This window comes from Tachypleus tridentatus, chromosome 6 (genome assembly GCF_004210375.1).
Source record: "Tachypleus tridentatus isolate NWPU-2018 chromosome 6, ASM421037v1, whole genome shotgun sequence".
In the NCBI taxonomy this organism is placed as follows: Eukaryota; Metazoa; Arthropoda; class Merostomata; order Xiphosura; family Limulidae; genus Tachypleus; species Tachypleus tridentatus.
Window position 1 is genome coordinate 130,809,551 of NC_134830.1, and position 60,948 is coordinate 130,870,498.

The window sequence follows — 60,948 nt, forward strand, 5'->3', positions numbered from 1 at the left end:
ACAGGTCTAATGAGCCCTGTTGTAGAATCGAGGATCAGACTAAAGGGAGCGGAGGAGGGTGATGTAGGGAGCGTCTGGATCTGAGCGGCCCGAACCTGTCGTTAACTGTACACTAAACGTACACTATGGTCAGCGACTTCGGCAGCTGAAGAGAGTAAGACGTTCGACAATAAAACCGGCTAGACATGCATAAGAACAAATGGCGTAGGAAAACCGCACATTATACACATAAGATTGATGCAGTTACAAGCTACAAATGGCCTGCCAGATATAGATCACAGGAGTTTACGCTGGGAGTAATATTTTCGAATTTCATGTTCTGTTCAATCTGTTGTGATAAAAATTTTACTTAATCTTACACTACGTACAAGACGTAGATAGATTCTGTGATAGTGCTTGCAAGCCTTGCATGTATTCTTAGGCCTACTGACTGACACGAACTATCGCTTAGATCGAAAAGCTTAGAAGCACGCCTGTATTAAAGATGTACATTTCGGCTACTGAAAAAGCCTACATCTAGGCCTAATTATGTAATTCGACTGGTAAGAACACGAGAATCACAAGAACAAACAGACAATTTGTAAGCCTGTGATGCAATAAAACAATTCAACAGACCAAACTGTAGAGGAGGTGATTGTATGCACCATACCCCCCCACCTAAAATGAAGGATGTATACACAATGTGTACACTACTAAGATTAGTAGTGACGACACAACGATAATTTATTCAAAACAAAATACATAGAAAGTAAATTACTAAAAATAAAAAAATGCTATACATATTTTAAATGGTACAGTTTTAATGAAGACAACACGATATGCGTTGTTGGTTTCGTGTAGATGGTTTCTTCAAGTACAAATTCCAGATCAGTGTTATCCCTACGATGTTGGTGTATAAACGAAAACCATGAGTCACTGGACTTTTCTTTGTATTTTCATGAACAATATCATATTTTATTATCTTTTACTACTAGATGGCGCTCGACTTTGTCAATTCATCAGGCCTTGCAGTCTTGTGTGAAAATATGGACAAGCCATCAACAAAAATAAATTCGGATGTCTTTAGTTAGAATAAATCTCAGATTATGATATGGGGTTAAAACTAATCTGGAACTGAAACATAATTTGTGAGTTATAAAAAAGAAATTATATATCTAACAAGTTTACTCAGAAATACTTTAAATACTTTATAATTTTGTAACATACATTCAGTGTATGTCACATATAAGATTGAAAACCAATCCAGACTCTCATGTTTGTTTGAACTGTGACGAGTTTTTCCAGTAGACAATCTACCTATTATTTTTTTTAACTCCTAATCCTAAATCCTATTATTGTATTTGTTAACTAATTATCATTTCTACGTATACTAATTAATCATGACGAGTCGAACGCTTTAATTCACCTGGCCATGGCGAGTCTCGTCCTTTGGTATGGCATCATCATCAGTTCAAACTGTTTGTTATTGTAATTTTAATTTAATGGTTACATTATTTTCTGAGAGATCATCTCATGATATTGGCTTCAATAATTTTCTTTTCTCTGTAATGAATTAAACTGAAAGTAATGAACTGAACATATCATCCCTTCATCTTTAGTTAGATTTGCACTCACGAACTATATTAATAAACTAGATGTTTGGTGAAGAGTCTTCTGACGTGTTTTGTTTCAAGAGCATGTAAGAACTAAATGAAAGTTTAAAATATTTTTATTTCTTGTTTACAAGTTTGTATCTCATACTCTTTTGTGTCCTATAAATTATATAATTTTTCTCGTGATTCATGGCACGTACATGTTTTACTGATATCATGGCATTACAAATTGCAATGTTAAGAGTCCCTTATGTTACAACATCTGGGAGGAACTGATTTCTCTCAGAGCTCACAGAGGGTGTCACTGATTGCCCTAGGATAAAAAATATGGTATCCTGGTATCATGGTTGGTTTTGTCTGATTTTAAACCTGAAGAGAAAATATTTTAAAGCTCTTTTCATTAACAATTTGACTTCTAAGAAATTTTCAACTGATATCTTTACGAATTATTCCATGTTATACGAACACAGATACTTAAATACATGTATGTAAGATAATAAGGGAACGATTATTTTTTGGTGTTAGGAGGAAAATACTAGAATCACAAACTCCTGATTATATTTTGTTACAACACTGTAACCGCAAAGAAGACTTAGAACTAAATTGCACTACTTAGAAAATGTAGTACTATCCAGAAATTTAGCCAAACTTATATAATAAGGCTTGTATTAACGTTCAAAACCACACAATATATTATAACAACCCTAGCCGTTCTACCGACATACCATTTCATGCTCTCTCTAGTCTTACATTACTAAATTTCGGACGGCTAGCGCAGATAGCCCTTGTGTAGCTTTGGTGAAAACATTTCTCTTACAATAAATTCAATTACAATAAAATACTCTTGTATTTGATCTTGTACATAAACCATGTACTGCTTTGCTGAAGACCATATCTGAACAAGACAGACCAATACTTTTTCGAAAAATGTTGTACGTTCTCCCCAAACTAAATCATTTTATTGTGTTTATAGATTATTGTTTACCAACTCATTGTTATATTATCCTAAAATGTTTCTTTACTGAAGCATCAGAAGAAATGTTTCTTGTGCCTTATGTTACAGGTTTAATTATTATTTTGTTTACGTGTTGAAAATCAACAAATATTTTATCTTATATTTTAATCGATAAAAAAGATAAAGCAGATTTTAGGTAATACAAAAAGCAACATATGGTTAACAGAAAATACTTAAATTTGTAAATATGAGTTTCTACATGGAAGAAACTGTAAAGGAGAAATAATACGTGATCTAAAATATCGTTTACATTAAGCATGTAGAAGATATTCGATTTTTGTCCTATTTTGTCTGTGTGTAGTCTATTCCAGTTGTCAGATTATTTTATATACTATCATAAGGTAACGATAGATCATTCTCACTTAGAATACAGTCCAATATATATTTTTATTTCTTTCCAATCCTTCTAAAGAAACATATCTGTTAGATCGCAACAAGATGATGAACAAGATTTTCCTTTGTCTTCAATATGTGTGGCCTGTAATAATCATGGTTTGCTTTCAACGTTTTGAACCTCATTAACTAACTTTGGTTTGGTAAGTACCTGGTTAGGTGTACAGATATGTGTCAATTTTCTAATTCCCAGGGTTTCTCTCATGATGATAATGAGCTTTACCTCTGAAACTATTACACCGGTTTTTTAAATGTTTTAGATGTAACAGTCAAAATGGAAATGTATACTGTAACGATTGTTCTCCATTAAATTACTTGAGACTACTCTTTGATTTATTACATACTGGTGGATATGATACTTGTAGTTGTACACGATCTGCACAAATTATACAATTATCGTCCTAATTGCGACATGTAGATTGCTTAATTAAATGTTTGAACAAAACTCAAGTTCAGTTTGCTTTCGTGAAGATAAACCAACTGTTTCGTTTTTGACTAAGTCACCTGATTTTGTTTAGTGCTTGAAAAGAAACAAGAAGTTTAGCTTTAGAAAGTGGAAATTCATGATTTGAAATAAATATTTTGATATGAAATATTTTCTTTGCAGATTTCTTTTCTCCGATTATGAATTGAAATTGCTTAAGAAATCTTTTTGTGGTTGTTCTGGCAAATACACGTAACTGAACTTTGGTTGTTTTTAAATTCCATACTTTCGATGCTTGTATTGAAGTTTTGCAATTGGTGTAAATTTGGTAAGTTGGAGGAAGAAACGGTTTTGTTCTTGGGTGTAGTGTATGATAAAATAAATATTTTAGGTAAACATTTCACAAATTTTAAAATATTTTGCTCATACTTTTAATACTAGACAAACAAAAAATAGAGATATTTTACCTTTTACTTTGCAGCTTTCCTGGGCATCATTCAAAATTTTAGGCTTCTTCCTAGTCATTCCTTTTTTGTTATCCTAGTGAAACAAATATATATATTTAACCAAACCTCTGTCTGTCTATAAAGTTAAGATAAAGCTACACAATTGGTTCTCTTCGTTCTGTCTATGACGGGTATCGAAACCAGATCTGTAATGTTGTAAGTCCGTATATATACCATTTGTCACTGGGAGTAATGTCCAAAATATCGAAAAGATTTTATTGTGTATATGAATAAGAAAATACTGTATTATATGTCTTTTATTTCCTTCTTTTTCCGTTTTCGTAACTTTCACTGTTCAAGAAATAGTTACAATGAGAATCTTCGATATCCGTTGTGGCAGAGCAAAGATAACCAGTTGTGTAAATCTGTGCTTCATTTCAAAATATCAATCATTCAGTTAACGTTTGTCGCTTTTTTAAATTGCTTGTCGTAAGAGAGCAGAAAAAACTGGTTACGTATAGACACCAGGAACTGTGAAAAGTTTCTACAACTGAAAGATATGAAAAAGTAAGTAAAAGTGTGAAGTTATAGCATAAATAAATTGCATTTTTGTTATAATAACAATAAAAGTATAATTAGAATAACATTTTAATTTAAAAAGGAAAATATACTAAGTGGTTATTGTTTAATAAATAGTTTATATATGGATTGTATGATGTGTGTATACATATGGCCAGCATATGTATTTATATTTATGTTTAGTTGAGAAAACGATATATGCATGTTTTACTTTTGTCGCAGCTGTTTGGTAAAACGGCCCGGTTTGACCATGTGGTTAAGACACCCGACTCGTAATATCAGAAGTGCGAGTTCAAATCTCCATCACACCAAAGAAGCTCGTTCTTTAAGCGGTGAGGGCGTTATAATGGGACTGTAAATCCCACTCTTCATTAATGAAAGAGTATTCAAAGAGTTCTTAATATTTTCTACAGCGACATTTAATGTAAATATTAATCTGTATTTGTTATAAATCAACAATGATGTTCCATTTCTACAGTCTGCAGCTGGTGCAGCGGGAAGTTTTCAGACCTACAACACCAAAATGAAGTTCTCAAATCTCAATAGATAACCCGATGTGGCTTTGTTGTAAGGAAAACACATTTTTAGAGTTTAAGGTTGCTTCGTTAAGTATGAAAAACAGAACCACGGTTATTAAAATGTTAATATTAATTTTAGCGAAAATGAAATTTATGAGTATAGTTTATGTTCAATTCAAATTTAGAGCTTACTTCACTTTGTGATAACCGGAAAGAAAATCCGTTAACAACTTAGTCCAACAAAACTTATAATGTGAGAATGGCCAGTTGGTGAGGGCGTTCGACCTTCTATTTATTGGTAAAATAGTGACCAAGAGTTGACATGTGGTATTTCCTATAATGCACTTATTAATGTTTATCTCAATGTTTCGTTTGTGTTTATGGCATAAAATACGTAAATTTACTCTGAAACTTGATGCAACGAATAGCTGAATACAAGAGAAAAGGAGGCTGATAAAAAAACATGGTGACAAAACAATATAATAACACAGTCAGCCTTAACGTCTGTAATAAGTGAAGAGAGAACAGGCATAGAAGTGTTCGAAGTAGTACTCTCACAACACGAGATACATAGCTGTTAAAACATCCCAAGTTATGTTTCCAAAACAAAAGCTAAAGAAATGGCACATCATGCGATAGAAGGTATGCACATACAATTCAAATCCTTCCTAAGTTTCAGACACAACCGTTCTTTATTTACAGCTGTTAAAAAGTTAAGGACAACTATCAGCATTAGTTACTACTCTTACGTAACATTCTTAACCGAAAAACAACACCGATTGAGGTATTTTTCTTGTTATAATATTTCCTTCTGTACTGAAATTCACATAAATTTCATTGCATATATTGCTTACTTCGCACATTATAATAAAACATATTCTTTCCATTTATTCCAAGTTGCTTTTTGCCTCTGTGTAAGGAAATTCAAATTCTTAGTCGGCTTTTAATTACCGTCTCGTGTAAAATATACTTAAAAATAAACTAGCAAAAACACTTCGTTTCAGTAAAAGTTTTAACGTTGGGAAGATTCCAAATGCATTTCTTCTTTATCTAGAGTTTTCTTGTTTGTTTGTTTGGAATTTCGCACAAAGCTACTCGAGGGCTATCTGTGCTAGCCGTCCCTAATTTAGCAGTGTAAGACTAGAGGGAAGGCAGCTAGTCATCACCACCCACCGCCAACTCTTGGGCTACTCTTTTACCAACGAAAAGTGGGATTGACCGTCACATTATGCGCCCCCACGGCTGGGAGGGCGAGCATGTTTAGCGCGACGCGGGCGCGAACCCGCGACCCTCGGATTACGAGTCGCACGCCTTACGCGCTTGGCCATGCCAGGCCCTAGAGTTTTCTCATTTCATTACTATAAAAACATATTTCTACAAAACAGATTATGTCCCTCAAATTTTTACATGAAAAGAATAAAAACTAATGTACGTCCATATTCACAACTTACAGCCATGATTTTCCTTAACTTGTATCCACAAGAGCAGTTGATGGTGTTTTGAGGTGCCAAATAAACTGAATAAAAATTAAATAAAACTGTAAAAAGTACCAACATAACTTTCTTCATGAAAATATTTTAAAAGGTGTTTTATTTGTATTTGTACTGTAAGTTTCCATGACGAGAGATAAAATTCTCCAATCTTTTTTTTTCTGTTTAAAAATAGTTTTACTTTTAAATTACAAGTAATGTTTACAAATCTAAACGATCAATTAGTTAAATGTATTGAGTTTGAATGTCTATATCACACCACCACTAAATCACATTTATCAGTCTTATATCTATCTGCTTTATACTCACTGTCAATATCTTTGATTAATTTGAATATTTTGACCCAAATTAACACAAAAGACTAGAAACTATGTCTAAAATTATGAAAAATCAGCGTCTCCAATCGTAATTAACAGAAGCAGAGACTCAGGTTGTTTCGGTTGGAAACAAGTGGTGTACAAGGAACTGCTTATTATTTCGTTCCTGGTTATAATAGTATATGTTTTTCACATTTTTAAGAGATAAAATAGATTGTTCATACATTTGAGTTTGAGTTTTGACAGCAAATATAATTAAGCAAAAAAAATACTTCTTAATGATAATTATTTCATAATATCTTACTTCTCTGTTTATAAGATGAAATATTAATAACTGTTAGGCTTCGGAACTCTTGACTAAATTTCTAAAATACTTTTTTCAAACATTAACGTTGCTAAGATACTCTTATAGTACAATCGTTATTGGTTGAATTCTTCTAAGTAGATGTCCAATCACAGTCGTAGAAAATATTCGGGTAACAATACATATATGTTATTCTTTTTTTAATGAGTGTTTTTCCGAAAACATAAAATTGGATAGATATTAACAAAGAATCGGGAGTTCGAATCTCCCTGTATGTAGAATTTTTATATTGGAGAAGTTGGAGGCAATGAAAAGAATTGTAGGCCATGGGAAAAACATTTGTATAAAGAGGGCAGCACTGAATAAGAAAATAATGAAATATATGATAATACCAGCCATCTCGTAAAATACAGTCGGCACTGTATTTCGATGTTGTCACTATCTTCACATTCGCTGCTTTTGTCCAGTTCTCCCGTCCTTCCTCTTGCTCACAAATACACCACTACATTTTTTTGAAATGTTAAAAATAAAGTAAAAATTCCACGGATATCTTAAAACTTTTCTCATGCAAGGGGACGAAGAGGAACTACAAAGTTTTTGAACACCCCAGTTGGGGAGAGAACTCTTCTGATTTCTCTCTCTCTAAACTGAACCCCTGCCACGTTAGTTTAGTTTTTAGAAAATAATGTGCGAATAGTCACTTATTTGTCACCAATACAATTTGAGTGTATTTAAGCAAATTGGAAAATGCTTACGTTAAAATGAAATTCCTGTACCTCAAATTTGAAGACATTTAATGCTCTTTAGTTTAGTTTTGTGGAAATATTTTAGGTTTTCTGGCAATGTAGAAAATGGTTGAGTAAACCTTCACAAAAATAAAGATTTGTGTAAGCTAATTAAAAAATATGTCAGTGATGTAGGAGTGGGGTGGAATAAACATGGCTTTGTACATATGCTGACATTATGAGGCGATCAAATTGCATAAAGTGTAGAGAAAACCTGTGAAAGGAATTGTTGTGCTTTTGTTAAAATGGTTGTGTATGTTGTGTGAAACATATTCCTTCATTTAATTCGAGATGTACAGATTTTGTGTGTTGCAGTGTATTTGTGTTACTGTGGCTTGTGCCTGGCATGGCCAAGCGCGTAAGGCGTGCGACTCGTAATCCGAGGGTCGCGGGTTCGCGCCCGCATCGCGCTAAACATGCTCGCCCTCCCAGCCGTGGGGGCGTATAATGTGACGGTCAATCCCACTATTCGTTGGTAAAAGAGTAGCCCAAGAGTTGACGGTGGGTGGTGATGACTAGCTGCCTTCCCTTTAGTCTTACACTGCTAAATTAGGGACGGCTATCACAGATAGCCCTCGAGTAGCTTTGTGCGAAATTCCAAAACTAACAAACAAACACTGTGGCTTACGTATTGTAATGTGATAAATATAAAATAATAATAGATCTACCATCTGACATTAAATTCAAGTTTATAGTAGTCTTTTGTCAAAATATCAGAGATTACCTGTTGTTATTCAGTAAATCTGATGATCATTGATGCAGATGACCCCCAAATAAAACATATTTGTAACAACTATTCTGCAATATTTGTAGTGCTTATTTCTGTAGCTTAATATAAAGAAACAACAACATTTAAGCAAATATTAAACATTTCCATAATTACTTGTTTTTGCATTCAAATTATTACAGTTATATTTATTTCAGTATAAAATACAAAATGTTTGATTCTCAAAAGAAACTTGTTTCCTACAGTAATATAGAGTGTGCTAGCCTTGGTTTTATTAGCACTGACAACTGTGTTTTAATGGTAAAATACCAATATTGTTTCGTAAATATAGACCTTATAATTAAATATAAGCCTTAAGGTAAATTTTAAAATCAAATTTTAATCATCCTGATAAAACTTATTCTTCTTAAATTTTATACAAATACATGTTTGCTATGGTTGAATAAAACAACTAAAATGTCATATGTATGATGTATAGTTAAGGATAAAAATGTTTAGCTTTGTTTCTTTAGTATTTGTCTTTGACCGGCATTAGAAGTGAAAGGCAAAATTCCATGAAACTGGTATAATTTAATGATAAGTAGTAAATTGAATGATAACTTGACTCATATTTATTTTAAGACTTAGAAGTTTGTTACTTACAAAGGTTAAGATTCTTTTCTTTTGTTATATGTATATACATGGTTGTTATGAAATAAATTATGTTATATTAACTGCTATTACAGTAGTTTTAATAGTTGTTGATGTTTTGAATGAGATATTAATATTTCAAAATTATTATGAAAGAAGCTCATTAAAATATCTAACATCTACTCATAACCCCATAAAATAAATAAAAATTGAGTGCTAAAACTAGTGTAAAGTCAGTCTTAAGACCTCTTTCACAGTTAAAAGAAGAAAAATATATGTGTGTGTATATAAATAAAATTTAGGCTAAATATTATCACAAAATATTTTTGTAATGTGAAATTATTTTTGAAACTTTGTTTTAATTTGACTGTTTCCAGATCATAGCTGTTAGTTGATCTTATACTGGTGTTACAAATCAAATCAATACCAGAAAATTAGTTTCTTTTTTGCGTTAGGATGTGCCTTGATATTTCATGTTAAATCTTGAAGAAAGTGTTAACTTTGTCTTTACTGAAGTAATTTTAACATTTTTAATGTTTGTTCTTGGAAGGATGGGGGGTAAATGAGGTTAGTGCAGTCAATCTGGTATTGGGCTTGTAAATAATATAATGCAAGATTAGTTTCCTGTTTGAGTTATTTTATTATATGCAGTATTACTGTTATTGTGCATAACATGGTTGGCTCTGTTCTACATTTACATTTTGTAACTTATTTTCTCAACTTGTTGTGTCTTTGGAAGATTTTGTTCAGCATTTCCAACAGCTTGCTTTTACTTGTTATTCAGATGACTGTACCTTCAGACTTCATCACCTTCACATCCTGACATTTTTCTGTTTCTATACAAGCTATCCAGATTTATGCAGCTTCTTGTCTGCGGTATCTTCATGTTGAATGTTGTTCTTTTGAACAACAAGCTGTATCAGTAACGTCACACTTACATGAAATATGACAAAGAATTATATTGACTAGATAAGATTTTTGAGGATTATATCTGTGCAGTATTGTTATGTCAAACCACAGTATTACATTGTTGTCACGATTTTGAATAGTGACCAATTTTACTGAGGATTTCCATTTTATGTACTTCTGATTTATTATATCTTGTTAAAAAAAACATTTCTATCATGACTGGACTGTGACTCTTACTGTGTAAGAAAAACTCCTGAAGTATAATTAAGCAAGGTGGTCTTGTATTGAGTGAGCAATGAACTTATTTTATCACCTTCACTTCAAAGCACTTGCTGTGGTGACCCAAAAATTGATAGATAAAATACACACTTAATTTGTTTTACACGGTAACTTCCTTTTGTTGTTTTTCTCACTGCAAATAATTTTTTATGAATCTCCACTTTTGGTATATGTAATTAGAATATATTAAACAGTCAAAATTTGTAATCCTGTTTATTTCTCTTGCTGTTGTTACAGTGTTAAGTTGTATATTTTTCAATGAGTAGATATGTGGTGTGTATAACAGCTCCATGGAATAAAGCACCTTTATCAATAAAATTCCACACTTATCAATATGTTAAGAATTTTCTGTTCATCTCAAGGTATAGGTTCTTATTTGTTAAGAAACTGTCATCCATTAAGAATACAATTAACCAACTCTTGTTTCTTTTGTGGTTTATTTTTGTATTTGAAGACATTATTACACATTTCAAGTCTCATCATATGGTGCAAGACCATAAAAGGGTAAGAGCTACTAATAGAGAACAGTTTTAGAGATGAATAAAAGCAAATTTTAGACATTACTGGATAAAGATTATCAACTAGTTATATGAGGAATAATTTATGCTTCCATGATAATATGATTTAAATGTAACTTATGTACCGATGAACATCATAATTTAGTGGAAAGCGTAAAAGACATTGACATAAGTTACAGTCTAAGAAGTTTATTATAGTATTTTTAGATATTGTCTTCATTCCTGTAATTGTTTTCACATTAGGCCTATTTGTATGTGTAAATGTCAAAACTCATGCTTTTTGACATTTTAGAGAGTACCATTCAATATAGTGTTGTGTACTTGAGGTCAGTTATTAAATATGTGTTTATTTTATACTTTATTACTGATTTAGAAATATTTCCTGGTAGGTGAAAGTAAGTAACAGATGCAATATAAATGATAGTATTTACAAAAACTTTAGGTGTGCATTTCAAAGGCTGTTCAAATACAATATGGAGATTATACAATAACAAAAAAGAAAACTTATTTTTCACATGAGCATTGAACTTGTTCTTTGATATGTTAAGTCAAAACAGATATCATCAATTTGCAGATATATCTTTGTAACTCATTTAGTTTTTGTGCATAACAGACTTTTATGTTCTTTTGAAAACTTGCTATGTTTTTTGTACATACATATGATAGATTTTGAATTTTATTAAGTATTCCTTTTTCATTATCGGGTCAGTCAATTGGACCAGTTCCATGCATGCTGGATTCAGTTCTATTTGATCACAAATTATGACAATTTTTTAGTGTATGAAAAGACATTATACAAGTCTTTTTATGTTTTAGTAGTGAACAATAGTAATAGTAAAATATCAAATTGGTCCATATGTAACTCAAATCCATAAGTATTGAACATTATTGTTAAATGTAACATATTCAAGTAACACACGTATATAAAAGAAGTTTTAGTTTATGTAGAAACAAAACATACATAATTACAACCAAGAATATTGTTAGCAAAAATATTGTTACAGTAAATTTTTGTCCTTTTTTTACATACAGGTCTCTTTTTGTTCTATATATTTTGGAGTGAAAACAACACGTATCTTGTATTCATATTTATGATTGGCCTACCTGCTCCATTGTTTTTTTAACTTGCAGTCAATGTTTTATTATTAAAGCCTGCACAACAATACTGCAATTGTTTTTACATAAGAAGAATGGAATAGAACTTTTTCAACTAATCAACTGTTAATGTGTCCTTTATATTTCCTGAGTAAAACTGAAATTTTTATTGAAAATTAGATTTTCATTTTTTGACAATCATATTTTATCTTTCAGCAAATTGTGAAGGTTGTAGAAAATGAACCTTAGAGAGAATTAGAAAAAGTTGCACTTAGTGTTCAAAAACAGTTGTCCTGTTGAAGAATCACTTTTTAACAGATCATCCACAGGAATAATTCAAGAAAATTCAACAAATCCATAAAGTGAGCTTAGCTTAGTTTTAGAACAAGCATAAAATATCTGGTCTGTACTGTTGTACTCTAAAGCCCTCTCATGATTTGAAGAGACTCCAGTGTACTAAAATTCTTCCATTATCTCCAGATGTATTTATATCTTACTTTAAGAGGTGATTAAACTCATTAAGAAATATTGTTAGAACATCCACACATGATTTTTCAGTTCATACCCCACATTTTGCACCTTTAACTTGTGAATGTCATATAAATCAATGAAAGGTGTAGGAACACAAAATCGAATGCCAGATTTAGGTTAAAGACCCCTAAAACACCTGCTCATAGATCACTATTATACTTGATTTAACCTTTTTAGTGCATTTTACCTCCTCTTAGTGATGGGTGTGGGGGTTGCTGTACTATAGATAATGACCCTACTTGAGTTAACCTGAATCTCACTCAAAATATTTTGTCTTGCCATCTTCAAAACTGTGGGAAATGTATGTGGACAAGTGAACAAATTCACAAACACATGCCTTCCAATGGAACAGCAGTATGTCTGCAGAATTATACTGGTAAATACCAGGTTTCGATACCAATAGTGGACAGAGCACAGATAGTCCATTGTGTAGCTTTGTGCTTAATTCTAAACAAACACACAAATACATATTAAAAATTAATACAGGATACATTTCTTCATATAATATTCCCAAGACCATGCAAAATTTTTCTGATGATGTTCCATTTCTACAGTCTGCAGCTGGTGCAGCGGGAAGTTTTCAGACTTACAACACCAAAATGAAGTTCTCAAATCTCAATAGATAACCCGATGTGGCTTTGTTGTAAGGAAAACACATTTTAGAGTTTAAGGTTGCTTCGTTAAGTATGAAAAACAGAACCACGGTTATTAAAATGTTAATATTAATTTTAGCGAAAATGAAATTTATGAGTATAGTTTATGTTCAATTCAAATTTAGAGCTTACTTCACTTTGTGATAACCGGAAAGAAAATCCGTTAACAACTTAGTCCAACAAAACTTATAATGTGAGAATGGCCAGTTGGTGAGGGCGTTCGACCTTCTATTTATTGGTAAAATAGTGACCAAGAGTTGACATGTGGTATTTCCTATAATGCACTTATTAATGTTTATCTCAATGTTTCGTTTGTGTTTATGGCATAAAATACGTAAATTTACTCTGAAACTTGATGCAACGAATAGCTGAATACAAGAGAAAAGGAGGCTGATAAAAAAACATGGTGACAAAACAATATAATAACACAGTCAGCCTTAACGTCTGTAATAAGTGAAGAGAGAACAGGCATAGAAGTGTTCGAAGTAGTACTCTCACAACACGAGATACATAGCTGTTAAAACATCCCAAGTTATGTTTCCAAAACAAAAGCTAAAGAAATGGCACATCATGCGATAGAAGGTATGCACATACAATTCAAATCCTTCCTAAGTTTCAGACACAACCGTTCTTTATTTACAGCTGTTAAAAAGTTAAGGACAACTATCAGCATTAGTTACTACTCTTACGTAACATTCTTAACCGAAAAACAACACCGATTGAGGTATTTTTCTTGTTATAATATTTCCTTCTGTACTGAAATTCACATAAATTTCATTGCATATATTGCTTACTTCGCACATTATAATAAAACATATTCTTTCCATTTATTCCAAGTTGCTTTTTGCCTCTGTGTAAGGAAATTCAAATTCTTAGTCGGCTTTTAATTACCGTCTCGTGTAAAATATACTTAAAAATAAACTAGCAAAAACACTTCGTTTCAGTAAAAGTTTTAACGTTGAGAAGATTCCAAATGCATTTCTTCTTTATCTAGAGTTTTCTCATTTCATTACTATAAAAACATATTTCTACAAAACAGATTATGTCCCTCAAATTTTTACATGAAAAGAATAAAAACTAAAGTACGTCCATATTCACAACTTACAGCCATGATTTTCTTTAACTTGTATCCACAATAGCAGTTGATGGTGTTTTGAGGTGCCAAATAAACTGAATAAAAATTAAATAAAACTGTAAAAAGTACCAACATAATTTTCTTCATGAAAATATTTTAAAAGGTGTTTTATTTGTATTTGTACAGTAAGTTTTAATGACGAAAGAAAAAATTCTCCAATCTTTTTTTTTTGTTTAAAAATAGTTTACTTTTAAATTACAAGTAATGTTTACAAATCTAAACGATCAATTAGTTAAATGTGTTGAGTTTGAATGTCTATATCACACCACCACTAAATCACATTTATCAGTCTTATATCTATCTGCTTTATACTCACTGTCAATATCTTTGATTAATTTGAATATTTTGACCCAAATTAACACAAAAGACTAGAAACTATGTCTAAAATTATGAAAAATCAGCGTCTCCAATCGTAATTAACAGAAGCAGAGACTCAGGTTGTTTCGGTTGGAAACAAGTGGTGTACAAGGAACTGCTTATTATTTCGTTCCTGGTTATAATAGTATATGTTTTTCACATTTTTAAGAGATAAAATAGATTGTTCATACATTTGAGTTTGAGTTTTGACAGCAAATATAATTAAGCAAAAAAAATACTTCTTAATGATAATTATTTCATAATATCTTACTTCTCTGTTTATAAGATGAAATATTAATAACTGTTAGGCTTCGGAACTCTTGACTAAATTTCTAAAATACTTTTTTCAAACATTAACGTTGCTAAGATACTCTTATAGTACAATCGTTATTGGTTGAATTCTTCTAAGTAGATGTCCAATCACAGTCGTAGAAAATATTCGGGTAACAATACATATATGTTATTCTTTTTTTAATGAGTGTTTTTCCGAAAACATAAAATTGGATAGATATTAACAAAGAATCGGGAGTTCGAATCTCCCTGTATGTAGAATTTTTATATTGGAGAAGTTGGAGGCAATGAAAAGAATTGTAGGCCATGGGAAAAACATTTGTATAAAGAGGGCAGCACTGAATAAGAAAATAATGAAATATATGATAATACCAGCCATCTCGTAAAATACAGTCGGCACTGTATTTCGATGTTGTCACTATCTTCACATTCGCTGCTTTTGTCCAGTTCTCCCGTCCTTCCTCTTGCTCACAAATACACCACTACATTTTTTTGAAATGTTAAAAATAAAGTAAAAATTCCACGGATATCTTAAAACTTTTCTCATGCAAGGGGACGAAGAGGAACTACAAAGTTCCTGAACACCCCAGTTGGGGAGAGAACTCTTCTGATTTCTCTCTCTCTAAACTGAACCCCTGCCACGTTAGTTTAGTTTTTAGAAAATAATGTGCGAATAGTCACTTATTTGTCACCAATACAATTTGAGTGTATTTAAGCAAATTGGAAAATGCTTACGTTAAAATGAAATTCCTGTACCTCAAATTTGAAGACATTTAATGCTCTTTAGTTTAGTTTTGTGGAAATATTTTAGGTTTTCTGGCAATGTAGAAAATGGTTGAGTAAACCTTCACAAAAATAAAGATTTGTGTAAGCTAATTAAAAAATATGTCAGTGATGTAGGAGTGGGGTGGAATAAACATGGCTTTGTACATATGCTGACATTATGAGGCGATCAAATTGCATAAAGTGTAGAGAAAACCTGTGAAAGGAATTGTTGTGCTTTTGTTAAAATGGTTGTGTATGTTGTGTGAAACATATTCCTTCATTTAATTCGAGATGTACAGATTTTGTGTGTTGCAGTGTATTTGTGTTACTGTGGCTTGTGCCTGGCATGGCCAAGCGCGTAAGGCGTGCGACTCGTAATCCGAGGGTCGCGGGTTCGCGCCCGCATCGCGCTAAACATGCTCGCCCTCCCAGCCGTGGGGGCGTATAATGTGACGGTCAATCCCACTATTCGTTGGTAAAAGAGTAGCCCAAGAGTTGACGGTGGGTGGTGATGACTAGCTGCCTTCCCTTTAGTCTTACACTGCTAAATTAGGGACGGCTATCACAGATAGCCCTCGAGTAGCTTTGTGCGAAATTCCAAAACTAACAAACAAATACTGTGGCTTACGTATTGTAATGTGATAAATATAAAATAATAATAGATCTACCATCTGACATTAAATTCAAGTTTATAGTAGTCTTTTGTCAAAATATCAGAGATTACCTGTTGTTATTCAGTAAATCTGATGATCATTGATGCAGATGACCCCCAAATAAAACATATTTGTAACAACTATTCTGCAATATTTGTAGTGCTTATTTCTGTAGCTTAATATAAAGAAACAACAACATTTAAGCAAATATTAAACATTTCCATAATTACTTGTTTTGCATTCAAATTATTACAGTTATATTTATTTCAGTATAAAATACAAAATGTTTGATTCTCAAAAGAAACTTGTTTCCTACAGTAATATAGAGTGTGCTAGCCTTGGTTTTATTAGCACTGACAACTGTGTTTTAATGGTAAAATACCAATATTGTTTCGTAAATATAGACCTTATAATTAAATATAAGCCTTAAGGTAAATTTTAAAATCAAATTTTAATCATCCTGATAAAACTTATTCTTCTTAAATTTTATACAAATACATGTTTGCTATGGTTGAATAAAACAACTAAAATGTCATATGTATGATGTATAGTTAAGGATAAAAATGTTTAGCTTTGTTTCTTTAGTATTTGTCTTTGACCGGCATTAGAAGTGAAAGGCAAAATTCCATGAAACTGGTATAATTTAATGATAAGTAGTAAATTGAATGATAACTTGACTCATATTTATTTTAAGACTTAGAAGTTTGTTACTTACAAAGGTTAAGATTCTTTTCTTTTGTTATATGTATATACATGGTTGTTATGAAATAAATTATGTTATATTAACTGCTATTACAGTAGTTTTAATAGTTGTTGATGTTTTGAATGAGATATTAATATTTCAAAATTATTATGAAAGAAGCTCATTAAAATATCTAACATCTACTCATAACCCCATAAAATAAATAAAAATTGAGTGCTAAAACTAGTGTAAAGTCAGTCTTAAGACCTCTTTCACAGTTAAAAGAAGAAAAATATATGTGTGTGTATATAAATAAAATCTAGGCTAAATATTGTCACAAAATATTTTTATAATGTGAAATTATTTTTGAAACTTTGTTTTAATTTGACTGTTTCCAGATCATAGCTGTCAGTTGATCTTATACTGGTGTTACAAATCAAATCAATACCAGAAAATTAGTTTCTTTTTTGCGTTAGGATGTGCCTTAATATTTCATGTTAAATCTTGAAGAAAGTGTTAACTTTGTCTTTACTGAAGTAATTTTAACATTTTTAATGTTTGTTCTTAGAAGGATGGGGGGTAAATGATGTTAGTGCAGTCAATCTGGTATTGGGCTTGTAAATAATATAATGCAAGATTAGTTTCCTGTTTGAGTTATTTTATTATATGCAGTATTACTGTTATTGTGCATAACATGGTTGGCTCTGTTCTACATTTACATTTTGTAACTTATTTTCTCAACTTGTTGTGTCTTTGGAAGATTTTGTTGAGCATTTCCAACAGCTTGCTTTTACTTGTTATTCAGATGACTGTACCTTCAGACTTCATCACCTACACATCCTGACATTTTTCTGTTTCTATACAAGCTATCCAGATTTATGCAGCTTCTTGTCTGCGGTATCTTCATGTTGAATGTTGTTCTTCTGAACAACAAGCTGTATCAGTAACATCACACTTACATGAAATATGATAAATAATTATATTGACTAGATAAGATTTTTGAGGATTATATCTGTGCAGTATTGTTATGTCAAACCACAGTATTACATTGTTGTCACAATTTTGAATAGTGACCAATTTTACTGAGGATTTCCATTTTATGTACTTCTGATTTATTATATCTTTTTAAAAAAAAACATTTCTATCATGACTGGACTGTTACTCTTACTGTGTAAGAAAAACTCCTGAATTATAAATAAGCAAGGTGGTCTTGTATTGAGTGAGCAATGAACTTATTTTATCACCTTCACTTCAAAGCACTTGCTGTGGTGACCCAAAAATTGATAGATAAAATACACACTTAATTTGTTTTACACGGTAACTTCCTTTTGTTGTTTTTCTCACTGCAAGTAATTTTTTATGAATCTCCACTTTTAGTATATGTAATTAGAATATATTAAAGAGTCAAAATTTGTAATCCTGTTTATTTCTCTTTGCTGTTGTTACAGTGTTAAGTTGTATATTTTTCAATGAGTAGATATGTGGTGAGTATAACAGCTCCACAGAATAAAGCACCTTTATCAATAAAATTCCACACTTATCAATATGTTAAGAATTTTCTGTTCATCTCAAAGTATAGGTTCTTATTTGTTAAGAAACTGTCATCCATTAAGAATACAATTAACCAACTCTTGTTTCTTTTGTGGTTTATTTTTGTATTTGAAGACATTATTACACATTTCAAGTCTCATCATATGGTGCAAGACCATAAAAGGGTAAGAGATACTAATAGAGAACAGCTTTAGAGATGAATAAAAGCAAATTTTAGACATTACTGGATAAAGATTATCAACTAGTTATATGAGGAATAATTTATGCTTCCATGATAATATGATTTAAATGTAACTTATGTACCAATGAACATCATAATTTAGTGGAAAGCATAAAGGCAATGACATAAGTTACAGTCTTAGAAGTTTATTATAGTATTTTTAGATATTGTCTTCATTCCTGTAATTGTTTTCACATTAGGCCTATTTGTATGTGTAAATGTCAAAGCTCATGCTTTTTGACATTTTAGAGAGTACCATTCAATATAGTGTTGTGTACTTGAGGTCAGTTATTAAATATGTGTTTATTTTATACTTTATTACTGATTTAGAAATATTTCCTGGTAGGTGAAAGTAAGTAACAGATGCAATATAAATGATAGTATTTACAAAAACTTTAGGTGTGCATTTCAAAGGCTGTTCAAATACAATATGGAGATTATACAATAACAAAAAAAGAAAACTTATTTTTCACATGAGCATTGAACTTGTTCTTTGATATGTTAAGTCAAAACAGATATCATCAATTTGCAGATATATCTTTGTAACTCATTTAGTTTTTGTGCATAACAGACTTTTATGTTCTTTTGAAAACTTGCTATGTTTTTTGTACATACGTATGATAGATTTTGAATTTTATTAAGTATTCCTTTTTCATTATCGGGTCAGTCAATTGGACCAGTTCCATGCATGCTGGATTCAGTTCTATTTGATCACAAATTATGACAATTTTTTAGTGTATGAAAAGACATTATACAAGTCTTTTTATGTTTTAGTAGTGAACAATAGTAATAGTAAAATATCAAATTGGTCCATATGTAACTCAAATCCATAAGTATTGAACATTATTGTTAAATGTAACATATTCAAGTAACACACGTATATAAAAGAAGTTTTAGTTTATGTAGAAACAAAACATACATAATTACAACCAAGAATATTGTTAGCAAAAATATTGTTACAGTAAATTTTTGTCCTTTTTTTACATACAGGTCTCTTTTTGTTCTATATATTTTGGAGTGAAAACAACACGTATCTTGTATTCATATTTATGATTGGCCTACCTGCTCCATTGTTTTTTTAACTTGCAGTCAATGTTTTATTATTAAAGCCTGCACAACAATACTGCAATTGTTTTTACATAAGAAGAATGGAATAGAACTTTTTCAACTAATCAACTGTTAATGTGTCCTTTATATTTCCTGAGTAAAACTGAAATTTTATTGAAAATTAGATTTTCATTTTTGACAATCATATTTTATCTTTCAGCAAATTGTGAAGGTTGTAGAAAATGAACCTTAGAGAGAATTAGAAAAAGTTGCACTTAGTGTTCAAAAACAGTTGTCCTGTTGAAGAATCACTTTTTAACAGATCATCCACAGGAATAATTCAAGAAAATTCAACAAATCCATAAAGTGAGCTTAGCTTAGTTTTAGAACAAGCATAAAATATCTGGTCTGTACTGTTGTACTCTAAAGCCCTCTCATGAGTTGAAGAGACTCCAGTGTACTAAAATTCTTCCATTATCTCCAGATGTATTTATATCTTACTTTAAGAGGTGATTAAACTCATTAAGAAATATTGTTAGAACATCCACACATGATTTTTCAGTTCATACCCACATTTTGCACCTTTAACTTGTGAATGTCATATAAATCAATGAAAGGTGTAGGAACACAAAATCGAATGCCAGATTTAGGTTAAAGACCCCTAAAACACCTGCTCATAGATCACTATTATACTTGATTTAACCTTTTTAGTGCATTTTACCTCCTCTTAGTGATGGGTGTGGGGGTTGCTGTACTATAGATAATGACCCTACTTGAGTTAACCTGAATCTCACTCAAAATATTTTGTCTTGCCATCTTCAAAACTGTGGGAAATGTATGTGGACAAGTGAACAAATTCACAAACACATGCCTTCCAATGGAACAGCAGTATGTCTGCAGAATTATACTGGTAAATACCAGGTTTCGATACCAATAGTGGACAGAGCACAGATAGTCCATTGTGTAGCTTTGTGCTTAATTCTAAACAAACACACAAATACATATTAAAAATTAATACAGGATACATTTCTTCATATAATATTCCCAAGACCATGCAAAAATCTTTCTGATGATGTTCCATTTCTACAGTCTGCAGCTGGTGCAGCGGGAAGTTTTCAGACTTACAACACCAAAATGAAGTTCTCAAATCTCAATAGATAACCCGATGTGGCTTTGTTGTAAGGAAAACACATTTTTAGAGTTTAAGGTTGCTTCGTTAAGTATGAAAAACAGAACCACGGTTATTAAAATGTTAATATTAATTTTAGCGAAAATGAAATTTATGAGTATAGTTTATGTTCAATTCAAATTTAGAGCTTACTTCACTTTGTGATAACCGGAAAGAAAATCCGTTAACAACTTAGTCCAACAAAACTTATAATGTGAGAATGGCCAGTTGGTGAGGGCGTTCGACCTTCTATTTATTGGTAAAATAGTGACCAAGAGTTGACATGTGGTATTTCCTATAATGCACTTATTAATGTTTATCTCAATGTTTCGTTTGTGTTTATGGCATAAAATACGTAAATTTACTCTGAAACTTGATGCAACGAATAGCTGAATACAAGAGAAAAGGAGGCTGATAAAAAAACATGGTGACAAAACAATATAATAACACAGTCAGCCTTAACGTCTGTAATAAGTGAAGAGAGAACAGGCATAGAAGTGTTCGAAGTAGTACTCTCACAACACGAGATACATAGCTGTTAAAACATCCCAAGTTATGTTTCCAAAACAAAAGCTAAAGAAATGGCACATCATGCGATAGAAGGTATGCACATACAATTCAAATCCTTCCTAAGTTTCAGACACAACCGTTCTTTATTTACAGCTGTTAAAAGTTAAGGACAACTATCAGCATTAGTTACTACTCTTACGTAACATTCTTAACCGAAAACAACACCGATTGAGGTATTTTTCTTGTTATAATATTTCCTTCTGTACTGAAATTCACATAAATTTCATTGCATATATTGCTTACTTCGCACATTATAATAAAACATATTCTTTCCATTTATTCCAAGTTGCTTTTTGCCTCTGTGTAAGGAAATTCAAATTCTTAGTCGGCTTTTAATTACCGTCTCGTGTAAAATATACTTAAAAATAAACTAGCAAAAACACTTCGTTTCAGTAAAAGTTTTAACGTTGAGAAGATTCCAAATGCATTTCTTCTTTATCTAGAGTTTTCTCATTTCATTACTATAAAAACATATTTCTACAAAACAGATTATGTCCCTCAAATTTTTACATGAAAAGAATAAAACTAAAGTACGTCCATATTCACAACTTACAGCCATGATTTTCTTTAACTTGTATCCACAATAGCAGTTGATGGTGTTTTGAGGTGCCAAATAAACTGAATAAAAATTAAATAAAACTGTAAAAAGTACCAACATAATTTTCTTCATGAAAATATTTTAAAAGGTGTTTTATTTGTATTTGTACAGTAAGTTTTAATGACGAAAGAAAAAATTCTCCAATCTTTTTTTTTTGTTTAAAAATAGTTTACTTTTAAATTACAAGTAATGTTTACAAATCTAAACGATCAATTAGTTAAATGTGTTGAGTTTGAATGTCTATATCACACCACCACTAAATCACATTTATCAGTCTTATATCTGCTTTATACTCACTGTCAATATCTTTGATTAATTTGAATATTTTGACCCAATTTAACACAAAAGACTAGAAACTATGTCTAAAATTATGAAAATTCAGCGTCTCCAATCGTAATTAACAGAAGCAGAGACTCAGGTTGTTTCGGTTGGAAACAAGTGGTGTACAAGGAACTGCTTATTATTTCGTTCCTGGTTATAATAGTATATGTTTTTCACATTTTTAAGAGATAAAATAGATTGTTCATACATTTGAGTTTGAGTTTTGACAGCAAATATAATTAAGCAAAAAAATACTTCTTAATGATAATTCTGTCATAATATCTTACTTCTCTGTTTATAAGATGAAATATTAATAACTGTTAGGCTTCGGAACTCTTGACTAAATTTCTGAAATACTTTTTTCAAACATTAACGTTGCTAAGATACTCTTATAGTACAATCGTTATTGGTTGAATTCTAAGTAGATGTCCAATCACAGTCGTAGAAAATATTCGGGTAACAATACATATATGTTATTCTTTTTTTAATGAGTGTTTTTCCGAAAACATAAAATTGGATAGATATTAACAAAGAATCGGGAGTTTGAATCTCCCCGTATGTAGAATTTTTATATTGGAGAAGTTGGAGGCAATGAAAAGAATTGTAGGCCATGGGAAAAACATTTGTATAAAGAGGGCAGCACTAAATAAGAAAATAATGTGCGAATAGTCACTTATTTGTCACCAATACAATTTGAGTGTATTTAAGCAAATTGGAAAATGCTTACGTTAAAATGAAATTCCTGTACCTCAAATTTGAAGACATTTAATGCTCTTTAGTTTAGTTTTGTGGAAATATTTTAGGTTTTCTGGCAATGTAGAAAATGGTTGAGTAAACCTTCACAAAAATAAAGATTTGTGTAAGCTAATTAAAAAATATGTCAGTGATGTAGGAGTGGGGTGGAATAAACATGGCTTTGTACATATGCTGACATTATGAGGCGATCAAATTGCATAAAGTGTAGAGAAAACCTGTGAAAGGAATTGTTGTGCTTTTGTTAAAATGGTTGTGTATGTTGTGTGAAACATATTCCTTCATTTAATTCGAGATGTACAGATTTTGTGTGTTGCAGTGTATTTGTGTTACTGTGGCTTGTGCCTGGCATGGCCAAGCGCGTAAGGCGTGCGACTCGTAATCCGAGGGTCGCGGGTTCGCGCCCGCATCGCGCTAAACATGCTCGCCCTCCCAGCCGTGGGGGCGTATAATGTGACGGTCAATCCCACTATTCGTTGGTAAAAGAGTAGCCCAAGAGTTGACGGTGGGTGGTGATGACTAGCTGCCTTCCCTTTAGTCTTACACTGCTAAATTAGGGACGGCTATCACAGATAGCCCTCGAGTAGCTTTGTGCGAAATTCCAAAACTAACAAACAAACACTGTGGCTTACGTATTGTAATGTGATAAATATAAAATAATAATAGATCTACCATCTGACATTAAATTCAAGTTTATAGTAGTCTTTTGTCAAAATATCAGAGATTACCTGTTGTTATTCAGTAAATCTGATGATCATTGATGCAGATGACCCCCCAAATAAAACATATTTGTAACAACTATTCTGCAATATTTGTAGTGCTTATTTCTGTAGCTTAATATAAAGAAACAACAACATTTAAGCAAATATTAAACATTTCCATAATTACTTGTTTTTGCATTCAAATTATTACAGTTATATTTATTTCAGTATAAAATACAAAATGTTTGATTCTCAAAAGAAACTTGTTTCCTACAGTAATATAGAGTGTGCTAGCCTTGGTTTTATTAGCACTGACAACTGTGTTTTAATGGTAAAATACCAATATTGTTTCGTAAATATAGACCTTATAATTAAATATAAGCCTTAAGGTAAATTTTAAAATCAAATTTTAATCATCCTGATAAAACTTATTCTTCTTAAATTTTATACAAATACATGTTTGCTATGGTTGAATAAAACAACTAAAAATGTCATATGTATGATGTATAGTTAAGGATAAAAAATGTTTAGCTTTGTTTCTTTAGTATTTGTCTTTGACCGGCATTAGAAGTGAAAGGCAAAATTCCATGAAACTGGTATAATTTAATGATAAGTAGTAAATTGAATGATAACTTGACTCATATTTATTTTAAGACTTAGAAGTTTGTTACTTACAAAGGTTAAGATTCTTTTCTTTTGTTATATGTATATACATGGTTGTTATGAAATAAATTATGTTATATTAACTGCTATTACAGTAGTTTTAATAGTTGTTGATGTTTTGAATGAGATATTAATATTTCAAAATTATTATGAAAGAAGCTCATTAAAATATCTAACATCTACTCATAACCCCATAAAATAAATAAAAATTGAGTGCTAAAACTAGTGTAAAGTCAGTCTTAAGACCTCTTTCACAGTTAAAAGAAGAAAAATATATGTGTGTGTATATAAATAAAATCTAGGCTAAATATTGTCACAAAATATTTTTATAATGTGAAATTATTTTTGAAACTTTGTTTTAATTTGACTGTTTCCAGATCATAGCTGTCAGTTGATCTTATACTGGTGTTACAAATCAAATCAATACCAGAAAATTAGTTTCTTTTTTGCGTTAGGATGTGCCTTAATATTTCATGTTAAATCTTGAAGAAAGTGTTAACTTTGTCTTTACTGAAGTAATTTTAACATTTTTAATGTTTGTTCTTAGAAGGATGGGGGGTAAATGATGTTAGTGCAGTCAATCTGGTATTGGGCTTGTAAATAATATAATGCAAGATTAGTTTCCTGTTTGAGTTATTTTATTATATGCAGTATTACTGTTATTGTGCATAACATGGTTGGCTCTGTTCTACATTTACATTTTGTAACTTATTTTCTCAACTTGTTGTGTCTTTGGAAGATTTTGTTGAGCATTTCCAACAGCTTGCTTTTACTTGTTATTCAGATGACTGTACCTTCAGACTTCATCACCTACACATCCTGACATTTTTCTGTTTCTATACAAGCTATCCAGATTTATGCAGCTTCTTGTCTGCGGTATCTTCATGTTGAATGTTGTTCTTCTGAACAACAAGCTGTATCAGTAACATCACACTTACATGAAATATGATAAATAATTATATTGACTAGATAAGATTTTTGAGGATTATATCTGTGCAGTATTGTTATGTCAAACCACAGTATTACATTGTTGTCACAATTTTGAATAGTGACCAATTTTACTGAGGATTTCCATTTTATGTACTTCTGATTTATTATATCTTTTTAAAAAAAAACATTTCTATCATGACTGGACTGTTACTCTTACTGTGTAAGAAAAACTCCTGAATTATAAATAAGCAAGGTGGTCTTGTATTGAGTGAGCAATGAACTTATTTTATCACCTTCACTTCAAAGCACTTGCTGTGGTGACCCAAAAATTGATAGATAAAATACACACTTAATTTGTTTTACACGGTAACTTCCTTTTGTTGTTTTCTCACTGCAAGTAATTTTTATGAATCTCCACTTTTAGTATATGTAATTAGAATATATTAAAGAGTCAAAATTTGTAATCCTGTTTATTTCTCTTTGCTGTTGTTACAGTGTTAAGTTGTATATTTTTCAATGAGTAGATATGTGGTGAGTATAACAGCTCCACAGAATAAAGCACCTTTATCAATAAAATTCCACACTTATCAATATGTTAAGAATTTTCTGTTCATCTCAAAGTATAGGTTCTTATTTGTTAAGAAACTGTCATCCATTAAGAATACAATTAACCAACTCTTGTTTCTTTTGTGGTTTATTTTTGTATTTGAAGACATTATTACACATTTCAAGTCTCATCATATGGTGCAAGACCATAAAAGGGTAAGAGATACTAATAGAGAACAGCTTTAGAGATGAATAAAAGCAAATTTTAGACATTACTGGATAAAGATTATCAACTAGTTATATGAGGAATAATTTATGCTTCCATGATAATATGATTTAAATGTAACTTATGTACCAATGAACATCATAATTTAGTGGAAAGCATAAAGGCAATGACATAAGTTACAGTCTTAGAAGTTTATTATAGTATTTTTAGATATTGTCTTCATTCCTGTAATTGTTTTCACATTAGGCCTATTTGTATGTGTAAATGTCAAAGCTCATGCTTTTTTGACATTTTAGAGAGTACCATTCAATATAGTGTTGTGTACTTGAGGTCAGTTATTAAATATGTGTTTATTTTATACTTTATTACTGATTTAGAAATATTTCCTGGTAGGTGAAAGTAAGTAACAGATGCAATATAAATGATAGTATTTACAAAAACTTTAGGTGTGCATTTCAAAGGCTGTTCAAATACAATATGGAGATTATACAATAACAAAAAAGAAAACTTATTTTTCACATGAGCATTGAACTTGTTCTTTGATATGTTAAGTCAAAACAGATATCATCAATTTGCAGATATATCTTTGTAACTCATTTAGTTTTTGTGCATAACAGACTTTTATGTTCTTTTGGAAACTTGCTATGTTTTTTGTACATACGTATGATAGATTTTGAATTTTATTAAGTATTCCTTTTTCATTATCGGGTCAGTCAATTGGACCAGTTCCATGCATGCTGGATTCAGTTCTATTTGATCACAAATTATGACAATTTTTTAGTGTATGAAAAGACATTATACAAGTCTTTTTATGTTTTAGTAGTGAACAATAGTAATAGTAAAATATCAAATTGGTCCATATGTAACTCAAATCCATAAGTATTGAACATTATTGTTAAATGTAACATATTCAAGTAACACACGTATATAAAAGAAGTTTTAGTTTATGTAGAAACAAAACATACATAATTACAACCAAGAATATTGTTAGCAAAAATATTGTTACAGTAAATTTTTGTCCTTTTTTTACATACAGGTCTCTTTTTGTTCTATATATTTTGGAGTGAAAACAACACGTATCTTGTAATCATATTTATGATTGGCCTACCTGCTCCATTGTTTTTTTAACTTGCAGTCAATGTTTTATTATTAAAGCCTGCACAACAATACTGCAATTGTTTTTACATAAGAAGAATGGAATAGAACTTTTTCAACTAATCAACTGTTAATGTGTCCTTTATATTTCCTGAGTAAAACTGAAATTTTTATTGAAAATTAGATTTTCATTTTTTGACAATCATATTTTATCTTTCAGCAAATTGTGAAGGTTGTAGAAAATGAACCTTAGAGAGAATTAGAAAAAGTTGCACTTAGTATTCAAAAACAGTTGTCCTGTTGAAGAATCACTTTTTAACAGATCATCCACAGGAATAATTCAAGAAAATTCAACAAATCCATAAAGTTAATTTAGCTTAGTTTTAGAACAAGCATAAAATATCTGGTCTGTACTGTTGTACTCTAAAGCCCTCTCATGATTTGAAGAGACTCCAGTGTACTAAAATTCTTCCATTATCTCCAGATGTATTTATATCTTACTTGAAGAGGTGATTAAACTCATTAAGAAATATTGTTAGAACATCCACCCATGATTTTTCAGTTCATACCCCACATTTTGCACCTTTAACTTGTGAATGTCATATAAATCAATGAGGGGTGTAGGAACACAAAATCGAATGCCAGATTTAGGTTAAAGACCCCTAAAACACCTGCTCATAGATCACTATTATACTTGATTTAACCTTTTTAGTGCATTTTACCTCCTCTTAGTAATGGGTGTGGGGGTCGCTGTACTGTAGATAATGACCCTACTTGAGTTAACCTGAATCTCACTCAAAATATTTTGTCTTGCCATCTTCAAAACTGTGGGAAAAGTATGTGGACAAGTGAACAAATTCACAAACACATGCCTTCCAATGGAACAGCAGTATGTCTGCAGAATTATACTGGTAAATACCAGGTTTTGATACCAATAGTGGACAGAGCACAGATAGTCCATTGTGTAGCTTTGTGCTTAATTCTAAACAAACACACAAATACATATTAAAAATTAATACAGGATACATTTCTTCATATAATATTCCCAAGACCATGCAAAAATCTTTTTGGGGATATTTTTTACAGAGCTTTAGAATGAACTAACTTCTTGAAATTGTGTGCTAATTCTGTAGTTGAGAGACAATTAAAGGGGTTTTGAGCACAACATTTCTTTTCCTTTGTCATTTTATATTTTGCAAATGCTGTCATTTCTGTGCTTGTATGAGCTGTAAACAGAAAGAAATGTCTTGTTTTAGATTATCAAAGATTTTTGGAAGACTAACCTCAAAGTCAAGTAAAATTGCTCTGTGTATTTCAAAGCTAGATAGAAAAGTAGTCAGCTACAGGGAAATATATTTTAAACACAGCATAAGATGTATCACTGTGATTGTGTGTCTATTCAGTAATTATTTTCTTTCTTTGTAATTTTCATCACTTGACCCCTCAATGTGGATTCCTGTACGTGATGAGGGAACCTCCTAGAGAAGGTTCTGAACTTTCAGTGTAGCTCCTCTGGGATCTAAACATCCAACTGCATGTTTGCTGTGCGTGGTGACCCGTGAAGGGGAGGAGAGGACCCTGGTGGTTGAGAGGTCCAACTCCAACACATTACTTCGGCCTTGAATTCATGTAGATGAGCAGTTTTGGAGTGGGCCCCCCAAGATCAATCGGCTAGGCCATTTGGGCCATGGTCAACTGAGTGTGAGCGTAGGACGTCCTCAACAGGTGTAGTAGACATTACTTCTGATACCGGTGTTCGGGTATAATGCTCACAAAACCCTGGCGTCACTGCAAGTACCTTATATGAAACTGTAGTGCGTCCTCTCGTAGGGCTCCATGGTGGGTGGTGTCAGAACAAAAGCACAGTTAAAGAGCAGGACATAAAATCTGGCACATAATGACGCTATACAGGAATCTGTGTAACAGCACAACGATACGAGTATATTCTAGTGACACCTGAACAAGGTATCTGAAGAAGGTTACATGTTTTAATCAAACTGTCCGTCAGGGCTGAAAAACTTTTATATTCAGTGAAGCTTTGTTCAGAAATTATATCTATTTCTGGATTGATTCCTCTGCAGCAAGTCAGTCTTGAATTCTGTTGGTGCTATTTCATCTTTTTACTAATGAAATCCAACGCAAAATTTTGTACAATACATTTAATACAATAAGGAATAAAATTTACCTTTTCTTAATTTATTATTCTACAATACTACTCTTGGAACTTAGATATATAAGTACACAGGTGCATACTATTTATAATAATGCAATTTGCATATTTTCATTTCTCTTCCCGATTCGAACGAGACAGGGTTATCAAGCGTATTTTCTTCGTTTTCATTATTATGTTGTTAATTTCTGTGATGTTTTTCTCGTTGACGTTAACGCTATCTATCTTTAAAATTTTGTCACCAGGATCAAGAAACTCAGTGAGCGAAATCAATGTTTGAAAAATCTCTCATCCGGATCACCAACACTCCGGAAACTATTAAAACAATATATATATACAATATACACTTTGTAGTTATTTCTACATGTTAGTGTGTCTGTCACTAAACTAAAATTAATCTGTGAATAGTTATTTGCTTTGTTAAACGATGTTAGTGAGGTTAGACACGAATACAAAATATCTTGATAAAAATATTGTCCATAAAAGGAAACAAAATGCTTGAAGATTTAGATAGCGTTAACCAATTAAAATCATTCTTCCATTAAATTATCTTCTTCTCATTGATGATTCGACAGTTGCGGTTGGTAAAACTGCTTTATTTCCTATTACTCTTTATCATTTTCTATAGGTAATTCCGAAACTGATAGTTCAATGTTTCTAACAAATTAATTATAACAGTTATATTGAATGTTATTTAACTATTTTTTGTACAAATAATAACAACGCATTGCGGCTTGTTTTTTCTTCTTTTCTTTTCACAACATAAACAATCCTTAAAGTAACAAGAAATCAATGAAAGACACTTGGAACAGCAACTTACAACTACGAAGACGTGATTACGTAATTTTTTCTTGGCTTTGTTTTGTAACTGTTTACAAAACAGTCCTTATTGACTGTGCTCTATTCGCATATTTATTACCTGACTTATCCCTCAAATTATAAACTTGTTCTTAGCTGTTAACTACAGGTGGGGAGACATCATATTAGGACATATTGAATAATTTTATGTTTTTTCCTTGTTGAAATTGTTGAGTGGGTAAAGTGTGGGACTGTAGTAGGCTGAAAAGGACAATGGTCTTATTCAGTAATTAACTTCCACCTTGTTCATCAGTTTAAAATCTACAACTGCTATGAGCAGTTATTCCATGGGTGGCTTTGAGTGAAGAATATGCTAAAACATAAATTATTCAATCTGTCATGACACTTCTGTGTAAATTTGTGTGTGTGCGCGTTTAATCTTATCAAAGGTCTATCTGCACTATGTTCACCCTAACTATTTATAAACTTTATTTTTCAAACCTTTTTCAGCGCAAAATGTAAAACTAATATAGTTTTTTTTTTTTTAAATTCGTGCAAACCTACACGAGGGCTATCCCACGAATAGTTGGATATCCCCCTTCCCCTCTACGGCTGAAAGGGCGAACATGTTTCGTGTGACGGGAATTCGAACTCACGACCATCGGATTACGAGACGAGTGCGTTAACCTCCGGGCCCAAAGCTATTGAAGTGAAATTTAAAAACGTTAAGACAAAATTGTTTCAGTTAAAATGCAAAACCTGCTAGATTAAATAATTTAATTCAAAATACAATAACAACAATTCTACAGTAGGTAAATCATGACTTTAATAACTATATCATATTGACCTTTAATATGGCATCATAATCATTGGTTCAAACTTGTTGTTATTGTAATTTTAAATTAACCGTTACCTTATTTTCTACCGGATTATGCCATGATAATTTTATTTCCCCTGTAATTAATTAACCTGAAAATAATATATTTAACACATAATCCTTTCATCTTTGATTAGATTTGCACTCACGAAATATGTTAATAATCTCAATGTTTGGTGAATGGAACTCTGACGTGTTTTGTATCAAGAGCATATAAGAACTAAATGAAGGTTAAAAATATTTTTGTTTCTTGTTTTCAAGTTTGTATCTCATGCTGTTTTGTATCCTACGGATTGTGTAATTTTTCTCGTGATACATGGCATGTACACACTTTACTAATATCATGGCATTACAAATTGCAATGTTAAGCGTCCCTTAAGTGACATACTTTTAGTGTCTAATAACTAAGTTTTCGACAGATAACACACTACTATAAAGTGGTGCAAATGGTTAAAATAGGTGATCTCTCCATGTCATCCTTTACTGTGATAATAAAAAAAAAGAAATGTTTTTCTCATACGAACAAGAGACCGCTCACCTTTTTCTGTTTTTCATTCTCCCCTGAGCAACAAAAAATTCATAAGCTTTCTTGAGAGGTTTTTAGTACCTCCACAACGAGGGTTTCATCCGCTCGAATCCCAATTACCTGACCACGCGTATAATTCAGAAGGGGTAGACTATTCATTTCTCTCTCATCAATGCTATTGCGACTGGAGTGTGGTTTGGAGAGAAAAAATGTAGTTAAAGCATAGATTGTTGTTTCCCTCTTATAATAGCATGGATGAAAAAGGTAAGACACCCAATTACTGTCATGCCACGCGGATGATAGTAAGAAACAAAAAACCACGACATGGTTGTTAAAAGAAGTCCAACGAAGCTGTATGATACACAAACTCAATAAAATTTAAAGTTTACTATAAAATATATTTTAAATTAGAAATTGTCGATTATCCAAAGGTCATGTGAAAAACTGTTGCATTTTTTGCATCTAATGAACACGCTTCTTTCAAACAGATCCGAACTGAGATTAAAAGGTAACATTAATTTACACTTACTATATTCTACTTGGTCAGACCAGCAGTGGCCGACATCCAGAGTGCAGGATTACGTCTCTCTGTGTCTAAAATTCGAGCCACAATGCAGCTAAATACAGTCAGTAATTTCGGTTGTGCTCGCATTATGGGAATGACAGTCAGTCCCATTATTCGGCTCTAAGAAATGGCTAAAGTTTCTTATGGCAATTTCTTTTATACCGGATTATGCCATGATAATTTTGTTTCCCCTATAATTAATTAACCTGAAAATAATATATTGAGCATATAGTCCTTTCATCTTTGTTTAAATTTGCACTCACGAAATACATTAATAATCTAGATGTTTGGCGAAGGGACCTCTGACGTGATTTGTATCAAGAGCAGGTAAAAACAAAATGAATAGTAACAAATATTTTTATTTCTTGTTTTTCAAGTTCATACGTCATGCTGTGTTGTATCCTATAGATTGTATAATTATTCTCGTGATACAAAATGCAATGTTAAGTGTCCCTTAAGTGACAACATTTCAGTGTCTTAAAACTAAGTTATAGACAGACAACTTATTGTCTGGTCTGACAATAATTTCAGACTAAATTATAACCTAATCATAAAAGTAGTATCTTTATACTACTATAAAGTGGTGGAAATGGTTAAAGCAGGTGATCTCTCCAGGTCATCTTTTACTGTAATAATAATAATAAAAGAAACGCTGTTCTGATACAAACAAGAGGCTGCTTACCTTTACAGTTCTTCAACCTCCACTTTGTAACGAAGAATCCGTTTGGTTTGTTCTTTGGTCTTAGTACGCTTACAACACGTGCTTCATTCGATTCAATTCCAATGACACGACCACACGTGCAATCCGAAAGGAGTAAGCTATCCATTTCTCCCTGTTCAGTATTGTTACGACTAGAGTATGGTTTGGAGAGAAAAAATGTTGTTAAAGCACAGATTGTTGTTTTCCTTTTATACAAGCATGGATTGAAAAGGTAAGACACCTTTTGACATAATTACAACATGACATGGTTGTAAATAGAAGTCCAACGAAGTTGAATGATATACAAACTCAATACAATTTAATGTTTACTATAAAATGTATTTTAAATTAGAAATCGTCGATTACTCCAAAGTCATGTAAAAAACTGTTGCATTTTACACATCTAAAATTCACTCTTTCTTCAAAGAGATACTTACAGAGATTAAAAGTTAGCATTAATTTATACTTATTATATTCTTCGTAGACGGGCCAACAGTGAACGATCTTCAGAGTGCAGGATTGCGATTCTCTGTGTCTAAAATACGAGACACAATGCAACTAAATACAGTCAGTAATTTCGGTCGTACTCGCGTTATAGTAATGACATTCAGTCCCATTATTCGGCTCTAAGAAACGGCTAAAGTTTCTTATGGCAATGAGTGGTTGGTCAGTTGTTTAGAATTAGGAATGTTAAGTGATTCTGACTTGCCATTTAGCCCTTGTGAACATAGAATACCCATCAATTGAAAATATCGGTATCCAGTCAGACCATGGCTTGTACACTCTTATACGGTGAGACTTTATGTATTAAAACTTGCTTTTTGTAAAGCGATACATTACGTTGAGTATATGTAGAATGAAAATACGGTATCCTATTTAAATCATAAAAACCTAGAACTTACGAGTCGTGACACCAGGAGGACTCTTCCTCGTCGAGAGGATCTTCTTTTGTTCCTCTTATTCTCTCCTCTTTTGATGGTTCATATTCCCGTTTACGACTAAAACGACTTCTGAGGCTGTCCTGGATCCGCTTTTTGAGTTGCTTTTTTGATTTCTTGTGCAGGGCAAAGTCACTGGAATAGAAGCAATACTTACATGTAATGAATATGTTATAGTATATTTACACATAAGTGATTTGTCTGAGAGAATATCAATATTTATGTAAATGAATTGTCTTATATTGATAAATCAGTACCTTAGTGTTAATAGTTAACAACTTAGATAAAATTGGTAAATATCACGATTTACACTGAAACAGTTATTGTTCAGACAGTATAACAGTATGAACAGTATTTCAATAACTACTAGATCTGTCGTGTACCAGTCAAACTGTGGAGTACTGGTATTATACGGAAGTCCTTGATAACAGTGGATATAGCAGTTGTAATGGAGTTGACATATTTTTCTCTACTTTTATTCACAAGTTATTATAATATCCACAGTAAAGTTACTTAGAATGTAAAATGGTTGGAATTGTGTGTAGAGAAAAACAGTAGTTGAGGTTCGTCAAATGATTATTAAACGTACTTGAATATTTATATGGTGGAATAGATAACGAATTATAACTGAAAACGACTCTTCAAGATGTTGACGGCAAAGATTATATGACATAGCGTTTAACTAGTTTCAGCCTAACAGCAAATGTGCAAAGTACTTGAAGAAATGCATAATTACATAAGTAACTATGAAACCCAATTATATCATTTGATTACATACCTTTAATTTTATTGTAACTTAAGATCTTGTCTGCTTGATAACAGATTATAATCATCAATAGTACACATTAGTATCAAAATATAAGTTTACCATGGTGAGATAAAGACAACTATGATCAACAGTATTTAATATACATGAATTATCACAGATTTTTCTCAAACCGTTTGTTTTCTATTTGATTGAGAAAGTATATGAACATATTTTTATAGTTTTAAAATGTTTATTCGATACTTTGTGAATTTTACGCGAAACTATACGTAGAATATCTGCGCTGACCATCCTTTAAGCAATTATAGACTAGAGGAAAGACACCTAGTCAACATCAACCAACGTTAAAAAAAAACACGAAAAATTCCATGACAGGTATTTAGTTTTAAAGGAAGATGAACTTCCCAACTGGGGTGATCAGAGATATATACATCCCCCTTCGCTCCGCTCGCGATAGAATTTTGATGTGTGCATTGAAAATTTGGATTAAATTCTCCTAGCTTTTGTTTCATATCGGATAATCGTGAAGATTGACATAGTGAAGACAGTTTCAGAGAAAAGCAACAGAAAAAGTCCGGTCGGTTCAAGGTGGCGGAGAGAGAGGAATCCAGGGTTGACTGAAGAAGAACGAAAAGAAGCATGTCAACGACATACCAAACGTCCCTCGGTTAGGGCAACGGAGTGGCTGGGATGTGTAAATCCAAATGCCTCAGAGTTTTCTGTGAGGAGAAACGGGAATACTCCGAGAAACACCACTTTCACAAGACAGGCGCCGAATATTCTCACTGACCTGTGTCCAGTGTTGGAATACAAAAAAAAACCAAAACCATCAAATAATGATTAGTACATCAATCAGCGTTCAGTGTTACTTTATGATTTCTTGGAGGCCAGATATGTGTCGTATGGTGATATTATTTTGTGTGGGGCACTTGTTTGTTTTTGGAATTTCAGTACTTAAACACATTAATCTCAACCTGTCGTGGAAACTGTTCATAATTAAATACACTAACTTCAATTATACTGTACAACAATTTTTGTGGAAAAGTTTTGCTTCCTGAAACGTTTTTGCTGATTGTGACAGATACCTGGTGGGTATGCACAAATATAGTTTTGGTTTTGCTTCATCACGTAGGAACTCTGAGAAATAGACAGTTAACTGCTTATCGGCAATAACATTTAATTGTGTTTATGTTTCTAATACACTATTAAGTTCAACATAATTAAAAGTGTTTTGCTCCTGATTTTCGTTTGTATTCAGTGTCCGGTGCATCACGTTGCAGTGTCCACAGTAGTCAGCAAGCATTGACAGATTCCAGTTGCCCTGATATCGTTTTTCCATTGTAACAAAACTGAAGATTTCGATGAAACGGTACGTGATGGGCAAATTTGGATGTGATTTTCGTGATCAGCAGCCAAAAATCTATAAGGAACACCCAACAGTGTTCAAGAAGTAAAAACTTTGTTGTGTAGTGTTAGTCGTGAAAAAATATCAATAACTTAACACAGTAATCTCAACCTGTTGTGGAAACAGTTCATAATTAAATACAGTAACTTCAGTTAGTCGTGAAAAATATCAACAACTAAACACAGTAATCTCAACCTGTTGTGGAAACTGTTTATAATTAAATACACTAACTTCAGTTTGTCGTGAAAAAATATCACAACTAAACAGTAATTTCAACCTGTTGTGGAAACTGTTCATAATTAAATACACTAACTTCAGTTAGTCGTGAAAAATATCAACAACTAAACACAGTAATCTCAACCTGTTGTGGAAACTGTTCATAATTAAATACACTAACTTCAGTTAGTCGTGAAAAAATAACTAACACGCTAAATTCAACCAGTTGTGGGAAACTGAAAAGAAACAACTTATAACTAAATAACTAACTTTAACTAGTTGTAGGAAACTGTCAAGAAATATTTACACTGACTTCAACCAGTGTGCTTCCTTCCTGTAAGTCAAACTACAACATTTAACGAAAAAATATTGCTAATGTTAATGTTAAAAGTAAAAGTTAATCTTATTCTTGAAAAAAGTAAAAGTTTGGAATCTTTAAAACGTTCTCCATATTGTATTGTTATAGAGACGAACTTGGCTTTAAGTACGAAACATAACAGCACAAAAACCATTAAGAAACAAAAATACAAAACATTTTACAAACACAAATAAATAAAATAAAATAAGGTGTAAAAATACACAGCTCACTTAACTCCTTTAGGAGATGACTGTCTGAAATATTACACACTAATACATAGGCATACAAAAAACAAACGATTTCTCAAAGATGAATATGCCATAACAGCAAACCGTTAATGATAAATACAATGCCATTCACCACAATATTAAAAATCTTTCTTTAATCCAATAGAATACAATAAAACTTTTCTGAAACCTAAATATATGTAAGAAAACAACTAAGCCATTAAAAACTGAAAAACCACACAGGAGTTAACTTAACCTTCTTAATAAAACATGCATCTACAGAGAACAAACCTTAATCAAACATACTGATGACACACTTCCTTCTTCAACTGTATACTTCTGTAGATAATATTTCTAAAGTTGTGTCATAAAACTGCTATCTGCATGCACGTGGGGACCACTAGCTCGAACAGAACTACTACTTGATGTTTGACAATAATGGTACATCATACATTTTTGCACAGCTTACATCCCTGTGTGATATTTCTCTAATCTAAGCCGAATATGCTCATGTTTTTGTACAGTAGAGAGTGCTATTACTAGAGCATCTGAGGCGTTAATCTTAGCACTCACCCATTAATATAACCTCCTTTTGTCTTGTGTCAAAAATCAGAATATCCAATAAACTGACAGTCTTAACATTTAATTTAGTACTTCACCTGTATTTCTTTATAAATCATGGTCATGCAATGATCTTATCCAGCATGCTACTATTATTTCGGGTTTTTAAAAATCCATCAACTAGTTCTGTTATATATGGTACAAACTCAAATTGTAAACTTTCTACCATACAAGTAGTGTCAAAAGCGATTCAATATTAACACTTTTGCAAGCATTTGTTTCTCTGTCATACAGTATTTGCAATTACATGTTCTACAACATTTTTGTGCAAGAATGACAATTCTCCAATTTCAATATTACTGGTGTTGGTGTCTGGTAGGAATTCACAATATTGTTATGAATATATCAAAACTGGGGTTTCTCCAAGATCACTTCATGTTCTTTAGTATTTTACAAACTCAGATATACTGTAGACTTCTTATTTGACCAGAGTTTGAAGCCAATCTTACATTGGTGCTATTTCACCAGGATACCCAGCAAGTCCTTCAATGTGCATAATATAACCAAAAAGTTCAGTTGCCAAGTGTATAAAAGCACATTGTATTGGCTTCAGTTTCACGTATACATTTCTATTTTAAGAGTATAACTTTGAAATTCTTGGAGACAGACTTCAACATGCGATTATACACTAATATTTCATCCACATATCAGGCATTTCTCCTAGTAGAGCTCCTTCAGGCAAACTTAATTAACCACATGGTGCAAAACTCGTACACTTTATCGCTCGTGTTGAAAACGGGCCTTAGGTCTTCATCCACTTGCCAGTATCTCGATGCCAATTTTAACAATTTTATTGAATCAATGATTTGTTTGTTTGTTTTGAAATTTCGCACAAAGCTACTCGAAGGCTATCTGTGCTAGCCGTCCCTAATTTAGCAGTGTAAGACTAAAGGAAAGGCAGCTAGTCATCACCACCCACCGCCAACTCTTGGGCTACTCTTTTACCAACGAATAGTGGGATTGACCGTCACATTATACACCCCCACGGCTGGGAGGGCGAGCATGTTTAGCGCGAACCCGCGACCCTCGGATTACGAGTCGCACGCCTTACGCGCTAGGCCATGCCGGGCCCTTCCTGTTATAAGTTTTAAATGATAAATTCTATTACTAACAGATTTATTGACAGTTTTGAAATGTTGCGTCCAAGAGAATCGTGTGTCAAATGTTATTCATAGAAATTTGACATTAGCTTAATTTAATTGTATTGTTTCCTAATTTGAGGATTATTTTTTTTAGGTTTTTATGATGTTTATTAAAGTTGTACTTAAATGTAATGGCAGTGGATTTGTGTGGATTTAACAGGACTCTCCAGTCGTTACACCAGTTGAGTATAGCATTAAATGTTTCTTGTATTTTGTTGCTTGCAATTGTTGGATTTCGCGCCACGCTCTAGACGGTGGGTGGTGGTGACTAGCTGCCTTCCCTCTAGTCTTACACTGCTAAATTAGGGGCGGCTAGCACAGATAGCCGTCGAGTAGCTTTGTGCAAAATTCAAAAAACAAACAAAATAATAATTTGTAACCATAGAAGTGCTATTACTTAAATTAAAGATTGTGCGTAAACAGATAATGTAAATTGAACATGAAATAGATTAAACATGCAATTGTATACTTCTAGAATTGTTGAGCAGCTTCTACGTTTTAATAAACATTGTTGAGATTTTTTTGAAACGTTCAATTTACTTATTCAAATACATTATTAGGGTGAGAGTTTAGAAAATATAGTTGTAAGATAAGGACCACCCTAATGGATAAATAATTAAATCTTTACCACGTTTAGTGATGTGTTCTGATATGAAGGAATGCTAATTCAACTGTAGAATCTTTTTATCAAAATCTTGGTCTTCAATTTGTCAATCTGCTAGGATAACTTTTCTAATGCGTTTGACAATTATGTCAAACTGAATACGTGTCAAAGATGTGGCTCCTAAGACATACTGAGATGTTTGGGATTGAAATGTTGTCAGAATATCAAAGTATAATTTCTTAAATTGTTTTCTCTTTTGATGGATACAATAAAATTTAAGAGAAGGCTTGAAAATATTTGAATTACAACAGATGGCTTTGAGTGTTTTATTTTTATTTTAAATTTAAGTTTAGTTGCTAGACTGGCCTAGCCAGACCAATAGGTTTATATTTTTGGATGATGAATGTTGTAAGAATTCAGTTTTTTGAAAAAATGTTGACACTATTAATACCCACCAGTTGTTTATCATCTCTGAATGTAAAAACAAATTTCTATATTACAATTCCTGACAGCCTTCTTATGTATGGAGTGTGACTGAATTTCAAGCTTATGTACACAAACTGTTTGTTTGATAAGTTGTCCATTTTCTAAAATTGAAAGAAATTCATGGGATTTACTTGTATATAGAAGTGGTTCACAGAGATTTATCCAAACTACAGCTCTCTTTATCTTTTAAGTGTTCCATCCACTACATAGAAGATTGTAGTAACTTTGCAAAGGAATATCCTACTAACTTCGCAAAGGAATATCCTACTAACTTCGTAGTGTTGTCAAGACAAATGAAGTTAATCATATTATATATTATTTATGACTATTGCTAGAATGTATTTGCCAGTGATCAGTGATCAAAATATGTGCTTGCTTATCACTCATGAAAACATAATGTACATAATGCTGACTATATTATTACAACATACAATTAGATATTTGTTACATGTACTATACACATTTTGTGAACTATATATATATATATATATAACATAATTTAGACTAACCTTTGATTCCTGCTCTTATTATATAGCTTATCACATACCTATCACACAAACATCCAACTGTTACTATATATGTATATGTATATATATATATATCAGCAGTAAATTAAATATTTGGATTATCCCCCCATCTAAAAATATTTGAAGACTGTTCTTTTTGGCATTGGTTGTAGTCCTTCATGTGTTGTCCTTTTACAATCATCTTTATTCATATTCATGTCTTCTGTAATTTCTTTTTCACTGTCTTCTTTAATCCAATTTTTACAGTTTTACCAGCCTTCCCTATATTCTCTTGCCAGCTACAGGAGACTCTAGTGCTCTCCTTATTGTTTCTTCTCTTCATATGACTAAACCACCTTAGCATCACTTTTCACTATTCAACAGACTCCTGTCATTCCTTATTCATTCTCTTCTCATTCACTGACACTCCAAACAGCTATCTCAACATTTTCATTTGTTCCACATGTTTACACATGATGACATTTACCATTAGCTGTATCTTAACAAATTCAGGAAGACAACCATTTAGCTGCCTATGTACAAGTTACTAATGTATGGTTTATACATTGTTTTTAACTCTGAGCTTGAAACTAATGATTATCAAGTAAAAATCGTCAAAATAACCTGCTTATGGTGGTTAGACCAACAATATATATAATTATTAGTTTTACAGATTATTCACATCATTAAAACTATCTTGAAACACTTGAGGGAATGCTAATACTTAGATTCTTACAGAATCTAAGTTTTAGTCATAAGTTCTAATAGAAGACACATATACAAGTAACTTTATTTTCTCTGAAAGCAGTAAATCTTTAAAATAAGATTTAAACTTAGAACCTCGTTTGATTATTAACAATTTTTTGTAGTGAACTCAAGAATATTTTTTTCTGATTTACAAGTTTTTTTGTATTTAGGAAACTTGTGACCATAAAATCAATTTTATTTATTGGTTCATGTAATAACAATGAAATGAATTCGACTTATCACAGGCTAATTTACTGATTAACATATAAAACTTACTTCAACTAAAGTAACTTCAAAGTTCAATTCACAAATGAACTCATATTACTGGAAATAACTACTTGAAACAAAATAAATCATGGTTACAAAAGTGAAATTCTGTTTTACTGTGACATAAACAACAATGTACTTGAATGGCATAGATAACGCATATAAGGATATTTATCGCTTTTCATAATCAGAAACAACATTCACACCTGAATTTGTTTTATCCAATCTTTAATGTTTCTGTTTAAAACAATATCAAAAATACATAATTTTTTTTAAAGGCATTTAAAATTTCAAAACTTTCTGTAGTGTGAAGTGAAATAACATCTACATTTTTACTTTCACTGGAAGTCCTTCTAAACATTCCTGCTGAGTCATCCTTTCTTTCTGAAAATCACTATTACAAAAAAAGAAGTTTAGCTCTTATCCTTTATCAAGTACATGCTCTCACATAAAGAAGGTGTATCTTACTCTATCTTGTCTACAATTCTTGAAAACAACAATAATCTACAATATATTTTTCAGAGAACTTGAGCCATATTAAATACAACAGAAACAGATATTAACATAATATTTCTATAGAATATGAATGGACACATAATTCAGAATATTTACTACAGGTTATAACACAAAAAGATAAATGTTTATACTAAATAGCTTAAAGCTTATAACTTTGTACATTTATATATATTTATTATATTAATCTTTCAGCCATACCTGGCTAACAATACAAAAATTACAATGCAGCTCACATACACTCATGTTACTGTATCCAATAATATAAAACTGACCTTTAAGTCTTTCCAAAGTGACCTATCTTGGCTGTGTTTTAGTGGACTAGTACTTTGTAAAACACAGTCAAATTTCAATTATCATAAATTGTCTATGTATATAAATTATTAATCTTCACAAACCAGTTCCAAAAACAGATGATATATTTAACATATCAATTTCAAATTACATTTCTCATAAGTAGAAAATATAATTTACAAAACTTAAATTAAGAATTGTTTTTATAATTTCACCGTGGATTTTAGCCCAATTACAAAAGCTTTAATTTTTTATCATTATAGATTTACTTGAAAAATGAACAATATAAAACTAAAATGCATCTTACCAGGAAATTAAGTGAACTATTTCATAACAACTGCAAAGATCTTCTTGGCACACACAAAAGAAAAAATACATTATGATAGAAGTGAAATATGATTTTGAAATACAGGCAAAAAAAATAATGAAATTCTTTTGTTATTCATCATCACTAGCATTACGAGAGTGAAAACCATAGTTTGAGTTTTAACTTTAACAACTACCACATCTTGTTAAATTTAATCTATTCAGTTAGTATTCTATAAATCTCTACATGATATTTTAATTTACCCTAATAATAATATCCTTACTATGTTTTTGTTAACAAGATTCACTGCTGAAAACTTCGGGTAACCAACTGGAGCAAATGCATCATTAGAATGGATTACAGTTTTCTTTTGGTCTCTGGAGATACATCAAGAAAATATATTATGAAACAAACAAAATTATATTAAAACTTAGTAAATTTTCTAATGTAATCTTCTTGAAATATGCATAAAGAATGAGGATCATTTAATAAGAGGATAAAACTTTTAAAAGGATAAGTGATTTTTTCTTTTTCAGCATTATAGAAAGAAAAATAACACTACATAAACTTTTATATCAGTGAACTGTATTTCAAATACTTTATCATTAGTGAACAATCAAGTTACAGAAATTAGTGACACTTCATTATGTTATCTGAACCCAAAAACAGGCACCTGGTGTAGGATTTAGGCAACGCAGGTGCCACAGAAAATTTTAAAGAAAGCAACAAACAAAGTGAATAATCAAAACTTTCTACAAATGAAGGACTTCTTCAACCATAATAAATCTGGGCAATTAGCTGCATTTGATAACTGATTAATGGATGAACTCACTGATCAATTACATTAGATCAGTAAAGTGTTCCTCAGCCTATGGTTCAAATTTCCTTCCCCATGTACAAGCAAACAAAAAAAAGTTGCCTATCCTCTAGTAGTCAGTAGTTCAAAATGAGTTACAATGGCAGACAGCCTTATTAGATTTCCCATAACAAAGACAGGGCAAGCAAGTTTGGTAAAAATGGAAACAGTACCTCAGACTGAAATTCTGAAGCTCCCCTCCAGATAACAAGACTAAGTTGGCACAAATAGGAACAAGTAAAGTAAACAACCAATTATAATGCAAAAACTAGCATTGATACTGTCAGTATGCAGGACACTAACAGCCCATTATGCAACTTTGTCCTTAACTACAAAAAATTGTAACAGTGATATTTTGGTTACTTAGATGGGTAGAATAATCAAAACCTTAATTCTGACTAAATGATTATTTTCATAACAATCAATTCAACTGTAACTGAGATTAATGAACTGTTGGAACAGTCAAACACAAAAATAATGTAAACATTAACTGGAATTAGTTGATTATTTCATTACAACCTATTGACAGTTAATTTTAACTAAATGATTACTGAAATAATCAAAAACAGTAATAATCAGAAATGTAACTGTTGATCAGTTGATTATTTGTTGATGACATTAACTGATATAATTGTAATTTTCTTTAATCAGTTACTTTACATTTACATGACACTGATCAATATAATCACAACTCATATATAAATTGATTAAATTTCCCTAATCTAAACACCGACGCTATAATAATAATTCTGCATTTATCACCAACAAATTACTTCTCTGCTATAAGAACAAATCACATCTTTCACTTGGACCAATGTGAAATGGTCTGATGTTCAGAAAAGCATTTTTACACTACATAAATTATTAATGTCAAAAGCTCTCCTATAGTTCATCTTCTGCAAGCAGTTAAAATTGCATTAAAAAGTATTAATTTTTCTACAACAGAGTGAAAACTGGAGAAATTATGAAAAGTTAAAAATCAGTTAAACTCTACAATAAAACAGTTTATTACCAATGTTTTGGGTTTACCCCTCTTTTAAACATATACTGTTTTGTCCAATTTCTAAATATATCTCTCAAAGCACCATGTCAGATGTAAAGTTCATCAACTGTCAATTACTGGCTGTTATATATAATTCTTAATAGTAACAATATATATACTGTGTTATTGTTTGGCTTAGAATTCTTCTACAGTAGGTGTCTGTGACTTACTGGTGGTTAATTCAACAATAAATGAACAGTACACATTCCACTTATTTTCAAAACAATATATAAATATTCACAACTACTTTAACTATTTACAACAAATTCTTTACACCACAGAGATCATATGGATATCATAAACACTATATGGTTCTCTTCATGTCAAAAGTCCACTTAGACCTATTCAGTTACTTTAGAATTTCAGCTAACAAGCTGAACTACCTTTCCCTATTTCTAACTCACTAGTATTGTGCATATCGTTCACTTAGAATTGAGGAGCAAGTTACTGCAGTTGTATGCTGCTCTTCCAATAATTGCTTGATATTCCATCTTCAAAATATTCTGTGTTCCTTCTCTGTTGTTAGTTTTCTTCCAAAATATTAATTGTTAGGCCTCCAATAACAGTTAGGGCTTTCCCTCCAATGACAGTTAACTTTACATTTATCTTCACTTTGGCTGAGCTACTTCTCCTAACTTTAATTTCTCATTTGCTCTTTGTTTTTTCCCATTTATCTCACATTATTTATACGTTTATTACATAATCTTCTGTTTGCTACATTAGCAACATCGAGTGCACAACCACTGAACCACAACAAACCGTGGCAGAACCCATAGTAACCTATTTTAAACCATTTGTATAAATAGGAATGGAAGGATGGTGCAAAATGTGTGCAGCAAATAACTGACAGTATTTCCAATCTGGAGTGGCAGCTTTTTTTAGATGACTTAAACGATAGGTCACATTTGGGGACTGCAAAATCCATGGTGGGATTGACTGACCAGTGGATACAGCAATGTTACCCAAGAACAGACCCAATTCATCCAACTGCACCTGGATATGAAGGTCAAAAGGAGCAATGGCAGATCATCTGTTCTGAAAATGTATGGCCCACCAAGGAAGGAAAACACAACCCCAGGTGGGATGCTCTGGTATGGAATGAAGTTTTAAAGCATATAGTAAAGGCAGTGGTGCAAATAAGGTTCATGAGATGCTATATATAAGCTCTGAACTGGGGAAGTGCAGAAAGCCCCAGTGCATAGTCAAAGTTCTTGGTAATGAATGGGGTCCAGCATCTTTAGGGCCGAGATCCTGGCAGATCCATAGACCAGTGATCCATAGTTGAGTTTCGATTCAATAAGAGCACGATATATCTTTAGCACAGTGGTGGAAGAGAGGACATGGAAGGTGTTCAGTGCTCTTGTACATTTGACCTGTAGCTGCTTGATGTGTGGTATAAAGGTCAGCTTACACTCAAAGATATACCCCAAGAACTTTGTCTCCTGAATGACAGGCAGCACAAATTCACTGATACAGAGTTCAGGATCAGGATGAATACCCCATTGGTAGCAAAAATGCATGCAAACAGTTTTAGAGAGAGAGAAATTAAAGCCATTTGCTATGGTCCACTTCAGAAAATGATTTAGGGCAGTCTGTAGCTGCCACTCAACATACCTCGTGTTTGACGGCTGACACAAGCTGTGAAAGCTGTCCACACAGAGCCCGTTTGCAACAGTAAGAGGAAATTGTTCAGCAACAGCATTAATCTTTATACTGAAAAGTGTGACACTCAAAACACAGCCCTGAGAAGCTCCAAGTTCCTGCAGAAAAGAACAGGAAAGTTTCAAACCCATACGAGCTTGGAATCTCTTTTCCATTAAACTAATTTTTAATAAAAATGGGAAAATGGCCACATTACCCATACCTCCATGTTGTGTCATAAGCCTTCTCAATGTCAAAGAATATTGATAAAAGATGTTGTCATTTGAGAAAGCCTTCTCTGATTGATGTTTCAAGTCAAATCAGGTGGTCCATGGTGGAGCACTGTCGTCGAAACCCACACTGGTTTGACGAGAGGAGGTTGTGTGATTCGAGGAAACAAACAATACGAGCATTAACCATCCTCTGTAAAGTCTTACAGAGACACCTCATCAAAGCAATTGGACAGTAGTTTGAAGGAATCTTGGGATCCTTCCAAGGCTTAAAGAAAGGTAAGACAATAGCCTGGTGCCAGGAATCAGGAAAAACCTTCTCCTGCTAGATCTGGTTCAAAACAATCAGAAGAATAGCAATAGAAGCAGGAGATAGATGGCAGGCAGAATTCTACCATGGACGAGGATATCATGGAAAACATGTTGAGGTTTTAGGAATACACTAAGCAGCTGCTTCTATAATACAGTCAGTTACTGCTGCAACACAGTCGTCTATTGATGGCTTACAGAAGATGGCAGGATCAAGTTCTGCAAGAGCAGCAAAAGAGGGCCAGTTTGCTTGATCCAACTTCCATGAGGCATGCAGGTTTGGTGGCATTGACCACGGCCAGTCTCTCTTAAAATTATAGGAAAATGATCACTGCCTTCATGGACTACTGTCAACCCTCCAAGAAAAATGGGAGAATAGTGAAGGGAAGCAAATTAAGAGATCAATAGCAGTAGAGGACTGACTAGGTGCATGAAAATAAGTAAGAGAACGACTATAGAAAAGAAAATGGTTGTGATCAGAGAGCATACACTCTATAGAGTGATACCCCTACCATCAAAGCCAGCACTTCCCCAGAGGGGATGATGTCCATTAAAGCCCCTCAGGATTAATAAGAGAAACAGCAACTGTTCAATGACAGCATCAAGGTCTGATTGATCATATGTCTCTCCAGGCAACAGGTAGAGAGAACAAACAGTGACCCAAGGAAATACGGATGGCTACAGCCTCCAAGGGTATGTCAAGTGGGCACATGCTGATCAACCAACAGAGCTACCCCTCCATGCACTCATCCATCACACAGCCTGTCATTTCTGAACAAAAAAACTGCTGAAAGGTGACTGTATAGGCAGGTTTCAGAAATGTTTCCTGTAAGGAAAGACATACAGGATGGTAGGAAGCAATCAGTGTTTTGATGTCATCCAGATTAGAATGTAAACCTCGACAGTTCCATTGTATCAATGTGGCCATTTTCATTTACGTGTAGGCAAATTGGGTGAAGAACCCTTCCGTTTGCAACCACATCTTTTTTCTTTACTGTCTTCATTCGAGGGAGGTCTATCGACCTCCATGGATCCTGCCCTGGGTCGTTTGGGCAGGTCTTTGCCGTTGGAAGAGGATTCCAGTGACTGAGGACATGAACGAATGATCGTTTTGCATTTTGAGGTGGGAAAAGAAGATGTATCCAAGGTAGTGCCTGTACCCGGAATTAAAAGAAGTGGATCTTGGGATTTGCTGGAATGTACGCAAGGGACAGAGATGGGTGTTGAAGTTGATTTATTAACTTCTTTAATTATGAAGGTCAAACGACTTTCATATGGTTTGAGAACAATTCTTTTGGAGGCACAGAGAGATCTGTCTGCACTCCCACCATAGTGATGGAATGAAATGTAGCAGCATACATCCAAGATGAAATAGTGGACAGCAACTTTCAAGCCTCAGGATAAGTAACATTATGAATCATTTTCAAACGCTGCACCTCTTTTTCTTCCAACTGTTTAGAGCAAGAACAAAAGTGGGACAGGTGAGAGTTATTGCAATTAATGCAATGAGGGTCCATTTCACACTCGTAGTCATAATGGTCCTTGCCTCTGCAATGAGCACACATCAAGGAACCACGACATGACATCATTGAGTGACCAAACCGTCGACACTGGAATAATCTGAGAGGGTTTGGAATGTATGGCTGTACCCTGCAATTAAGATAACCTGCCTTGATGGTAGCAGGTGGACGTTGTGATGTAAATGTCAGAATGAGGACATTGGTCTGCATCATAATTCCATCTTTGCTATTGGAGATATGCTTCACTGCAGAAACCCTCGGGTGGAGAAACCAGCAAGAATCTTCAACTCAGGGATGTTCTTCAAATCCCTCTCAACGACAACTCCTCGTGATGAATTCAAAGTAGCATGAGGTGTAACCTCAAACGATGATCACCAATCATCGTTGAATGCAAGAGGAGTTCACTATGTTGAGATTGGATCTTTCCACTAATATGTCACCAGATCGAAGCTTCTTTACTGACTTTGGAGAGCCAGCAAGTCCCTCTAGTCCCTTCTGAATGAAAAAGGGAAACATTTGTCTGAAAGAGAATGTAGGATAAGAAAATGAGGTACAACAGGTGTTACAGATGTCGAAGACTGCTGCTCATAATCTTCAAGATGTGGTTGTTTACCTATGGACTGTTTTTCACTATTTTATTTAAGTTTTTATGTGGAGTATCCATAATAAAAAAGGAATATTTCAATGCCCACTGACCCTACCTACCATGGATCCCTACGAGGGAATGCACTACAATGCCAAACAAGGACACTGCAGCAATGCTAGGGTTTTTCAATCACTATACCCAAACACCAGCATCAGATACAATGTCCACAACACCTGTTGAGAACATCCAACATTGGTGCTTGGTTGACCCTAGCCCAAGTGGACTAATCGACTGACCCAAGAAGGCCACCCCAAGGCTGCCCGTCTTCAAGAATTCAAGGCCAAAGTGATGTGTTAGGGTTTGACCCCTCAACCACCAGGATCCTCTCCTCCCCTTCACGGGTCACCACACATGGCAAGCATGTAGGTAGGTGTTTAAATCCCAGAGAAGGTAAACTGAAAGAATAGAACCTTCCCTGGGAGGCCCATCACCACGTACAGGAATCCACATTAAGGGGAAGAGAATCAGGAAAAAGAGCCACTGGAACCTAGTTTACTCACAACAGCCATTCATGCTTTCCTCCTAAGGTTCAACCTCATTGCAAAGAAAGCACAAACAACTTAGGATTTTTACAGTTTTGTGGTATCTGACACATCTGAGAATGAGTGAGATAGTTTGTATAGAACACTCAGAATTTTTCCAGCCAGGATAACACAATCAAAGCACTGCACAAAACCACCCACGAATACTGAGGAGAGATTAGAGGTGCCATTGGTGGACACTGCCCAACAATAGAAGCTACATCACAAACAGGTGGAGAAGTAACAAACTGAGATGTCAGTGAACCACAGTAAAACTGGGCCTCTGTGAACCAAAAAGTAAAGTGTTGAAGCAACTGTGGATCTACAAGGAGTCTTGGTTTACACAGAGCTGATGGATAAGCTGCTAAAAACAATCATTGTTTTGCTACTTTCAGACATGGATTACCTACTTACAAATAATCAAAAAACCCAAAAATATTTGTACATGATGTGTTTATGACATCCGGAACACTTCAGTCAGGTAATAGCTAAAATACAGGAGCATTGTAATTTTAGTTGAACATCACAGTTGTAGCTCCAGAAAACTATTGCTGCACAAATTAGGCCTAGCCACCTATTTCTCAGAGCTATGTAGTTCACAGTCAACGTTTCTTCTAATTTTATCAATTCCTGTATAGAATTAATTGTTTTATGTGTACAAGTATTAAGGCAATGTGCAGGTGTGAGCTACCTTTTTTTTTTTTTTTTATGGGAGGGTATATTTTAGACCACTGACCCTCTTGGATCATTAGGAAACTTTGCAATGCTACTAGTTTCTTATCTGGGATTTAGACTTCATCATTACTGAGGATGTGCACAGCTGGATAAATGAAGTTGCAGCACTTAACTAATCATTGCAAAACCACACAGTCTAGAGGGAACATTTATCATGGTGACTGTCAGAGCACAATAGCAAGAGATGGAGCTCCTGCTAGATTTCACAGTACACAGACCATCCTGAGCAAAATTAGGACTCAGGCCAGCCAACATGCAAATTTTGTTCTGATTATTGAAAGTACACTAGATCTGAATAGAGAGGTTACACTGTCTATATCAAGGAGGTATCATTTAATGAATGAAGTAAGTCATTGCCAACCTTAATTCTTGTATCAAAATATTTGTACTGTAGAATGTATTGCCTGTGCAACAGGTAGGTAGTGAATTTTCATAAAAGGTAAGGGTATCAAAGAGGTTCATACTATGTTTGAGAGAAACACAATGTTAGTTGTTTTTCAGTAAGAGTAGTACAATACCATGTAACATTTAAGAGAGTGAAATAATAAATAGTATATGATATTCAAAGACAACAGCTTATATACAGTAAGAAATAAAATTTGGTTTATCCAATTTTTAAATTTATTTATAATGAAATATTTTCAGATGAAAGAGAATAAGAGACACTAAAATGTACTAGTTCCAACAAAAGAGCTCAGAGCTTGTGACATGCATAAAGAAGGCAACACTGAATGAGGATAGCTAAGCTAGTAAGGAAAACTAAGTACCATATTGAAATAAAATATTTAACAAACATATGGTCTTCTAAGACTTTTCTTAACATTGTTGCAGTACAAGGTGCATGAAAACATAAGCTGTAAGTGTACTTTGAGGAAGTCACGCCTGCATGGTGAAACTTTGATAAGTGTACCTGGCTGGTATTAAACTTGTATATCTGATAGTTGCAAGAGAGACAAAAATATTGATTTATTCTAAGAGTTACAAACACATTTCTCTCCTGCTCAAACAAGGTACTATTTCCAAAACAACCAAATAATAGTAAAGGAAATGGCTCCAGGTTAAAGGGTTAGCTGCATTTACACTGTTATAGGAAAAGCAACAAGGAGTAGCAAAATCACAGGTATTGTTCAAACAGAAAATCAATGAAGCCTAGGAACAAGAAGTTCAAAGGCATTAGGAAGAAATTTTCTACAGACAAATGGGGCACAAGCACATACATAGCCCATAGTAATGTTACCTGACTAATATAATTTGTTAACTAATCTGTCTATAAAGGTATCTTACACAGAAGAGTAATGGCTCTACATGAGTAATTATAATCCTCTTTACGCCCACTGTCATTCTAACCAATCAAAAATCACCAATGTTTTCAAACCAGTTAAACTGAGGGTATTTTGTTCTTTAACAAAATATTAGAGCTACTATAGAAGTTTTCAAAACACATTCAAGTACCAAAAATGTTTAAGATCTTTATGCATGAGCAAAGATGACTTTGAGATGGTAAAGAAGCATATTCTGGTTAAAAACCTGACAGACTAGAAAATAAAGTCTTGCACTGACAAAAACATTATTGCAAGTAGCTCTGTTAGTGCAGTTTAGCAATTTTTTCCTTCAAATAAAAAAAGATAGGTAAAATAGATAGATCCGCTGAATAATAAGATCCAGTAAGATAAAATTAGAGTAATATGGAATTACTCTGAACACCCAAGTTTATATGGATAAAATAAAAGGTGCTTTGCACAAGACTTACTCTCAGAATTACATGTAGTCATGACACAACCATAATACCCAAGGAATGCTAAAATCTAGATGACAGGGCATTACTTATATTTGAAGAATGAAGACAAACTGTTTCAATGTAATAAACGATGTGTTCAAGATGAATTTTAACTTGTAGAAAAAAATACAGCCTAAATGGTACAATAAAACCAGGACAAAACTTCATACACACACTAATACAGTTGAACCTGAAACAATACTATTTCTTTAAGTAATTATTCTGTGTCAATAAATAAACTGGGCATTACTTTTACACTATATGAAGAAAAATTATGTAATGGTCAATACAAGATGATATATGATGCCTACATTTACACACACGTACACTTAATTAGAAAACACAGAAATGATGCTTCTCTATCTTTAATCAATAAAAAATAACTACTACACATCCTTGAATGAAATGAATCACACGAAAAGTTAGTGAAAGATGTTTTGATGCTGTAAAAAACATGATCAGAACTGTGCAACTCATTTTCTGTAATAGAGTGCAAAAGCTACAAATGCACATCAGGCTAACAGAGAAAGAGGTTTTAACAGTATGTATATCTTAATATAAAATTATGAACCTTCTACTTACTATTATCAGTGAAACAATTTACATAATACACTGCAGACTTCTATATAATCTCTTATTAATTCACCAAAGATAAAAATAAACTTTCCAATGAAAAATGCATTATGATCACATGCTAAAATGGTTATAAAAACATTCTGACAAAGAGAAGATAACATCTATACAATACCACTTCATCACTTACTATAGTAAACTGAATTTTCCAAGATTGGCACTCTAACTCTTTTTATGTAGGTATGTTTTTCTCACTTCAGGTTTGAACTAAGTTGCAATCAAAATTTAATTAAGGTACTTTATATATTATCATGGCATCAAAATATATTACTAATAATAAATATTTTAATATTATGTAAGGTTAAATTTCATAATTTTTATAATGTAATAATATTTCAAAAAATCCCTTATTCCTCTTGTGTGAGAATTGTAACATTTGCTCTCTGGCTATCAATTTTTCTGTAATTTATCTATCACCTCTCCAAGAAATGCAAAATTTAATGTAATTTACTCATTATAATATTATCATCACTTAGGTTAAGTATAATTTTTTTATACATTTCAATTTTATCTGGTAACAAACCACAGACTACAAAAGCAGGCCCCTACTGTCACATTTTTTCTTTCACAAAATTTCAACCAATTCTCTCTGCTGTTTCTCTCTTTCACTATGAGCTTGGTTCCAAGGACTGAACTAGTAACCATTCTGTGCTTGTTATAGTTTTCATCTTATAACTTTTAATACATTAAATGTATCTTCAAAATTTTGCTTATTATAAATATTTATAAGACTTTTATACTTTAGAGCATAAAAAATAACACGTCAGTGACGAGAACAGATTGTCCCAAAACTAATAAAATTTACTTGCACTGTATGTAAACAAAAATAAATTGAACAAATTCCATTAGGCAAGATAAGTAGCTCAATAATGAGTATAGAACAAAACAAAATTCATTGGAATAACTGAATAATCTAATTTTTATTAAATTAAAGAATGCACTAAAGAACAAAGACTAGTAACATGCAAAAAGCACACAGTCCCTCCTAACTCTCAAAATTTCTATGGCTTTTTAAGTATGCAACAAGAGCTGATACAAATTCATCCCAGCTCTTCATGAACCTTCCCATGGGAATGAAGCTTATGCTCTGAGTGAAACTGATGCTTTTCTGTTCTAAACATAACAATACGTATATCATTTGATACATGGAACCCTTGACTTTCTATTGATTATCGGTAATGTATAATTAAATATAAAACAAAGAGTTATTAACAAAGCCTCACAGGCAAGATGTGACAGATAGGTGAGCCAAGAAGCCTGTGATTTTCTATTTATATGTCTGTAACCAAATAAAATTGAAGGCTATAAAAATTATGGTTTGTCTGAGCAATGACAATATTATATAAAGCAACTTACATTTAATTTCATACACTTTGAATGAATGTAGGATAAAATAGAGAAGAAAAGATGACCAGAGAAAATATGTAACTGTGTAACAACAGGGGAAGTTCAGGATGTTTTAAAATATTTCCTTATAAAATTATGACCTTAAAACTTATATTAAATATGGATTATTAACTAAGTGTTTGACATTTTAATTTGTATAACATAACCAAAAGTAGTTTAATAAAACTTTGAAAGTAAAGCAAACTTTTTTGTCATATGTAGCAAAAGATATCTGGGTGAAAGGTTTTATGGAGGCTGCCTATTAATTTGCAAATATTAACAGATATAATCACACACTAATATTAAAAAAAATATATTATATATACTCACCATATGGATCATATGTGGATAAATTTCTCTAAGTGTTTTACCCAAATGAGCTGTAGGATGTAATCCTTAAATGTAAGCATGCATTTTAATTACAATATGAAGTAAAAGGAACTATGAAAAGATAAAATTTTTAACAGTAAAAGAAAATTGAAGTATGTTAATAATACAAAACTTTCACTAAACTCTCCCCATCAAGACAACCAGAACTTCATTCTAACTTGCTATGAAAATTTTACATCTGCAGGACATAACCTGTTATATTTATTACACTACAACAATCAACATTTCAGTATACATTTCATAATGAGTGTAATACTTTACTGTTCCACACATAATTATACATATTAATTAAAACATACAATAACAATTCCACTATTACTAAGTAATCCTTTTCTTCACAAATTATGAAAGTGCCATCTCAGTGATACTTTGAATTTATGCTGAAATACAATTTATCCTCACTGCTATGCAAGAAAGTTAAATGTAATAATTCCCCAATGTTGTGTGAGTTGTACTTCTTCAGATACTCACTTACTATTGTACATTTTATTGGACTTGTATTATAGTCTCTACCCCTACTTTTATTTGTCTGATATTTTTAATTGCAACTTTTGTTTTTGATTTAGTTACATGAAATTTTGGATATGTAAATACATCAGTGCATAAATTTAGGAATATACCTGTATTTATAAAAATGAAGTTTAACCCCAATTACTAATTCTATAATAATTAAATCATTCATGTCCAATTTATTAAAACTATCTTTCATAAACAACTTAGTACTTTACACACAAGAATACAGAAAATTTGTCATCTTTCTTGACATTTGTATAAAATGAGTGCAATCTGAATTATGTTTAAGATTCCCAACATTACTATTTTTATAAAATATTTTAATTCAGTTATAAGTTATTAATAATTTATGTTTTCAATAATGAAATATTATCTTACCCAAAGCATCTACTTTGATTAGAATGACTTCAACATGACAATCAATCATTTTTTGTAATAATTCTTCCTGATCTCGTTGCCACAGATATGCCAACATTGTCAATCCTAGCCTGTTACATCTGTAGAAAGTAGCTTTATTGTAAAAAAGAATGTGAAAATTACTACAATTTCATTGTTAGTAATGAATTATTTATTCTACAACACTGAAATGTTTGATAGTAGAATTACCAATGAGGGTCCACATGGAATTTTTTTTATTACAGGGCCCCTAATAACATCTGAGTTACACAAGTTTTTTTAAATAAAAGTATCATCAATACGCAATTAATCTCATTAATCACTATTCAAATACTCTGGTTATTTTACTTTGAAATATGTTTGAATGTATCCACTTTTACTTTCATTCAATTTCCTATACTGAGTGATATAGTACATGAATCATACCACTCATGAATAATATAAAAAAAGTTGATAGTTTGAGAATTAATGAAGCAACACCTGCTGCTTTTAAACTTACACGTTCAAGGCACGAACCCTCTGGTATTTAGACATGATGGCTCCAACTGAAACTCCCTCAATTGGTACTTCTTTCTAATAGTAGTAGATAAAAATAATTTTATTTTATTACAGTTCAACTTAAAGTTTACAATGCCAAGAATCTCCTTAAACTTGCATGTCCTTAGAATGAGCCATAAGAATAAAATGTAAGCTGTACCTTCTGCAACTTTAGAATTTCAAACAAGTTTCATTGTATGTTTTTCAAAACAATTAAAAATGTTTACCTTTGTTGCAGATTTTAAGTATAGGTTTCTATGTCCTCCTACATTCTTTTAAAACTTTCCCATAAAGATTTTATTTTATAAACCTAAATTTTAACTGTTTTCATTTCAAAAACATTGCATGCAATTTTATTCTGTTTATATTTAATGGCATTGAATATAAATAAAATTATTACCATACCAAAATTATAAACAAATCTATTTCTTGCTTCCCTCTTACATATTTTTTACATGTATAAATGAGATTGAATTGCTTTATCAAAACAGAAAAATGTAAAACATACATGTACTGAACCTACTAAGATTTATTAAGAGAAATTCTGAAATTCTTTCAGGCAGGATTAGAGTAAATTAACCTATGAAATCTTGGACATTATCAAGTACATCACTTGAAATGGTTTGACCTCTTAAGTCCAAAACTGTAATTAAATCTCAAATCAGTCAAGAGATGATAAAGCTAAAAGCTTGTACTTAAAAAACTCAAAGTCATTCTATGAATAGCTATGCCATGGCTAAAACTACATATTAAATAAGGTTTATTAAATTGTTCAGTATTTGTATCAACTGCTTATGTGAGGTCTGTTTAAATAGTTGAAACACAAAATTAGAAAAGCAAACACAGATATCAGGAATAATAGTAAGTATTAATTTTAAAATTTGTTATCCAGATGTGCTTTTTGGTTGAATTTATTTGATTTTTAATTGTGAACTTTTTAAATGGTTTACCAAATTAGGAAATGAATACTAGACATGCAAATTAATTTGAAATGTATGGTTGTGTTCATGAATGAGAAAAAATAATTTTATTTTGGTTTCCTATAATTGTTCTAAAGGGAGAATACTGACATCCAACAACTTTCTCACATCTTGTACATTATAATATTTGTAGACAAAGTTTACCCATATATGCATTAAAGAACTAATTGTTCAGAGTCTTACAAATTTTAGGCTGAACAAATGTTTGAAAGTTTTTCATTTAAAGGATGTTTTCATAATTTTTTGTCTTATATTACACATTTATATGCATCTACACAACAACTATGCTCACAAAAGGAGACTACAAAAGGAAATTACAGGTCTTTCGAGGACTTTAAAAACTCAAATTTCTAAATTGGAATCCTGAAGCAGAATATTAATCTTGCCTTTTCTTAGTATTTTTTAATTAGATATGACCATAAACAAAAATAAACAAAACTGATTCCATTAATCTAACTTTTTGCTTTGTTTACTTGTTTAATGTTTTGAAATTAAGCCAATTATTTCACATAAAAATTTCACTGAAATTAATGTTACATATATTTTCCAGATTCGTGACTTTAAAATAGTCATTTTTATACGACATCTGGTACTGAAGTTTTTATGAGCTCATTTTACATGACTTTCCAGGATTTCATAAATCTGGCTAGAAACTCTGTTCATGGCATTTTATTATAGGTACATGTGTGAATCAATGTATGAGCCTTTTTGATGAGTTAATTAATAAACATGAGCCCACCTTGACTTATTGTAATAGTTCATGTAGATCCTCTACTTCATCTCCCTCGGTAGGGCAATAACAGTGCCACTGGTCTAGTGCTGTTCCTTTAATTTCTTTATGAAATAAAGGTGGGCCCATAGCTTCAGCATAAAGGTCAATAGCTTGATGACCCACAGTTTGGTACATGTAACTGTCTAGCTCATCTGTTTACAAATGAACAGTAAAAATAGGGAATACTGTAATTAATGAAATGCATAACTGAGTAATACATAATAAAGAATTGTATGTTTTTCATTCCTGAAACATTATCTTCACACCTATTACCTGTAGGTCATTATCCCCATATAAAGAAAAATAAGATGCAATTATATAATGTTATGAAAATATTTGTGTAAATTACATACTCTTCCATATCTGTTGTAAATTTTCATAAATTAATCCAAAATAACCAACACTTTCATAAAACTAAGTAATGTGATATGAATGTATTATGTAATGACAACTGTTTTTCTATAATTTCAAATTCTGATATAAAAGTTTATTCTTAACTTTTACTTAATTTAATACATACATGATATTCAATATTTAATTTATGCAGTGTTATCCATTATTAAAACAAAATTTGAATGTAAATTCCTCACATTAAGTTAGTTCATTAGAGATTAACAAATTTATTATTTGTGAGAAAAACAAAGATAACTTATAAAATATTTCTTTCTCTGAAATTATTTTATCTTTTGCATCTTCTGCATTGCATTTCACTAAACACTAGTAATAACACAATTTTCAAGAAGAATGAAAATATGTAGAACATAATCAAACTATAAATAACATGACATCATACAATGGCACTGTAAATTTCATGTAGTTCAACCTTTATCCTTTATCATAACAATAAGTAATAGGTCTGTATTTTTTAAATAATTTGAGTTTGTTTTCAAAATCAATATAAATAGTATGGTTGCATTTGACTATTCAGAACGTTTTGCAAGTTTCTTGATCAAATGAAACAAATTTAAATTAGTCAGATAACCCTTTGTCCAAGGAGTCTGAATTGCATATTGGCTTTTAAATTTAGAATCACCATACCAGTTTTTTGCTTAGTTAAACTATTCAATGCAATGAATATGGTATATTATGACAAAATGCCATTGTTATCAGGAGAAAACTAGTCTTGATTTTAACTTTAGTTTTTCACTTGCAAAGTATTTCATACAAACAACAATTAACCCACATGTAATTTCCTCAAATAAGAAAATTACACTAAATACAATTTCAATGGGCTTTCTTGATTTATTTAGGTCTCAAATACACATGTGAAGTTAATTTAAAACCACATTTACTTTACTTTGCAATAACTTAGCTATGGTTCATTTTACAGACTGTTATAAACACCTTTTGCTTTTTTCTTTATTGTGGTTTTATTTTTCATTTTTTGAGTTTCTTTGTTTCAACTTGTACAATTGTGTTATGAACTGAAAGCTCGTAACTGTTTCACACTCAGTACACTATAACAAATACCATTACTATATTTATTGTTTGATTTGCAAGTAGTTTTATTAAATAAAGTTACAGCTACTGAGTTTTTTGTTTGATCATGTAAGATATTTTCATATAGACAGGATTTATCAATCTAATAATGCATGCAAAAAAGGCTTAAATGTCATGTGTAAAAATGATAGAATAAGGAAAATTCACGTGAAGAGCACTAAAACGTCTGCAAATATTTAGCAGTATTTTGTAGTTAATTTAGCATTCATGTTTAACAATAATTTCAAGTTTTACTTTTCACAGTTCACAGAATGAACCTCCTGATGAGAACAATATTTTCCTACCAGTTTTGAATTTTTTGAGGGTAATAGATTTCAGTTTTTAAAATAGCTAAAGGCTACCTTCAAATATATAAAGAATGCATTTTTAACTGAAAAAAGTACTTTATTAACCCTCTCTATGTCTTCCATTGTCAGGGTTCAAAGGCCACATCATTAAATTGAAACTCACTTTAACAACTATAATTTCCTATTATGGCTAATCACTCATTCACTAGTTAACTTCACGTTTTTTAACTTTTTTACTGATTGAAGTGCAATTTACTACGTTTTTTCTTTCCTTAACTTGCTCTCACTTCATAATTTCACCTATATTTATATGTTGCCCAACTGAAGCCTGAAATTGTCTACACACTACATGAGCAGCATTATAATGTAAAAACATCAAGTTTATAATACAAATAGCAAGAAGTCATGTAATTTACCATCAACAATATTACAATTGAGCCACAAACATAATTTATAATTCCCACCAAGTTATACAACCAAACTTGTCATAACTGCCACCTGTAAACTAATAACTTTTAACTCTCTTGTTATGAAAAGTATATAATCGCTAAAGTCTTGTATACCTAATATATTGAACTATGATTTTATAAATCTATGTATGTCTATAAATCTATGAATTAAGTTTAGTATCAAATTATAGATTATAATTTGAAGATTAGTATTATACATTAGTTTATTCCACTTAAAAAGTAAATATTTAAAAAAAAATCCTAATTGTAAATTGTGTGTCATGTAGTATGTTTGTGATATTCAAAGTCTCTTACAAGTTAGAAACTCAAATTACTAATTCAGACAAACTTGAATATAAAATGAAAACCTCTTAAATCTTCTACTTGCTGAGATATTGCTACACTTCCCAAATCAAACACAGTGGCTCTGCTCACCACGTTCCATTTTGATTTATCCTACCTTGATCTTTTGGATACAAGTTGGCAAGGGCAACAATTTCATGGCATGCAGCAACACATTGTAGCATACTGTAACAGCTACCTTTTCCACCACCGCAATGGAACAGTGAAGTTTTGAATACTTCAGTAAAAATATATCAATGAATAAAAAAAATTACATAAATATGAAATTACACAAATAAAAATAAGCTCACAAATTTAATTATTAAATCTTTTATTAAATGTAAAAATTCATTAAACATTTATTTATTTCATGGAAACTATTTTTACAACTGCAAGTTACTTACATGTTTATTTCATAGAAATACCACTTACGTTTTGCGAGTTTATTAATGGAAGGTTCACTATTACTGTGAGAAATAATTTAATTTTTGCACATAAGTTTAGATTTACAATAAATGATAGTTCAAAGGTATCAAATCATCACCCGAACAATAATGAAAATGAAAAAAAATATATATAATGACATTATTTACTTAATGGGGTTAAACAGCTATTTTCTTATTATAAATTAGTAATGGTCTATAAACTTTGGTTTTTGGAATGTGTAGGGCATTTCAGTTGGACAAACAAAAAACAGCTCATTATGCATTCTGTAAATACATGAAAACTGGAAAGAAACACAATCACCTAAAACAATACTTTAAGACAAAAAAAAATGGTCTGTTAGTCCACCCAGGACTAAAACCTCAAAGCCAACCCTCATCATCCAATACTTAAGACTTACCTTGATTGCGTCTCTAAATTTATTACTTCTACCACATCTGAAGGTAATTCTTTTCAAAGGCCAACTAACTAAAAATTACTCTTAAACCTGCAAAAATGTATGTGCCTTCTAGCCCTACCATTCTCAACCATA

General features: G+C 31.9%; 2 long non-coding RNA genes and 1 pseudogene across 3 annotated transcripts; 2 read left to right on the forward strand and 1 right to left on the reverse strand.

Moving 5' to 3' along the window:
• The first annotated feature begins 16,706 nt into the window (after positions 1–16,706).
• LOC143251458 (uncharacterized) lies at positions 16,707–18,303 on the forward strand. The gene is made up of 2 exons (XR_013028572.1): positions 16,707–16,779; positions 17,894–18,303. It is a non-coding gene; the product is annotated as an uncharacterized LOC143251458 (long non-coding RNA).
• A 5,806-nt stretch (positions 18,304–24,109) lies between these two features.
• On the forward strand, positions 24,110–25,874 carry LOC143251459 (uncharacterized). The gene is made up of 2 exons (XR_013028573.1): positions 24,110–24,348; positions 25,465–25,874. It is a non-coding gene; the product is annotated as an uncharacterized LOC143251459 (long non-coding RNA).
• Positions 25,875–41,637: 15,763 nt separating this feature from the next.
• Positions 41,638–60,367, reverse strand: LOC143253665 (diphthine--ammonia ligase-like; annotated as a pseudogene). Its single transcript, XR_013029763.1, has 8 exons — positions 60,091–60,367; positions 57,362–57,546; positions 55,605–55,678; positions 55,088–55,206; positions 54,137–54,201; positions 42,794–42,887; positions 42,511–42,553; positions 41,638–41,790 (listed from the first exon to the last, which is right to left on the reverse strand). The product of XR_013029763.1 is annotated as a diphthine--ammonia ligase-like (transcript).
• Between the last annotated feature and the right edge of the window lie 581 nt (positions 60,368–60,948).